Source organism: Rattus norvegicus, chromosome 10 (assembly GCF_021556685.1).
Source record: "Rattus norvegicus strain SHRSP/BbbUtx chromosome 10, alternate assembly SHRSP_T2T, whole genome shotgun sequence".
In the NCBI taxonomy this organism is placed as follows: domain Eukaryota; kingdom Metazoa; phylum Chordata; class Mammalia; order Rodentia; family Muridae; genus Rattus; species Rattus norvegicus.
The window spans coordinates 92838912-92908383 of NC_141543.1; the positions used below are offsets into that span (position 1 = coordinate 92838912).

The 69472-nt window shown below is 47.0% G+C and overlaps 3 protein-coding genes and 4 non-coding genes across 18 annotated transcripts; 6 read left to right on the forward strand and 1 right to left on the reverse strand.

The window, feature by feature from the left end:
- The first annotated feature begins 4642 nt into the window (after positions 1-4642).
- On the forward strand, positions 4643-37828 carry Rdm1 (RAD52 motif containing 1). Of its 4 annotated transcripts, none has more exons than XM_087570797.1 (8): positions 4643-5013; positions 5199-5269; positions 28009-28188; positions 29283-29405; positions 29835-29994; positions 32471-32569; positions 33474-33559; positions 37485-37820. In XM_087570797.1, exons 1-8 carry the CDS (start codon positions 4989-4991, stop codon positions 37584-37586), a joined length of 846 nt encoding a protein of 281 aa, XP_087426923.1. In that variant the 5' UTR covers positions 4643-4988; the 3' UTR covers positions 37587-37820.
- On the forward strand, positions 7564-11861 carry LOC108352174 (leucine-rich repeat-containing protein 37A3-like). The gene is made up of 4 exons (XM_087574824.1): positions 7564-7615; positions 8585-9382; positions 9509-10036; positions 10582-11861. The coding sequence occupies exons 1-4, from the start codon at positions 7564-7566 to the stop codon at positions 10611-10613; spliced, it is 1410 nt and encodes a 469-aa protein (XP_087430950.1). The 3' UTR covers positions 10614-11861.
- LOC120095477 (U2 spliceosomal RNA) lies at positions 26868-27058 on the forward strand. Its single transcript, XR_015632432.1, has one exon. It is a non-coding gene; the product is annotated as a U2 spliceosomal RNA (small nuclear RNA).
- A 7795-nt stretch (positions 37829-45623) lies between the features above and the next one.
- Positions 45624-45814, forward strand: LOC120095478 (U2 spliceosomal RNA). Its single transcript, XR_015632433.1, has one exon. It is a non-coding gene; the product is annotated as a U2 spliceosomal RNA (small nuclear RNA).
- Positions 45815-49124: 3310 nt separating this feature from the next.
- Positions 49125-49315, reverse strand: LOC120095479 (U2 spliceosomal RNA). Its single transcript, XR_015632434.1, has one exon. It is a non-coding gene; the product is annotated as a U2 spliceosomal RNA (small nuclear RNA).
- Positions 49316-57173: 7858 nt separating this feature from the next.
- Arl4d (ARF like GTPase 4D) lies at positions 57174-67447 on the forward strand. 9 transcript variants are annotated; one of them, XM_087572296.1, is made up of 6 exons: positions 57174-57360; positions 60490-60555; positions 62217-62344; positions 63983-64093; positions 64518-64608; positions 66138-67429. In XM_087572296.1, exon 6 carries the CDS (start codon positions 66241-66243, stop codon positions 66844-66846), a length of 606 nt encoding a protein of 201 aa, XP_087428422.1. In that variant the 5' UTR covers positions 57174-57360; positions 60490-60555; positions 62217-62344; positions 63983-64093; positions 64518-64608; positions 66138-66240; the 3' UTR covers positions 66847-67429.
- On the forward strand, positions 57390-57580 carry LOC120095480 (U2 spliceosomal RNA). The gene has a single exon (XR_015632435.1). It is a non-coding gene; the product is annotated as a U2 spliceosomal RNA (small nuclear RNA).
- Positions 67448-69472: the final 2025 nt, after the last annotated feature.

Genomic DNA, 69472 nt, shown 5'->3' on the forward strand with positions numbered 1-69472 from the left:
TAGTCTGTGATATTAATGTTATGTGTAGTGGAAAATTAAATCTCAAGCCTTAGATTCTTTATCATAGTGTACACATTGTATCCTAAGGGAAAAATGCTTTTTTTGTTTGTTTAAAGATTTATTTATTTATTATATATAAGTACACTGTAGCTATCTTCAGACACACCAGAAGAGGGCATCAGATCCCATTACAGATGGTTGTGAGCTACCATGTGGTTGCTGGGATTTGAATTCAGGACCTCTGGAAGAGCAGTCAGCACTCTTAACCACTGAGCCATCTCTCCAGCCCCAGAAAAATGCTTCTTGACCCCAACCAAACCCCAACGGGTTTCCATTCTTCCAGGAATGGTGCATCCCCTTAGGGAATTTTAACACTGGTTTTAAGAAAAAACTACTTTTCAACTTTTGGCAAAAGCAAGAAGGGATACTTACACCTGGGCGAGAGGGCATAAGCCTTTAATCTCAGTACTCGAGAGGCAGAGGCAGATAGATGTTTGAGTTTGAGGCCCGCTCTACTATACACAAAGAACCCTGTCTGAGGGGAGGAGTGGATCCATCTAATGAACCACAGAAATGAAGGGTATTGGAGTGGGGCACCCTAGAAAGGAGCTGAACCCACTCAGACTGTTGGCTATTCACGGACACTTTACCCCAAACGTGGGCTGCGTCCCCATCTAAATACAGGCATCTGGCATGTACAAAGTTCTGTTGATCCACAGTGTTCCTCAGAATACAATTGGGGCATAGACAACTGCAGCCCAAGGGCAGGTCATTGTGAGCACAAGGAGTGTCTTTCAGAGTTACCCCCAAGAGGTCAAGTTTCCAGAAAGGGAGTTAGCAAACAGAAGAACCCCATCCTGCCCAGATCTTACAAGGACACCTTGCCTTCTGGAACCATGTGATATTTCTAAAGTTTGGACAGATTGCACAGTTCAAATAAGCATACTTCCAGGAGATGGGTGATGGCACAAAACCAGGGTTCCAGAAGACTGGAATGACCGAGAACACCAGCCTTCTCAAGAGGGAGGAGGACCATTAGTCAGAGAGTGATTTGGGGCCAGAGAGTGTATGGTAACTTGTCCTGTAGATCATCATGGAAGACCTTGGGCTGGCTAGGAACTAAGGCCAAAAAGGTAGGCTTGGGCGCTGAAGAGGGCCACATACTGGAACCATTGTTAACCTAAGAGCACCCTTAGTGACTTAAAGGGTCAAGCCAGACCTTCCAGGGTCTCTCTGTCTGTCCCTGTAAATGCTGAGGGGCAGGTGAAAGAACCCTGGCCTTTGTTCTCAGTACCACATAAGGGGAAACATAACCATGTGATAAGACCAGCCCCCAACTGCTCTCACAAATTAAGCATTTTGATAGGACACAATCCAGCTATTTTACAGATGATCTTTTCAGCTCCTTTTTAGACTCAGGATGCCTATCCCAGGCCAAAATAATTCATAAGACTTAAGTGGTGCTAGGCAGTGGTGACCCAAGTCTTCAGTTTCAGCACTCAGGAGGCAGAGGCAGGAAGATCTCTGAGTTTGAGGCCAACCTGGTCTACAGAGAGTTCCAGGACTTCTAGAGCTACACAGAGAAACTCAGTCTCAGAAAGCCAAAAATAGGGCTGGGGAGATGGCTCAGCGGTTGAGAACACTGATTGTTCTTCCAGAAGTCCTGAGTTTAATTCCCAGCAACCACAATTGTGGCTCACAACCATCTGTAACAGGATCAGATGCCCTCTTCTGGTGTGTCTGAAGACAACTACAGTTTACTCACATACATAAAATAAATAAATCTTAAAAAAAAAAAAAAGCCCCAAATAAACAAATTAGATTATGGTAAGAATTGCAGAATTCTGTGACCATACTAAAAACTATTGGATTTTATACTTTACTCTCAAATTTATTTGTATTACTTGAGACAGGGACTCACTGTTTAGCCCAAGCTACCCTTGAACTTGTGATTCTCCTGCTTCAGCTTTTCAAGTGCTGGGATTACTGGTGTGTGCCACTATGCCCAGCCTGGACTTCAAATTTTAAGCGAATTAGTTATATGGAGTATAAATTATATATTATGCATCATATCTCAATAAAGCCATTATGAAAAACACTGTTGGGCTGGAGAGATGGTTCGGCGGTTAAGAGCACTGACTGCAGGGGCTGGGGATTTAGCTCAGTGGTAGAGCGCTTACCTAGGAAGCACAAGGCCCTGGGTTCGGTCCCCAGCTCCGAAAAAAAGAACAAAAAAAAAAAAAAAAAAAAGAGCACTGACTGCTCTCCCAGAGTTCCTGAGTTCAAATCCCAGCAACCACATGGTGGCTCACAACCAACTGTAATGGGATTCGATGCCCTCTTCTGGTGTGTCTGAAGACAGCTACAGTGTACTAGTATACTAAATAAATAAATAAATCTTAAAAAAAAGAAAAAGAAAGAAAGAAAAACACTGTTACAGATTTGACTCTTTGGTGCCTCTTTGAGCTGGTTCTTGTGTCCCTTTGACATTCCCAATCCATACCTTGAGCACTTTTTTGTTGAGGCTCAGGAATCACCACACAAGCCATACAAATGTCGATTTCAGTCAAAGAGAGTAGTTTATTGAATGTACAACCCCAAGACTGATTGATCAGGACCACAGAAGCCATGACTGGCTGCTCTGACTTAATCGTCTGTACAGGTGAGTCCTCAGGGTCCAACTGTCGCCACCCTGAATGGTGGTGTTACAGATTCACGATGTCATGGCCAACTTTTAGTGGGTGCTGGGGATCCAAATTCAGGTACTCATTTTTTTTTTTTTTCAAAGAAAGGCACCAGGCCATCTCTCCAGTCCTGTTAATTCTTCCATTCATTTGGAAGAATTGATTTACTTGATTTACTCAGTCAAGAAATAATCAGGACTCTGATATCTATAATCAGCAGACAGACAAACAACAAAAACTGGGCTTGAGTTGGGAAATAGTGGCCGAGTCTTTAATTCCAGTAATTTAGGAGGCAGAAGCAGGCAGGTTTCTGGGAGTTTGAGGCCAGGGCTACACAAAGAGAAACCATGTCTCAAGAAAAGGAGGAGGAAAAAAAAGAGGAGGAGGGAGGTGGAGGAAGAAGAGAAAAAAGCCCATAGTACCTGGGCAGTGGTGGCGCACACCTTTCTCCTCTTGGCACTCGGAAGGCAGGAAGGCAGAGGGAGGCGGATCTCTATGAATTCCAGGCCAGCCAGGGGCTACACAGAGAAACCCAGTCTCAAACAAACAAACAGACAAACAAAATGAAGAAAAAAGAGAAGAAGAAGAAAAAGAAGAAGAAAGAGAGAAGAAGAAGAAGAAGAAGAAGAAGAAGAAGAGGAGGAGGAGGAAGAAGAATTGCTCACAATAATGTGTGTAAAGTACAAGAAAGTTGTATCATGGGCTGGAGGGATGGCTCAGTGGTTAAGAGCACTGACTGCTCTTCCAGAGGTCCTGAGTTCAATTCCCAGCAACCACATGGTGGCTCACAACCAACTGTAATGGGATCCGATGCCCTCTTCTGGTGTGTCTGAAGACAGCTACAGTGTACTAGTATACTAAATAAATAAATCTTAAAAAAAAAAACAAAAAAAAAAAACAAAAAAGAAAGTTGTATCATTAAAAGAAAGAACGAAACCATATGAATGGAACCAAGCATTCAGTAGTTTTAGTTCTATGTAAATTCATAGAGAATGTATTATAATTTGGGAAGTCTGGTTCTTCTCATATGTTCCTTGGGTCCTGAGCAGGATCCACGAGATGGGAAGGCTGAAAGCCCCCCTGTGCTTTCTCTTCAGTTTCCTTCAGTTTGCTTTTGCCATCAGTGTTCACCAGCAGGGGGCAAACAGTGGACAATGAGCGCTCAGGTGCTTGGATAGTAGAATTCATAATTTCCCTCCAGTGTTTTGTGTGGTTTGTAATTAAAAAAAAGAAGAAGAAGAAGTTTCAGAAGGGCTGAGTGTGGCTCGGTTGCTAGAGTGTTTTCCTAGCATGCACAAAGCCCTGGATTTAGTCCCAGCATCCCATGAAACAGTGTAGTGTCACAGACTTGCAATATGGGCCTAGGTGGGAGAGTGTTGGCAAGAAGATCAGGAATTCAAGGTCTTCCTTGGCTACATAGAAAGTTTAGACAGCCTTGGGCTACACAAGATCCTGTTCCCTCCTTCACCCTTCAAAATTAAAATTAAAAAAAGGTTGTGGGGGTGGGTGGGCTGGAGAAATGGCTCAGTGATTAAGAGCACTGACTGCTCTTCTAGAGATCCTGAGTTCAAATCGCAGCAACCACATGATGGCTCACAACCATCTGTAATGAGATCTGATGTCCTCTTCTGGTGTGTCTGAAGACAGCTACAGTTTGCTTATATATAATAAATAAATAATTAAAAAAAGATTGTGGAATATAATAAATAAATCTTAAAAAAAAATAAGAAAGTAAAATCCGGGAGCCAGATTCCCAGGAGCCAGATGTAGTGGTGCACATCTTCAGAGGTAGGCCGATCTCTGTGGTCTACGTAATTCCATGTCTAAATTCCAGGACTCACTACTTCCTGAGACTGTACAGAAAAGAAAGGAGAAGGGTAAGAAGGGGAACTAATGGGATGGGGAAAGGGGAGAGGAAGCGGTAAAGTGGGGGGATGGAATGAGAGAGGAGAGACCCCGCCCACCGAGTGTGCAGGCCTGAGCCAAAGCATCCCACATCCCGCGTGCTTCCTTGCCTCCTGCCTCCTCGGGACTTGCTAACCGCTAGCCTAGCCGTTATAAACCGCCACCGCACAGCCACCACACGGCCACCGCCGCCACCACCACCACCGCCACTGAGGAGCGAGGAGGAACAGCGCTGGGTAGACACAGTCTGCAGAGCCGCCCTTCACTGGCCTCCAGCAAACCCCAGGTCGAAAGTCCTGGACACTCCAACGTTTCAATGCCAAGATTCGCAAGTGCAAACGAGACCAAATTAGATGTGCTTATCCACCAGGCTGCATTGAAAAGTATCAACCAGAAAAAATGCGCGGCGCGGCGCAGGAGGTGGGTGAGTTGTCCATAATTTGCGGAGGTTGGAGGAGAAGCAGCTGTTGGAAGTGTCCCAAGTCGAGCTCCAATAGAAGGGAGCAGTTTGTTACCCGTTGAGAGATACCTCCTCGAATTGTAGAATCTTACGTTTTTATGGGGCTGGGGAGATGGCTCAGGGCTTAAGGGTCTTTGTTGCTCTTGCAGGCGGTAACTCCAGTTCCAGGGGATCTACCACCCGCTTCACAGCTCCAAGCACGAACATGAATATTTATGAGGTAGGTGCCATTGGTATGTTTATGACAGTGCAGCCTGCATATGTCAAGGTTATGGTAAGGTCAGAGGCAAGCAAGGAAGCTCAGCCTACTCCAAGTCAGCAGCAGGCTCCCGCCCAGCCTCCAGAGAATCCACCATCTCAACAAGGGGCCCAGGCTGCAGCTACATGGCTATCTGTGGAAACACAGCTTTCTACTACTCACTGCTTGATGAGAGCTGGGAGCCCCATCTGACCTGCAAAGCGCCCAGGAAATACAGCAAGATTCTATAGTTCAACAGTAAACTGAAAATCCAGCAAGACTTCAGCCTCTGGGTCAAGAATTACACCCTGGGGGTTGGGGATTTAGCTCAGTGGTAGAGTGCTTGCCTAGCAAGCCCAAGGCCCTGGGTTCGGTCCCCAGCTCCGAAAAAGAAAAGGAAAAAAAAAAAAAAAGAATTACACTCTGTATAGGCTGGAGAGATGGCTCAGTGGTTAAGGGCACTGACTGCTCTTCCACAGGTCCTGAGTTCAAATCCCAGCAACCACAGCCATCTGTAATGAGATCTGATGCCTCTTCTGGTGTGTCTGAAGACAGCTACAGTGTACTTATATATAATAAATAAAATCTTTAAAAAAAAATGTTCACCATCATAACTTGCCCCACATTACAGTGAAGCCTGTGGATGTGGTGTTTATCTTAGAGCCTACCAAGAATGTTGAATCTAATCTGGTCCAGCAGGAGTCCCCAGTGTAACCTCCAGTGTATGTTGAGGGGGCTGAACCTTCTTTCTAAGGGAGGGGGGGAATAGCCAGCCCAGCCCCTTGAGTTTCCCAGGCAAAGGCTGCTAGCTGGTAGTTCCAGCTGAAACCTCAGAATTTGCTGAGGAGCTTAAACCTTCCCTAATCCACCCGGAAAAATGAGTGGAGTCTCCAGAGAGCATCTTGAAGTGACTTTTTTTCCCCTCAAGGTCACAGCCAAGGTCAACATTTAAGGTTGTCCAGAGTGACTATTAAACCTTCAGATGTGGAACAGGGTATGGCGGTGCGAGCCTTTAATCCCAGCACTCAGGAGGCAGAGGCAGGGGAGTCTAAGTTTGAAGCCAGTCTGGTCTACAGAGTGAAAGTTTCAGGGAGAAACACAGAGAAACCCCGTGTCAAAAAACAAACAAACAAAACAAAAAGAAGAATAAAAGAAGACCGACTCCTGTTCCTCCACGTCATGTCCAAAGTCTGACTGGGATCTTCCAAAGTTAGTGCTGAAAGTTTCCTAAAACCACAGCTAAGCACCTGGACCTGGAGCTCACAACATCCCCAGGGCCTGGGAAAGAGTTCAGACTTGTTTCAGCTCATCAAGGAAGACGATCTATCATCAGCACAGCGAAGTTTCTCCACTCAGTCAGACATTCTCCTCAGCCTCTAAGGTTCACTAAAATTTGTTCACCATGGGGGCAGAGCCATTCTGGCTCAGAAAATGTCCCCATCTCAGCCTTCACTGAGGAAGGTGGAGCCATTTCTAAATGCTACAGCTAACCCCAGCTTAGCCTCCAGAGCTCTCTAAGGAGGATAGAGGGCCTGACCCATGCAGCCTCCAGAACCACCTAAGACTGTAGGTCAACCTCCGTCAGGTTACGAAGCAACCTTTCCAATATCAGTCCAAGGCCAATCTCACTTTTCTACATCATCCTTCACATTTGAAACTGGGACCAGGACTCACCATGGCTTCAGAGCCTGCTTATAGAGGCCTAAAATTCTTGCAGCCCTAAGTAGGACTAGAGCTACTCTTGAAGAGATTCCCAGGTGTCATTTCCACACCCAAACCACATTCAGGCTCCACAACCAAATCTCAACGAAGTCACAGTTCACTGGAACTTGACGGCAGGACCCACGTGAAGGCTGAAGTTTGTCCAGCCCAGAGACTCCAGCGTTGTTCTGAGACCCTAAGAGGAGACACTAACTTGTATTCTCAGCCCAATGCAGAGGCTTGGTTGAGCCACAGCCACAGCCCCGTACCTGCAAGGGATGCTTCACCATTCACCATTTTGTAAGTATCTGGTTTTGTGGTCTGCACCAGCCCCTGTCTCTCCAGAGCACCCCCCACACCCTACCTTCTGTATTTTTAGGATTTCAGGTGAGCACCAGCTAAATGACGCTAAATGAAGTGTGTCTTCACCTACATCACAGATCCCTGACAATATTTAAGGGAAGACCAATGAGGCTATGGTATGGTTTTTGTTGTTGTTGTTGTTTTCTGTGAAGAGCTCTCTGTTAGGGAGCCTAGGATTAATCAGATCAGAGTTTCCCAGGTGCTAGGACTACATGGGAAGACACTGGGTGGAGGTAAAGGACTTTGTCCTGCTGAGGGTAAGAGGTACCCCCCCCCCCGCGCCTGTGACCTTGCCCTGCACACCTGGAGTGGAGGGAGCTCCATCCACTGTGTGTGACAGGGGACAGTGTGGGTGTGAGGAGGGTCTCTTCTCAGAGAGATCTGCAGATGTGGGTGAACATTTCTCCTCCAGCTCCAGAAGGACGGGGCAATTCACTGTGCTCAGGGGACTTCCTGTGTACACACTGTAACATTCTGAGTAGGCAGCTATCTAGCCAGTGACACTTTCTCTCTTGCCACCACTTCACAGGATTAAGTTTAGGTTTACTTTCTTGTACAAAGGGCACACCAGTATTGCTGGCCCCTAATTTATTTGACTAGGATGTATGGCTATGGTCTGCAGTAGGGTGGCTGGTGTTCTCTTACCAAAATCATTCTCCTTTTCCTTGACAGTTAAAGAGGCGTCTGTAGGGAACCCAGGAGGATCCCTGCTGTTGCAGGCCTGGAAGGAGAGCACCAGCACCGAGCTCACTACTAGATTGGAAAGGAGATATTAGGGAAAAAATAATGATCTTAGCTGTTCAGGATTCATCAGAGAGCAGCTCGACTTTATGATGAAAGTGTTGTTACTGGTACTTTAAGTTACTTATCGCTGTATTTCTCAGAGGGAAGCTGGAAGATGTAATTTTTTTTGTTTGTTTTTTTAAGATTTATTTTATTTATTATATATATATAAGTACACTGTAGCTGTCTTCAGATACAGAGGGCATCGGATCTCTTTACAGATGGTTGTGAGCCACCATGTGGTTGCTGGGAATTGAACTCAGGACCTCTGGAAGAGCAGTCGGGTGCTCTTAACCGCTGAGCCATCTCTCCAGCCCGGAAGATGTAATGTTAATGCCACTGATTATTCTAATGTACAAGATGTAGATAATAGCCTGGGCTCTTTGCAAAATGATGAGTCCTCCACCCTCCTGATAACTTGAGCTACAAAAGTGAACTCTACTTTTGCAGAAAATCTGCTAGATGCAGAAATTGATGAGGTTCGAGAGAAAGAGAAAACCGCCATGCTTGTGCAGCCGTCACGCCGTTTAGGTCCCAAATTCAAACGAGGAATATTTGAAAAGAGATGGGAACCTGCCCGGGCAGAGGAAGACAGTCTTGCAGAGATCGAGAAGGCAGAGAGACGGCTCCTCAGCATGAGCAGGGCCCCCGAGGGGACAGGAAGCTTAAGGAAGAGGCACTTCAAGGAGGCGAGAGTCAAGAGTCTGTGGAGCAAGCAAAGCGCCCAGACGCCTGTGGAGAACAGCACCACGGACAGGCAGCTCGGGAGCCCAGCCTCAATGGAGCTGGAGCACAAGCTGGAGCAGAAGCCCAGGGCGTTAGTGGAAAATTCCTTCCCTTCAGAGCCCTTACTCCCAAAGGATCATGGGAAGGAACTCTCTTCCTCCCTAGGACCGGCCCTGGTGGACACGGCTCCGGTTCCAAAATCGCTACCCGAGTTTCTAGACAGACGGAAAGACTTGTCTGACACCATTTTTGTTTTAGAAAGTGCAAATGCTAATGTGAAGAGAGCAAAGGGTTCTAACCCAAATTTACAACCTGAAGAGAGACGTGGAAACCTTAGGAAGAAAAAATCTCATTTCCAGTTGATTGCAAAGAGGCCGGTGGCAGCATCGTCTGCAGTGAGGAGCCTGGTAAATTCCCCTGCACAAGGGGTCTTGTCATCTTTAGGCAACCTGAGTTACCCAGAAAGGCCCTTTTCAGAATCATATACGGCTTCACAGCCTTCTACAGAAATACCTCTGGGGGGTTGGGGATTTAGCTCAGTGGTAGAGCGCTTGCCTAGGAAGCGCAAGGCCCTGGGTTCGGTCCCCAGCTCCGAAAAAACAAAAAAAACAAAACAAAAAAAAAAACAAACAGAAATACCTCTGGAAGAAAATCAGGCGGCAACAGATAATGTTAAAGAAAATATTCTCAAACTAACCGTCACTGTGCCTGCAAAAATTATATCAGAAAATAAACCTCGTGAGAAACCTACTACAGGTTCTATTGTGTCTACATCCAACTTAGTTCCAACCGTTCAGCAAACCAGCAAGCCACAGTCAGACTTCACTGTGGGGTCTGATACGCATGCTCCTTCCACAGAAGCTGCTCACCCATCGCTCATGTCACCAGGAGAACAGTTTGAATCCCATCTAAACCAGCAGCTGCGGCCCCTCATCCCTAACAACGATGTGAGAAGGCTCATCTCTCACGTTATCAGGACTTTGAAGATGGACTGCTCTGACACTCATGTGCAACTGGCCTGTGGCAAGCTCATCTCCAGAACAGGCCTCCTGATGAAGCTTCTCAGTGAACAGCAAGATTTCAAGTTGTCCAGGACCGACTGGGATACAGACCAGTGGAAAACCGAGACCTACATCAATGAGAGCACAGAAGCGCAAGGGTCTGGAACCAAGTCAGGTGCACTCAGTGCCGGGGACACCAGGCCCCAGTCTCCCCATGAGCTAACATGTCTGGCTTAAGAAGGAGTAATTGCTTTCTTTCTTCTTTTTCTTTTTTTTTAAGATTTATTTATTATATAAGTACACTGTAGCTGTCTTCAGACACACCAGAAGAGGACATCAGATCCCATTACAGATGGTTGTGAGCCACCATGTGGTTGCTGGGAATTGAACTCAGGACCTCTGGAAGAGTAGTCAGGTGCTCTTAACTGCTGAGCCATCTCTCCAGCCCTCTTCTTTTTCTTTTAAAGATGTATTATATATAAGTACAGTGTAGCTGTCTTCAGACACACCAGATGGTTGTGAGCCACCATGTGGTCGCTGGAATTTGAACTCAGGACCTCTTGAAGAGCAGTTAGTGCTCTTAACCACTGAGCCATCTCTTCAGCCCTCCACCTCTCCTTACAACTCAAGCCCTAGAGGACAGACCTCTCCAGCCCGAGTAATTACTTTCTATCCTTCACATCTTTGTTGCTGAATAAAATGTGTCCTTTTACTTTGTAGCTCACAAAAGAAGTTCCAGGATACAGTGTTAAAAACAAGCTCATCTATGACTGTAGCAGTGACCATTTTAACTAACACTTCCTGTCTCACTGGAGTAAGGACAATTCCAGGAAGAAATTTCCAGAAAGAAAAATTCACACTTTCAAATGATGTTTCCAAAAAGGTCAGCATCCTCTGCATCGAGAAGTCTCAGAAGTCCCCGTCAGGAGGGGCCTTTTCATCTTCAGGAGACTTGAATTCTCTGGAGAATTCTTTGTCAGGATTACATCATCTTTCAGAACCTTCTAGAACAGTGTTTTTCACCTTCTAGAGTGACCCTTTAATACAGTTCTCATGCTGTGGTGACTCCCCAACCATATCCTTATTATATTGCTACCTCATAACTAACTTGGCTACTGTTATGAATCACAACGGTCACACCTGGTGTGCAGGATGTCAGATATGTGACCCACAGGCTGCGAATCTTTGTCCTAGTGGTAGCATTTCTACAGAAGCTCAGACTGCAACAAATAGGTATGAAACCCAGCAGAGGCTGAGAAAGCAGGGTGAAGCAGAATTCAGGACTCCCCTTCTGTTTTCTAGATAGAGCTTTCCTGACTTGAGTGGCCACTGTGGCTTGGGGATTTGCACACGAGGAGCCACACATGAGAAAAACATGGCTCAGGACTTACAGGACAAGGAGTCCTCTGGAGAGGAGATTTCCAATGAGGATACAGGGGAAATCGCTGGTGGAATTAAACCTTCCCAGCTAAAATGAGGCGCACAGGACAAGTTTGTTCAGTCTGTTAGAAGACTAACATTGCTCGTGAAAAGCCAGCTGAGGCTCTAAGAGAGGCAGCCCCTCAATGGGAAGAGAGAGCTGTCGTGGTGGAGTGATCCCATCCTGCTTTAACCAACAGAGTAAGGTTTTTGTTGTTTTGTTTTTAAAGATTTTTTTACATGAGCACACTGTAGCTGTCTTCACATACAGGCCAGAAGAGGGCATCAGATCCCTTTACAGATGGTTGTGAGCCACCAGGTTGCTGGGAATTGAACTCAGGATCTCTGGAAGAGCTATCTCTCTAGCCCTGTTTTGTTTTTCAAGAAAGAGTTTCTCTGTGTCACTGCCCAGGCTGTCCTGGAATTCACATTGTACACCAAGCTGGCCTCGAACTCCCAGAGATCTGCCTGCTTCTGCCTCCTAAGTGCTGGAGCTAAAAGGCATGCGCCACCACACCCAGCCAGAGTAAGTTTTTCTTCCTCTGTCACATGAAAATTAGGAATAAATTACTTTTAATAGATTTGTGATCATTTACAAGCCTTTTGTAAATAAAAGAAAACATGCAAGAGCAGACGATGTGCCTGCTAATCACAAAAATGCTGCCATCTGGTGATGTAAGGACTGATGCCAGTCACCGATAGCCAGTGGCCTTGGGCCCCAGAGGAGTCGTGTGCCTGGGGAAGCACAGGCCAGCATGGCTGCTATGGTTCCAAGCGGAGTGACGGGCCCGCTAGTCCTCACCTGGCTGGTCAGTTGGCTGTGCAGGGGACACCTCCCAAAGCTCCTTTCTGAGCACTGTGGCCAGGTGTTTCTCCCCGCAGTGACATCAGAGGGGCAACGTAAAGCACAGGCATAAGGCACGAATAGACATGGAAAACAGTGGGAGCCACCCTGGGAAGCAGCAGGAGCCACGCCCCTGCCCCTTAGGGACAGTGGGCTCGTTACCAAGCCCTGTGTTGGGCCTCTAACCTCTTGTGCCACTTAGCCAAACAGTGGATGCAGAGCTGACTACAGTTGTCATCCTCACGACTGTAAGGCTGGCATTTGGAACTCTGAAGATAAATCACTACAAGTTTAATATCTTCAGTGTGGAGTGCACAGTGAGTTCCAGGGCTTCCTAGACAAGAGAGCAAGACCTTGTCTCAAAATTAACTGTTGACAGCTTGGCCGGGGGAATGTGGTGGGTGGCGTGTAGGCAGAGAAGAGCCTACACAAGTGCCCTAGATCGTGCATCCAAACAAGGACTTAGCTTTTTTTTAATTTTATGTATATGAGTACACTGTTGCTGTTCTCAGACATACCAGAGAGGGCATCGGATCCCATTACAGATGGTTGTGAATGACTATGTCGATGCTGGGAATTGAACTTGGGACCTCTGGAAGAGCAGTCAGTGCTCTTAACCATCTCTCCAGGCCAGGATTTAGCTTTTTAAGCCACCCTCCATTTTACCACCCTGCTACAGGTTCGGGAAGATAATAAACACAGTCTGTGCTGGTATCTGTCAATCCTATACCAGGCTCAGAACTAGACGCTTCGGTTACAATGTTGTGACAAGGACACAAGCCACTCTGCTCAAATAGCACTGGCCACAAAGACAGTAGCTGACAAGAACAGAGCTTGTACTCCTGAGCTTCCCAAAGTCTAGACCAGCATTTCAGGAAGCTAGGGACCCCTGGATTGGGAGAAGAGACAGACGGCTAAATCCAGAGCAAGACTGTGTCAGATGTGACAGTGGCTGTGTACCAAGAAGAGGTTTGGTTCTGTGCTTAGTCAGTGTAAGAGAATGCCTGGAGACAGAGAATTAAGTTGGTGTTTTATAGGATGAAAGGAAGGCGGGAACCATGTGAAAGCCGAGAAGCTCGGCCTTTCCAGATGTGTCTGCATTAAAGCTTGACAGTCTTGGGTTGAAAGCATACGAACAGTGGTATAAACTGCTGTTTAAGCGGTGAGAAGACATGACCCAGCTGGGTGGGGGACAGACCTTTGATGCTGGGCCCAGAGTAGAGGTCATGCAGGAAGAAACTGCAGGTACCAACAGACTTAGCAGGAAGCAGGAGAATGCGGCCAGGAGGGCTACAGAGCAGAACCTTTGCTGACTCAGCAACTGGGGAGATCATGGGAAAGATGGGCTTCACAGCCTCATGAGACGTCACCAGCCACTTTCTTAGTGCTGCAGGTAGGTGTCGCCTGCTTCCCCATCCCTATAAACACGAAGAACCACTCGGATCCCCCCATCTTTGGGAATTGTATGGCGCCTTCAGCCTGCAGGCATGATTGACTGCTGAGATGTATACAGTTTTGTCACATAGCCCAGGCAGAGGCTTGAGAATGCAGAGAAAAAAAAAAAGATGAATAGAGACCTGAGGTGGCCATGAAACATCCAGAAATGGTACACCAGAGAAGAGACTGAACTATCTGAAGAAAACCCAGTACCCAGCCACCACTGGAGGGCACTGATAAAGGCAACTCTGGAGCCCACGCCCTATGGAGCTAAGGCAGCAGGACATCAAGGCTCTGGAAGTTAGTGGGGAAATCTAGCCCAGAAGCCTCCTTTGCAGAGGAATACAGGGCAGCGGACTCCTCTCAGTGGAAACAGTCCGTTTCTTTTTTCTTTTTTTTCCGGAGCTGGGGACCGAACCCAGGGCGTTGCGCTCGATAGGCAAGCGCTCTACCGCTGAGCTAAATCCCCAACCCCCGACGAGACGTTTCCATCTGTAAAATTTTCTCTCTGAGGTCAGAAACCAAAAAGACCTCACCTAGACCGGTTTGTTTGTTTTAGGAGACACAGCTGCTGGAGTTAGAAGCACAAAGACTGTTTAAGCCAGTGCAGTGCTGTGCTCTTCGCAAAAGCTCGCCTCGGCAAAAACTTACCTCTGTCCCGTGGGAAATCAAAGCTGAGGAAACCCACTCTTTAGAAACGTTCATGATTCTGACCGATGCTTAAAAGAGGCTGCCATGTTCTGCCACGAGGAGCCTTGTAAATTCTGGAATGATTTTATTCATTGTGGTTATGGACTAAAAAGCTCTGGGTGTCATTTCGATGAAGCCCGAGATGCACCTTGGGAGAGTTACACGATCAGTAATTGTCTTGTGCCTGTGTTTGCCCCCCACCACTCGGGGAGCTTCCTTTCCGTATCTACAGAGGAGGTGCTTACAGAACTTACAGAAATAAGCTTGAGGCTTCGTGCTAGGACTGAGAAGGCAGAGTAGACGAGAACTCATATTTCCTCTTCTGTCTTCTGGGTAAAGTGGCCACTGTTGAGACAAGTTGCCTTGTTATATAGGATGCAGAGAAAACGCTAAGGGAGGTGCTGGGGCCTCTTAATGCTAACAAAAGAAAAATGTGACCCAGAAGCTGCAAAACCAGGACCCTTCCATCCGGGATGAGATTTCCCAACAATGCAGAAGTGACTGGGGTGATGTAAAATTCCTAGCAAAATCTAGGAAAGACAAGTTTAACTGGGCATTTCAAGAACCGGCCTAGGCTTGGCATGTCTTCCAAGGAGCTTAGTGAAGCTCTCACAGAGGTCCCAGGTAGAGCCAGCCTCTTCAAGTCCTAAAGCGATACTGACTCCATCCTGTCTTGGCAACAAGCAATTTTTTTTTCTTTTCAAATACAGGATTCTCAGCCCTGGTGATCAAATATCTTTTCATCTGCTCAACACAAGTATCGTCTGGAAAGCGGAGGACATGTCACCTTCAAACATTGAAGACTTTTTTACCTAAAATGCCACTGTCTCAGCGCCTGACTTCTCTGGTTCATCAAGAGCCTGGCATTTCCGGCCAACTAGGTTTTTTGCCCTCAGAGCGCCGCCTTCCTTCAGCTGAGTCGGTCACTGTGGTACTGAATCACTCAGCCCACTGCTCTGTGGAGCCGAGACACCCCCCACCCCCACCCCCAATTCCCAAAACTCAGGTTCTGCCTTGGTAGGGTGTTCACCCTAACAGACCAATAGGAAACTCACATTGGCTTGTTCTGCTTTATAAAATATAGACCCACGGATGACCAGAGGCAAGGGAAGTGCTAGAGGGACAATGTAAGAGACTTTCCCGAGAGCTCTTCCCTCTGCTTTGGGTCACATGGGTTCTCCTCAGCCTCCTCCAGCTTTGCCCAACCCCAGCTCTGTCTTCTTCCTGTTCTGTCCAAAGCAGCTGCAAGACTTCCAAGGGATGGTTTCTGCACTGTATAGTCCAGAGCGGATTGCTGAGTGGACAGTTGCTCCTCATCTGACAGAGAAATGTCTCTCCATTGGCCTCATCCTTTGACCCTACAACCTAGAACGTGCCCTTCTTGGGGATGCTACTAGATTAGAGAGAAGACAGCCTGCAAATAGCCAGTCGGTGGATGCCAAAGCCTTGGGGAGCGGCAGCAGGGAGGGTTGCCTGCCGTGTACACATTGAGTCATATGGCATTCATTCAATTCATTCATTCATGCATTCATTCATTCAGCAAATGCTGATCAGAGGCCAGGCACATACCGAGTACTGTCCTAGGTACGAAACCTCACCCTTCGAGGTGGAAAACCATGCATAATTGTGTGCTTATGTAATGCCTGTGTCTGTGTTTCTATCTCTAGCTGCACGCATTCTAGACCCTGACCAGTGTATGGAAAAAGGCAGGTGAGGAGGTGTGAATTGCTCTTTGTACGCAGGTGAGGTCAGGTGAAATATAAGGCTAGAATCTGATTGGGCAATGGAAAACGGGCTGAAAGTTTTATTTTTTATTTTTTTTATTTTTTATTTTTGGTTTTTTTTTTTTTTTTTTTTTTTTTTTTGGAGCTGGGGACCGAACCCAGGGCCTTGCGCTTCCTAGGCAAGCGCTCTACCACTGAGCTAAATCCCCAACCCGGGCTGAAAGTTTTAGAGAGGGGTCAGAGAGATGGGAAGACAAATGGAGAAGAGACAGAAGATGAAGAAGACAAACCAGACCCACGTGGCCTAAAGAACCACAGGTAGCTATGGATATCATAGAACAATAGAGTAACATAGGGTATGTTTGTCCCATCCAGAGTAGCTTGTATTTATATCAAGCGAGTTTTGAATTCTTTGTGTGGGCATTTTGGGGGTTGAAGATTTACTATTATAAATCTGGCTGATAGGCTGGAGAGATGGCTCAGCGGTTAAGAGCACTGACTGCTCTTCCAGAGGTCCTGAGTTCAAATCCCAGCAACCACATGGTGGCTCACAACCATCTGTAATGGGATCTGATGCCCTCTTCTGGTGTGTCTGAAGAGACAGTGTATTCATATACATAAAATAAAATCTTTAAAAAAAATCTGACTGATAAATTATAAGCCTCTGGAGTTTTCGTTTTATGGGGCTAGGGGTTTAGAGCCAGCAGTGGCCAGTCTCAGCAGGCTAGCCACGGGATGGATGTCTTGGGAGTGTGGAGCAGTTCAGTGTCAAGTCAACCGGGGGAACCTGGGAAGACACCAGCTTGTAGCTCCCAATGGGGGAGGGGCAATGAGACCCTGTTGCCAGCTCGAAGCTGGCATGAACGTGGATTGTTTTTTAATTATACACTACAAGGAGGGACATGAGGTAGAAAAGTCATAGGTGGGCAGAGGATATACTTTATAAAGTGTGTAGTACTTCTATTTTTTTTCTTTTTTTCTTTTTTTTTTTGGAGCTGGAGACCGAACCCAGGGCCTTGTGCTTGCTAGGCAAGCGCTCTACCACTGAGCTAAATCCCCAACCCCGTAGTACTTCTATTTTAGAAATGAGAATTGCTGTCTCTAATGTGCCTATAAGAGATGCCTATGTGGGGCAGTGAGATGGATCAGTCAGTAAAGGTGCTTGCCACCAAGCCTGGAGACTTGAGTTCAATGAGAGACTCACATAGTGGAGGGAGAAACTTGTAAAAATTGCCATCTGCTTTCCACACACACGACACGTGGCATGCCCTTCAACTACTGCTGGCACTCGGGAGCCTGCACAGTGTGCCAGAGTGCTGCCGGAGGCTCAAGGTGGTGGCCACACCTTCCTGGGGAAGGACGGGGCCTGAGCATCCCACAAGATACTTCAGCCCTAGAACCGGCAGGCAAAAGGCTCATAAGAAGCCAGTGGAAGACAGATTGCAGGAGGATGGATGAGTCCATCTGTCTGAGTCCATCTTTCTGATGGGCTCACTGGGTACCTTCAGAAGCCTCAGTTCTAGCTCTGCTGGGGTTCTGATTCCCTCTATTTTCACAAACTGTCCAACTCTACTGCAGCTTTGGGGGCCCTATTCTCCCCTCCTCAGAGGTCTGTCTCTTAACACCCCATTTCCCTCTCCTGGTGAGCCCTAACACCCCCCTTCTCCCTTGCAGCTGCATGCCTATCTTTGTCCTTGTCTCACACACACACACACACACACACACACACACACCACTTCCTTGAACATTAGTTACATTAGTTCTGAATTCAGTGTCATTTCAACATAACCTCCTGGCCTTTCCACAGCCACTGGGAAAATCCATCTGAAGTTCGTCTCTCTGATCTTTTTTTTTTTTTTTTTTTTTTTTTTAAGATTTATCCATTTATTATATGTAAGTACACTGTAGCTGTCTTCAGATGCACCAGAAGAGGGCGTTGGATCTCTTTACAGATGGTTGTGACCACCATGTGGTTGCTGGGAATTGAACTCAGGACCTCTGGAAGAGCAGTCGGTGCTCTTAACCCCTGAGCCATCTCTCCAGCCCCTCGTCTCTCTGATCTTAACCCTACCCCAGCTAGCCCTTTGCTCAGACCTAGACCTGAGCTCCACACCTACTGGCATTGCCATCTAGTTCCTGCTCTGCCCTCGGTTCCCTGCCTCCTCTCCTACCTCTGCTGCTGCTTTCCATTGTCCTGAATCTGGTTCCTCCCATCTGCCTCCCACCCACAGACTTCCATCCTCACCCCCCTGCCTTGGTGAATCTCCATCTTGAAGCCTTTATCCAGTTTCCTTCTCTCAAAACTCAGGCTGAGCTGCACCTGCTCCATTGAGCGCAGCATGACTTAGCTGGCAGAATGTCAGGACAACTGAGATATCCACATTTGCCATCACGGGTCCCACCAGGCCCCGTTTATTTCTCAGATAGGAATGGTGTAGTTTTAAATAAAAAAGTGAACATAAAAGATCTATCTTCAGATCTGATAATGGGAGACATCTTCCTTGATTTTATTTTTTTCTGCCACTGATGGGGTTGATTAAAACATCCGAAACACGTTCTTTTTTTTAAATGTTAAAATGTTTTTTTCTTTTTAGATATATTTATTTTATGTATATGAGTACAGTGTTGCTCTCTTCAGACACACCAGAAGAGGGCATCAGACCCCATTACAGATGGTCGTGAGCCAACATGTGGTTGCTGAGAATTGAACTCAGGACCTCTGGAAGAGCAGTCAGTGAGTGCTCTTAATCTGCTAAACCATCTCTCAATCCCCATGACTATGGTACCCTGAAAGACACCCTGGTTCCCACTGAGGAAAGGCTTGAAATCCCGGTGACCCTGAAAGGGACGGTAGGCAGGCGTTTTGCCTGACTCCCAGGAGAACAGGCCCTGTCACTAGCCGCGGCCCTTCATAGATTTGTGGCCATCAGTCAAGTAAGGGCAACGTCCCAAGCCCCTTCACATGTAGAGGACATGACCACAGATCACATAGACTCAAGACAGACCTCCATTATAATGAGGCACATAGAGGTCTGAAGGCTTAGCCAACAAGCTTTCCTTCTCAGACACTCGTCCTGGCAAAAGGTATTGAATCTCAGGGCCACCCTGAGAAGCGGGGCACGATTTTATTCATCCACTTTCTGCCCTGACAATAAACGCCTTAAAACCAAACTTTTAAAAGATATATTTATGTTATGTATGTGAGCACACTGTAGCTGTCTTCAGGCACACCAGAAGAGGGCATCAGATCCCATTACAGATGGTTGTGAGCCACCATGTGGTTGCTGGGGATTGAACTCAGGACCTCTGGAAGAGCTGGTTTACAGGTTCAGTTCAGCCCATTATCATCATAGCAGGAAGGATGGCAGTGTGCAGACAGACGTGGTATTGGAGGAGCCAAGAGTTCTACATCCTGAGACTATCCTCTACAGGCTCCTCTGAAGGAGGCTGCTCTCTTCTGTCCTGGGCAGAGCCTGAGCAGCAGGGGTGCTCAAAGCCTGTCAGGGAAGCCATTTGCCTGTTTCTCTGAGCAGAAAGATAAAAAACAAACAAACAAATCTCTACCTGCCAGGCAGACTCAAGGAGGGGCTGGTATAGGTGTCACCCAAACAATGGAGCTCTGCGAGTCTTGGGGTCAAGTGGTGGTCACCGTGGGGAAAGTGAGTGTTCAGAAAAGGTAAAAGTGCAGCGAGAATTCCTTGGGAGTAACAGACATAGGGAAACACAGATAAGAGAGCTCAGGAAAAGAGAAAGTCAAAAAGAAAAAGGAAAAAAGAAAAAGGAAAGGAAATGTTTCATAGTCGCATGCTCTTGTTATTTCAAAGGTCAGAATTTTAACATTGATCATTGGAGTTCTGGTAAGCTAATGGAACACTGGCAGTTTCCAATTCAATCACAAGCTTGAGAATTCAACTTCCCTTGGGTTGTTGTCTTAGTCAGGGTCTTACTGCTGTGAACAGACACCATGACCAATGCAAGTCTCATAAAGGACAGCATTTAATTGGGGCTGGCTTACAGGTTCAGAGGTTCAGTCCATTATCATCAAGCCGGGAGCACGGCAGCATCCAGGCAGGCATGGTGCTGGAGGAGCAAGGTCTACATCTTCACCCGAAGGAAGCCAGGAACAGACTGAGCATCCCCAGGAAGCTAGGAGGAGGGTCTCCAAGCCCACCCCCACAGTGACACGCTTCCTCTAACAAGGCCACACCTTCTAACAGTGCCACTCCCTGGGCCAAGAATATGCAAACCATCACGGTTGTCTTCTGAATATTAACTTAAAGATGCTTCTGATCATATTAAAGACATCTCTGTTCAATCTGTGCATCTAACCCTCTGGATTGGAAAGAAAATGTGTTCTGTGTCTTCTAACCCAAACCTATAGATTTAACCAGGTCTCAAAGCCATGAGTCTACTCCTGTTGTCTCATAGACACCTGTTAACTATATTCCTAAAATATGGATTTCAATACAGTGGTAACTACTAATATTCATCCTTATATAAACTAAAGTTCACATAAGCTTCAGGGAATCACGAGTCCTAAGACCCACCAGTCACAGATCAAATGGACTCCAGATAAGTGCACCTGCCTGTTCTTTTTTTTTTTTTTTTTTTTTTTCTGGAGCTGGGGACCGAACCCAGGGCCTTGCACATGCTAGGCAAGCGCTCTATCACTGAGCTAAATCCCCAACCCCCACCTGCCTGTTCTTGAAAATGAGGTTTTTCCTCTTGGTCTTGGGGTTTCTTACTGTCCCCAATTGCTAGACAATTTTAATGTCTGTTCCTAGTCTGTATTTTTCTCAGCAGATTTTCACCTGGCTGACAGACTCTATCCACAGATCAACTGTGGAGCTGCTGAACTCTGGACTTGCTGACAGTTGATGTTAACCAGTCCAGCCTATGTGATTGCTTCCTGTCTTTCATCTGGATCAGCTAATCAGATGCTTTGGATAAATGCCCCATTGCCCAGCCTTTGACTAGCTTTTCAGTCTTGCTGGGTCCCTTTGCAATGTCCTAACGTCAGCAAGAAGCAGGTACAGAAGAGAGATAGGACATCCATTGTCCTACTCTACAGGCTGAAGTGCTAGGTCAAAAAAGGAACCACCTCCGGGCAAACTCTGAAAACAACCCCACGTCCTTCGTCAGGTTTTGTAATGGCTTTTCTATCCTTGGCTCATGAATTGATGATTGGGCAAGTGAATGTTTCTATGTCTAGAGATCTGTTTAATGTAACCTGTGACAATTGCACTGTTAGTAATTTTATAGGTCCAGATTCAATGTAACTTGCTATGACTATAATTCGACTAATTGTGTATCTGACATTGTACAAGGAATTCTGTTATGGTAACTCATCCACCTTTGTTTGCTACACTTCCTGTTAATGTTGCAGAACTTTGGTATTCAGATAGAGGCCTGTGCGTTTTGGATAAGATTCAAAAAGTTTTGAGTAGAACTAAGAGACCGATTGGATTGATCATTGCTGAGATTCTGCTATAGTATCTATTGCAGTCACTGCTGCTACTGTCACAGTTGTGTTGTCTCAATCTGTTCACATTGCTCAATATGTTAATGATTTGTCTAAGAGATGCTAAACCCCTGCAAATCAATGTTGCAAAAGCTACCTCCGAATGGTTAGAGCGGTTAAGAGGGAGCTTGCCTTCCTTGTCTTCAGTTACTCATTTGACTTTTTCAATACTTGCCTTGGGCACACTCTTATGGTTATAGGGCTATGCCTGTTACCACTTATGGTTGTGTGCCCCCATTCCTTTTTAAACATCCATACAGATCTCCATCATCTATGCCTCAAAACTGTAACCTAATGGGTTACATTCCCCTAGTGCAGAAGCTGATAATCAAAGATGGGTAAGTGTCTCTCAGAGGGGGATCAACTGGAGACAGGGCATGAATGTTAGAATTCATGTACCCATGACTGGTAATGTCCATGCTTCTTGAGGGGACACCTAAGACAGGCACAGTCTTTCTGCACGAATAGCTGAGACAGCTTTGTCTTGTATAAAATAAAAAAAGGGGAAGATGTCGTGAAATGTTTGCCTCTTTCTCTGAAGCAGAGAGAGAGAGAGAGAGAGACCAGCCAGGCAGAGTCAAGGTAGGCCAGGGTCTCTTGGCAGATTTTCTGACCTGCTGAAGCATGGAATGATAAGAGGAGGTGCACTTGAGGCTCAAGAATAGGAGCTGAAGATTCTTTTATTTTTAATTAATTAATTTATTTTATGTATGTGAGTACACCATTGATGTCTTCAGACACACCAGAATGGGGCATCAGATCCCATTATAGATGGTTGTGAGCCACCATGTGGTTGCTGGAAATTGAACTCAGGACCTCTGGAAGAGCAGTCAGTGCTCTTTTTTTTTTTTTTTCTTTCTTTTCTTTTTTTCGGAGCTGGGGACCGAACCCAGGGCCTTGCGCTTGCTAGGCAAGCGCTCTACCACTGAGCTAAATCCCTAACCCCACAGTCAGTGCTCTTAACCGCTGAGCCATCTCTCTAGCCCTCGGAACTGAAGATTCTATTGACCTTGGTGGAAGGAACAGGGAGGCTTTTGGAGGACAGATGCCTTATGTGTATATTTCAGCAATTGTTTCTCTTAGCTTGTGGCATTGCTTTCCACGGTGCTGTGAAGTATTAAGAAGGTTAAGAAAAACAAACTCGAGGCTGACATGGTACTGACCTGCAGCTCTCCCAAATCTAATTCTTCACTTTGCATCTTTTTTCTACCTTTCCTATAATCACCCTCGCTCTCCCCTCAGAGAGTGTTCGACTCCTGCAGGTGGGCTCTGGCAAAAGCCCATACCTACAGTGACACATTTCCTCCAATAAGGTCACACCTATTGTTACAAGGACACATCTCCTAATAGTGTAACTCCTTGTGGGCCAGGCATTCAAACCCACAAGTCTATGGGGGTCAATCCTATTCAAACCACAATATCTAGTCATCCTGCTAGCGATACCAATGAGTGCAGCCATTTTTTTTTTTATTTTAGATTTATTTATTATATATAAGTACACTGTAGCTGTCTTCAGATACACCAGAAGAGGGCATCAGATCTCTTTACAGATGGTTGTGAGCCACCATGTGGTTGCTGGGAATTGAACTCATGACCTCTGGAAGAGCAGTCGGGTGCTCTTAACCGCTGAGCCATCTCTCCAGCCCAAGTGCAGCCATTTTGATGACCTTGGCCTTGCTCTCCTCTCCCCTCCTCCACATGAGGACTCCAATGTTACCTAATCAGACACTTACAGGGACATAGAAACCCTACCTCTCAAGACTACCCTGTTCAAAGGAAAGCCTTGTGTAAATGAATTACTCATAATACAAATGTAGACAGTGAATTAAACCATCCAAGCTGGGGGTTGGGGATTTAGCTCAGTGGTAGAGCGCTTGCATAGGAAGCGCAAGGCCCTGGGTTCGGTCCCCAGCTCCGAAAAAAAGAAAAAAAAAAAAAAAACAAAAATAAAACCAAAACTGCACCTCAACAGCTGAACAGTTAAATGATCTTTTACTTTCCGTGCCCCATTCCATGATACTTGTATATTGTTATTGATCTGGCTCTTCTGACTCCTACTTCACAGCTCCAATTCTCCTTTCCTTTTGGCTGATCTGAATCTCCCTCTCTCCCTCCTTCCTCTGGTTGCAGATGTCCTGCTCTTTATTCTGCACAACCATTGGGTGATCAGGATTTATTGACAAGGCAGAGAATAAATGGTAAAAATTGTTTATACAAACTTGAGACAGGAGGTTCTAAACCTAAGTTTTACAGTGCTGCATCTGGGTTGAAATAAGATACGAGGGCAGAGAAATCAGCATTTGGATAGCACAAGGATAAACTTTACATAGTGCACAAAAACCTTATCCCTACAGCCTTTCTTTCCTCTGTCCTGCTCATAGCACCAGCCACAAGCCCACATCCAAACCCATTCCTGACACGATCTCACCAAGGCTTCCCAAGGCAAAGCCAGATTTGCTGGTGGGTTCCTGGTAGTCTCTGGCTACATGTTGTTAATGAATTGTAAGAAGTTCTCAGCAGGGCACAGTGGCCCATGGATGTAATTCCAGGTCATTTGGAAACTTGGGCAGGAGGATCACAGTTTCAAGGCCTAGGTAACTTAGCAAGGCCCCGTCTTAAATATTAAGAAATGCCTGAAAAAAAAAAATCCATGGTAGAGTATCTGCCTAGAATGCACTTGGCTTCAATTCCTACCGACCACTAACAGGAAAAAAGGTGTCCCCACTTCTGTGGACAGTTCTTTTTTTTTTTTTTTCCCGGAGCTGGGGACCGAACCCAGGGCCTTTCGCTTCCTAGGTAAGCGCTCTGCCACTGAGCTAAATCCCCAGCCCCATGTGGACAGTTCTTAGTCCAGCACACTGCCCAAAACTGCTTAGCTGTCATTTGACTGTGGCTGTCTGACACCTATTTCTAGCTTGTGACCCCCAAGCTGATCTAAGAACAGGGCACACACCTCTCTGCAAACTTGTCACTCTCCAGCTCAGTGTGTGGCAACCGTGTCCTTCAGTACATTTGGCCAGGACCTTTAGAGGTAAGTACCCTCTATTCTTCTCTCTCTAGAACCCACAGCCCCCATTTTTGCAAGTTTGAACAGCTCTGCTATCCCAGTACACCTTGACTCTGGTTAACTCTTACCCACTACACTGCTACCCCCTCAGATCCAAGCCTTCCCAGGAGAATGGTATCGATCACCTCCATATACACCTACCACCCCATGGGGGCTGCCTGAGTATTTCAGTGAGGTCTTACTTGGCCAACTAATCTCCCATCCTTCCTTTCGTTTTTCCCATCTCCCTTTCTCCAGGGAGGCTGGTCCATTCAGGCCCTGGATCTAGTTCCTGGCTCACAGTCCCTCTTGGGTGTCGATTCCTTTCTCAGTTGTAAAGATGTCTCTGCACTTAAGAGAGTAGAGTAAGGTTCGTGATTCACCAAAGAATGACACCCTGACTCAAAGAGTACGTAAACGCAAAGAGTGTTTTATTCTGCAGAAGTTCAACGTGCTGGGATCTCCCCATTACCACGATAGAGAGACAACCAAGTGAGCTTGCAAGTCAGATTTAAAGCAGGTTAGGGAATTCCAGGGTAGGTGACCTTTATCTTAGTCCATCTGCAGGGACATTCCATTATGGAGGAGGGGGACTGGGAGCTGGAAACTGTTACTGGGGAGGTCTGGAAACTTGCTGACCCATTGTCCTTACTTCAGGCCAGGTGGCTGGGCAACTTCTGATGGCAGGGCAGTTTCTGACTAGCTGCCTGAAGCCTGGATTTTTTTCTAGTAACTGACTTGCCTGGACTTACCCAGTTCATAGGCCTAGTCTCCTAGACTGCCAATTTGAAGCCTGTCATGGAGTCAGCCTGTCTCATCAGTAGTGTGTGACATTCTCTGGGGAGATGTGAACGAAGCTCACTTTCATCCCAGAAAAAGCATTGACGACATACTGAAGAAATGATTCCACTCAGGCCTAGTGTATGTTTATTGGGGTTACTTACAGGGGCAAGGAAGTTACTTATAAGAACATGATACATGGCCAAAAAGCCCAGCTTCATGGTACCTGCGTTCTTGGAGCTCTCTGAAATAACTCACAGGCAGCTGTGCTAACTGGGAGAGTCTCCTCGGCTGAATAGTGGTTACTGCTCACATAAGGTTGGGGGAAGGGCCTTATGACTCCTATAGGTTTCCGAAGTTTTTAGTTCCTAAGCTTTGTAAATTTTATTTACTTCTTGTGCCTCCCCCCCCCCCGGAGCTGAGGACCGAACCCAGGGCCTTGCGCTTGCTAGGCAAGCGCTCTACCACTGAGCTAAATCCCCAACCCCCTTTTTTTCTTACATTTACTTATGTGTATGAATATTTTTCCCACGTGCATGTAAGTATGTATGGCTCGGGTGTGCCTGTTGGTTCCCGTGGAACTGAGGTTACAGATAGCTGTGAGCCACCATTAGGTGCTGAGAATCAAACCTGGGCCCTCTCCCAATCTACAGAATGAGACGACCCTGCCTCAAAACAGAAACAGTGAGATGCTTTTAGATAATGCATATTATGAAATATATAATATGGTGAGAGAGTTCCTGGCTGGCCCGTGCATGCCAAAGTGTCCCCTTGAGAAATTACATCATGAAACAGATCTGGTATAGGGGAATTTATTTGGGGGAAGGGAGGGGAGTGAGGGCTGAAGAAGGGGTAGAAGCAGATGAATAGGTGCAGAGCCATGAGGGCGGAGAAAGCAGGGGACAGAGAAGGATAGAACGGGGGGGGGGGGGGAGAGGGGAGACGGCTGGGAACACATGGGAACAGAAAGAGAGCTGGAGTGGTGGGGCAGTCTTTTTTTTTTTTTTTTTTTTTTTTTTTTAACCACACCTTAAGAACCTGGATGCAGGATAAGCCATTGCTAGGTCCCTGGGAGGAGCCTAGTGGAATCCACCGTAAGCCAGTAAGTTAAGCAGAAAGTCGAAAGGCCCCTTTCCTCAAGGATCTTTCCAAGAACCTTCTTGTGGTGGATGTGGTCAATTCCTTGTCTGGAAGACCGCGAAGAAGAACCACAGAGAGACACCAATATTCCGCTCAGAGGCCAGGCAGCGCTTTACAGCCTTGAAGAGAAAAAAAAGCAGTCCAAATTCCGTACTCCGGAGCGCTAGGGCGGGGCATGCAAATGACGCTCTACGGAACTCTGGGAGCTGAAAAATAAAAGCGCACCCAAAAGTTCTCGGCCTCATTGGAGCCCTCAGGCTTGCCCTGGTGTACAAATGGTCAGTGGAGAGGGGAGAAGAGGAGGATCAGTGTCGAGCGCGAGTTTGTGGGTGCGCGAACGTTGGTGACCCTGAGTTTAAGGTGTGCGCGCTGGTGAGTGTCGCGGGCGCGTGTGGCCGGCTAGGCATCGCTTCTCGGCCTTTTGGCTAAGATCAAGTGTAGTATCTGTTCTTATCAGTTTAATATCTGATACGTCCTCTATCCGAGGACAATATATTAAATGGATTTTTGGAACTAGGAGTTGGAATAGGAGCTTGCTCCGTCCACTCCACGCATCGACCTGGTATTGCAGTACCTCCAGGAACGGTGCACCCCCTCGGGGGAATAATAAACTGTTGAAAGTTAGAAGCTTGTCTTAATTTACGGTTTTATGCTAACTCTCCAAACAGGTCAGGTTACTTACAACAAACTGTGTTCCTTTTACTTTGGAGATTCATGGGATAACTTACAAGTAAGAGGAGTTGAGGGCCCAGTCTTCGTAAGTGATATAGGTAGCTTCTAAGTTTATTCCAAATGTGTGAGCGACAGTTTTGAAGCCATGCCACAGTCACAAGAACGCTCTGAGTGTGTGCAGATTTACGTACTTATTTTCGTGAAGCTTTGTCGCTGTCACGGGATCGCTCTGAGCTTGTGCAGATTTAATTTGTCCGGTAGAAAAATGTAAAAACCGGGGTTGGGGATTTAGTTCAGTGGTAGAGCGCTTGCCTAGGAAGCGCAAGGCCCTGGGTTCGGTCCCCAGCTCCGAAAAAAAAGAACAAAAAAAAAAAAAAAAAGAAAGAAAGAAAGAAAAAAGAAAAAGAAGAAAAATGTAAAAACCTGCTTTATGGGAAGTCGTGGTGGTTTGGCTCCGCCCTTTACTTGCTTGGTCCTGCCCCCTGTTCCCAGGATTTAAATTTCGCGGTAGTTGCTTGCGCAGGCGCAGTGATTTTACCATGGCGGAGTTAATCTCTTTCGTAGTTCCCACCCAGAGCGACAAAGTTTTGTTGGTGTGGGAGTTGAGCGCTGGTCCCCCAGCCGAGGCCTTAAGTGTGAGGGTCCTCGCGGAGGGAGAGGGGGCAGGGATAACCGGGGCACAGGAGCCGCGGGCCCCTGTGGAGGGAGGGGCACAGAGGACCGGGAGCCTGCGGGGCACCCTTAGCCACCGGCGCTTGTCTGGTCCTAAGAGTAAGCCCTGCGTTGAAGGGAGGAGTGCTCCCAGTGGAGAAGGGCGGTATTTGGGTTTGACGTGGGGCAGGGGGATCAGCGCTCACTCGTGGGCCTCCCACAGCATTCTCTGTTCACAGTGTTCTCCCAGTTTGGCCTTCTGTATTCAGTCCGAGTCTTCCCGAATGCTGCAGTGGCCGGTCCTGGTTTCTACGCCATCGTCAAGTTTTACTCCTCGAGGGACGCACAGAGAGCCCAAAAGGCATGCGACGGAAAGCCCCTTTTTCAGACATCACCAGTGAAGGTGTGTGCAAATGCAGGGTTCAGAATAAAGTTCCAGGTTCTGCAGTGAGTTAAGCTAGAGTTTATGTGACTCCCTGGTTCTGGCCCTAGGCACTTCTAGGTGAAGAAACTCCAACTGGGGTGGTTAGGTGATAAAAGATTCATCATGAGAATAACTGTGGCCAAACCCAAGTGTTCCAATGAAATCCCAAGTCATATTTGACTTTACATTTTGAGAAATATTCATAGGCGTTTTCTATTTTATTTGGATTTAAAATGTGTGCGTTTGACAAACTGCCAGTTTTAACATAAAATGGATGCCTTATTGTCATCATTATAAAACTGAACTTCCTTCAGGCCCCAGAGGTGGAGAAAGCACCTTTTAATACATTGTAGCCTTCATTCCATATTAACATCAAACCCCGGGGCCTCAGGACATCATCTCACTGTTTCTCAATTCCACCACCTGCCCTTTCCATTTCTGATTGACTGCTTTTGGTTCTTTTTTTTTTTTTTTTTTTTTTTCCGGAGCTGGGGACCGAACCCAGGGCCTTGCGCTTCCTAGGCAAGCGCTCTACCACTGAGCTAAATCCCCAACCCGATTGACTGCTTTTGATATGATATGCCTACTTGCTGCCGACCTCTGCTTATTCTTGGCCTTACTGCCTTTCTCCTCCATCGAACTTTGATTGAATCTGAGAACTCCCTCAGTAGTGACCCCAAGTGTACATCTCTACTTCCATACAGGATTCAAGACCTTTTTCCTCTTTTCTTTTTAAAGATTTGTTTATTATATAAAATTTGTACACTGTAGCTGTCTTCTGACACACCGGAAGAAGGCATCAGATCTCATTACAGATGGTTGTGAGCCACCATGTGGTTGCTGGGATTTGAACTCAAGACCTCTGGAAGAGCAGCCAGTTCTCTTAACCACTGAGCCATCTATCTCCCCAGCCTGACCTTGAACTTCTGATCTTCCTGCTTCCACCTGACTGCTGGGACAACAGTTCCCACACCCTGCTTACCCTGTCTTGGGATTGAATTTAAATTTTCATGCATGCTACTCAAGTCCTTTACCAATTGTTCTGCTTCTTTTTTTCTCTGTCTGGACTGCAGGTTCGTCTTGGCACCAGACATAAGGCACTGCAACATCAGGCTTTTGCCTTGAATAGCTCACGGTGCCAGGAACTGGCAAATTACTACTTTGGCTTCAATGGATGGTCAAAAAGGATCGTCAAGGTAAACCTTTCACATTTTTGACTAACCACACTCTCCCTTGCACAATATAATCCTAGACTTCAGGGAGGATTGAACAGGGCTGTCAGGAAGACACGTCAGGGGCCAGCTGTGGTGTGGATAAGATGTGTTAGACCTGCTCCAGCCTTGAGAGTTAGGAATACTCATCCCAGTTCACTGGTGGATGGAGTCCGTTGTTTCTCCAGTGTTTGTGTGTTTACTAAGGCATGAGTGCCTGAAGTAGCATTCCTTTACAAATCTGACTTGCTTTCGAAGCTATTGGATGCTCCGGCTCTTAGCAGGTGTTTGGGGTTAGTTTTTTCTTTCTCCATTGAAATTCTCAGGCAGGCTGGGGCTGGCCAGGGCTGGGTAGTGGAGAGCTTGGTTCTCACAGATAAGGTAATCCTAGGACTTGACTCCAACCCCTCCCAGCTGCAGGAGCTCTCTGGATTGGAGGATGCAGCTCTCGCTGTGCCCATGCAGAAGCAGAACCCCCAGTTCTTCTGTGCTGTAGAGGTGGTGCTGCCGGCCTACGGGTGCACGAGTCCTGGAGTTGGCATCTCTGAGGAGCCTCTGCCTCAGCTGGAGGAAGGTCTGTCCTTGGCTCAGGGAGGGCATCAGGAGTGGATATGTCACCTGTCTATCGGTCCTTCTGTCTTTTCTTCCTTCTCTTCACTCGTCAGCTAATAGCCTGGCCTTTCCGTGACTAAGCTACTGAAGTCTTAGGCAGAATTGCTATGTCTTGTAATAGAGCCTTTCACCTTAAGCGTACGCCTGACAAACTCTTTACATTCATAACAGAACTGCTCTCCTGCCCAGAGGCTTAGGGAAGGCCGGAAATCCTGTGTCTCTAGTGTTTGGTCAAGGACTTGATTATCTCAGCAAAACCCTACGCTAGGACGGGAGAAATGGCTCAGTATGTAAGCCCGTACGTACTTTGGTTATGAAGCACCTGAATTCCATCCAGCACTCAGTTCAGGCGGCTGAAACACCTGTCTGCAAATGCAGTTGGCACTGACGCCTCCCATGTGTGCACTGAGGAGCAGACACACAGACTCCTCATTTATCGTTATCTAAACAGTGCCATAAACTTTTGTATAGGCAGACGCTCAATCCTTTGTCTGCTAATGGAATGCCTTGAGCAGATGGGAGGGCCATTGGGAAAAGGTATTCCAGTTCATGTTGAGGTTATTTTTTCCCTAGACTCCATGGTCCTTAGCAGGGGGAGTCCAAGTCTGAGGCAAGGGTGTCAGTGGCAGGGTGGAGTAGGCTCCGGAGGCTGCTGAATTGATAATGCCATTGTGGGTTCAACACCAGACCCTGTTCCCCGTCCAGCCGTGTTCCATCACTAACCTTGCTCGGTATGATTCTAGCCTCGAGCCACGGCAGGTCGTCCGCAGGGGGCAATAGCTTCTGCCTGTCAATTTGAAATTGGCAGTCAGATGAGACTTGTACCCGTTGTTCCTCCCTCGAATCCCATGGTTACTATAGCAGGAACTTAGACCCTATAAAAATAATGGGTCCGGTTATGCTGGACCTTCAGCAGGGCCTTGCAGCCAGCTCCTGGTGCCCTGCATTCTGTTAGCTTCTCAACTGTCTACGGATGACCCACAAGCGTGCTTCCTTCTAAAACAGAGGTCAGTTATTATCCCTGTAAATATTTACTTACCTTTTAAAAGATTTATTTATTTCACGTTTGTGAGTACTCTGCAGTTCTCTTCAGACACACCAGAAGAGGGCACCAGATCCCATTACAGATGGTTGTGAGCCACCATGTGGTTGCTGGAATTTGAACTCAGGACCTCAGGAAGAGCAGCCAGTGCTCTTAACCACTGAGCCATCTCTCCAGCCCCTTTACTTATTTTTTTTTTTAACTTTTATTGGTTCTCTATAAATTTCACATCATAAACCCTAATTCCACCCTCCTCATACCTGTCCTCCACCCTTGCAATCTCTCCTCCAACAGAGGGAAAAAACACCTCATAGTGGAAGCTGTAGGGTGTCACAGTGTGTCCCACCGTACACCCTTTAGTCTACTCTTCTTTGCTTGCAAATGCTCATTGCAACGAGTCATTGGTCTGGTTTGAGGCCCCTGGCTTCTGCTATACCATCAGTGCTGAACCTCACTGGGACTCCTCTCGGACACCCTGTTATGCAGTGTCATGGAGATTGTGCAGCTTTGGATCTGTAAAACAGGCCCCTTCAAGTGCTCCAGCAGTTGATAGATGAGGTAGCTATTGAAATGAGCCAATTCAAAGCCTCGGATTTGGGCCTGAGAGGTATCTGAGTTGGTCAGCCCGACAGCTCTTCTGCACCCACATCACTGGTGTGGCCAGCAAGGGGCAGAGTCAGCCAGCTCTGCTCTCCTGCCCTTGGTGCTGGTTCATCCTCACCCGTGCCAGCCACTGGGGTCAGCTCTACTGTGCTGCCAAGCCAAGGTACGGGGGCCCCGCTCTTCTGAGCAAGAGGAGCGGGTGAGGGGCTGGGTCAGCTCTTCCACCATCATGACCCCAGGCCAGCTCTCCCACATGACATGGGTAGCAAGGGGTGAGGGTGGGAGAAAGCATCTCTCCTTTGCCCACACAGACAGGTTGAGGGGCCAGCTCTCCTATGCTCACACCTTCAGAGCCAGCTCCCTCACAAGCCCATCAGAAGGGTCAGCTCTAACATGCTGCCCGGGTGAGGTGTGGGACCTTATAGTTACTAGTTTTTATTTTGTGTGTATGGTATATTTGTGTTTAGGATATGTAAGAGTGTGTGTGTGTGTGTGTGTGTGTGTGTGTGTGTGTGCGCGCGTGCCAGGCAAGAAGCCAGAAGAGGGTATTGGGTATCTCCCTCTATTACTGTTTATTCACTTCAGGGTCTCTCCCTGAAGCTGAACCTTGCCTCCTTCTGGCCAACTAGAAGATAACAGCCCCACAGTCTCAACCTGACTCTCGGCTGGGGCTGCTGACAGGGATGCTCACGCTGTTGTGCAGGCACTGTATTCCAACGCTTCCACAGCAGACCCTGAGCCCCTCCTCAGCCCCCAGTCAGGTATCTGCAATCTCTCTGTTTGATTGGACCAGGGCAGCCATCGTTTCTTACGAAGAGGAAGACAGCGCAGAAGCTCGCCTTCCAGGCGGCTTTATCAGACGCCTTCCAGAAGCTGACCATCGTGGTTCTAGGTGAGTGTTCCTGAGTGTCCTTTGCGCTTGGGTCTCAGTGAGCAGAAAGTTATTTTAAAATATTAATTGTGGGGCTGGAGAGATGGCTCAGCAGTTAAGAGCACTGACTGCTCTTCCAGAGGTCCTGAGTTCAATTCCCAGCAACCACATGGTGGCTCCCAACCATCTGTAATGAGATCTGATGCCCTCTTCTGGTGTGCACGAAGATAGACATTCATATATATTAAATAAACAAGTAAATATTTTAAAAATATTAATTGTGCCAGCCGGTGGTAGTGCATGACTTTAAGCTTAGCACTGGGGAAGCAGAGGCAGGAGGATCACTGAGATCAGTTCCAGCCAGGTATTCAGAGTGAGTTCCAGGATAGCCAGGGCTACACAAAGACACCCTATCTTAAAGAAAAAGAAAGAGAAGGGGGCGGGGAGGAAAAGAAAGAAAGGAAGGAAGGAAGGAAGGAAGACTGTTTTCCTCTTGCTTCTAATCTGGTGCTCATTCCTGGTTTGAATTCACTTTTCCTACCGCTGACACCTTGGTCTTCAGCCATTTGAACATTTTTTGAAATATCCAATTTCTTGTTATCACCTTAATCCTGCCTCTAAGATACCAAAATTGTCTGAACTAAACATATTTGCTGTTTCATACTTTTCTTTGAGGCCGGGCCCTGTAGCTTACTATGTAGACCAGGCCAGCCTCAAACTCACAGAGACGCTCCTGCCTGTGTCTCCTGGGTGCACCACCATGTCTGACCCTGCTCATGTACTCTCTAATAACTGCATTGTGGGCTGTGACGTTTCTCGAACTGTCTCTTCTTTAGGTTTTAGAAATAGCGGTCTTTGGGTGTGACCGTCAGATATAGGAAATCTGAGAATGTGAACAACTCTGAGTTTCTCCTCTTTCTCTCAGAAAGTGGCCGGATCGCGGTGGAGTACAGACCCACAGAAGAGGATCTCGATGCCAGAAGTGAAGAAGAACTGCAGAATTTAATCCAGGTACGTGGTGACCAATGCCTAGGTTTCCGTAACTGAGATAGCCTAGACCAAAGCAGCCAGCAGGATCTGGAAGACTGCACTGTGTAGCATTCTTAAGGAACTTCAGATTTGGGTTGGTGAGATGCCTCAGTGGTTTAAGAGCACTGGCTACTCTTCCCGAGGTCCTGAGTTCAATTCCCAGCAACCACATGGTGACTCACAACCATCTATCAGGACCTCATGCCCTCCTCTGGCATGTGTGTGTACTTGCAGCAGACCATTCATACATTAAATAACATTAAAAAGAAAAAGAAAAAAAGGAAATACAGACTTGGAAGTGTTTTGAAGTACAGACCATTTGGGGAGCTTTTCCTGAACTCCTGGCCCTGGCCTCTGTCCCCTTGTTTGGAGTTTGGAGAGAGCTGAAGTTCTGAGAGTGTGGATATGACTATGGCCTCGAGATGGGTGGGAGGTTCCTGAAGCCTTACTGAAGGCTGCCTGCACAGAGATCTTTCTAGAACTTCCTCAAAGGATCCTGAGAGTACAAGGAACTGGGCAGTAGTTCTCTGATGTCCTAGGATCAGAGAAGCTATCTCTTTCTGATACAACAGTGTATTATCTAAACCCTGCATTCTCCCTTCTCTCCAGAAGGCAATTTTGCCAAAGACCTTCCTATAAATCAGTTATATGAAAGGTTTTCTTTTTAAAAAAAACAAACATTGGGGTTGGGGATTTAGCTCAGTGGTAGAGCGCTTGCCTAGGAAGCGCAAGGCCCTGGGTTCGGTCCCCAGCTCCGGAAAAAAAAACAAAAAACAAAAAACAAACATTTATTTATTTTATGTATGTGAGTACACTGTTCCTGTAATCAGACATACTAGAAGTTGGGGATTTAGCTCAGTGGTAGAGCGCTTGCCTAGCAAGCGCAAGGCCCTGGGTTTGGTCCCCAGCTCCGAAAAAAAGAAAAAAAAAAGAAAAAGAAAAGAAACAGACATACTAGAAGAGGGCATCGGATCCCCACTACAGATGGTTGTGAGCCACCATGTGGTTGTTGGGAATTGAACTCAGGACCTCTGGAAGAGCAGCCAGTGCTCTTAACCCCTGAGCCATCTCTCCAGCCCATGAAAGGCTTTAATCAGAGAATAAGTTGCCAAAGCCATTTCAAGAAAACAGTCACTATTGAAAAGGTGGGGCCAAGATACGTACTGTGTCATAGGAATGTCACTTGGGGATTTTTTGATTACTTAACACACCCCAGAGGTTTGAATTGGTTTAGTTTGGAAAGATAAGAGTGGTCACCATCTCAAAAAGTAAAGTTCATCCCCAGAAAAGCAGTGTTTTAGTTCAGCCTAAACAGAGGTCCTGGGTAAATGTTTCTGGGCTTCTTGCCTGAAGGAATTCAGCTGAGATACATTGTAAACAGAAGCTTGTTCAGCAGGGTAGCACCACTCCAGAGAGGTTAGAGCAGGCTGCATTACAGTGAGGCTAGTAGGCCTTGGGCTGTGTTGTCCACTTTTCTTTTGTCTAGCACCCCTCTGTGTACGTGCATGCGTGTGTGCATGTGTGTGCATATGTATGTATATGTTGAACATGTGGAGTCATTTTTCCCTGTAGCTTTTTTACTTGTATTCCTCTGGCTGCACCTGCCGGTCTTGTGTGGGAAGCTCCTTTACCCACTGACACTGATGGCCGGCCATATTCTATGGATTTTTGACAGGTTTTGTGAATCTTTGTGAGGTGGGCAGTAGAGCCATGCTAGTAAGGTTTTCTACTAATTATGGCCGATAGCATCTCAATTTCAGGATATTTTTGTTTGTTTGCTTGTTTTTGTTTGTTATGTATTTTTTCTGAGACAGAGTCTCACTATGTAGCTATGACTGTCCTGGAATTCACTATGCAGACCACGTTAGCCTCAAACTCACAGAGATCCCTCTGCCTCTGCTCCTGGTGCTGGGGTAAAAAGCGTGTGCTACTGTGCCCAACCGTGTTGTGTTTTTCGAGGCAGGGTCTTAAGTAGCCTAGGCTGGCCTTGAACTTTGGTTCCCATGCTCTCCCCTTCAGAAGCGGCTTACAGCTATGTACTGCCAAACAGGGTTTAGTGCCTCATGCACACTGGGTGGTAGTTGGGATGAGAACGGCCCCCACAGGCTATATTTACCAGCTTAGTCCCCTAACCCGTATGGAGAAAGAGTGTTACTTGGGCTGGACTTGGAGCTACAAAAGCCTACAGCAGGCCCAGTGTCTCATTCTGCCTGCCTGTGAGTGCATCAGGGGTAGCCCTTGGTTACTTCTCTAGTGCCAAGCCTGCCTTGTGTGCCACCGAGATCCCTGTCATGATGATGAATTAGCTCTCTAAAACTGTAAGCAGGCCATGGTTAAAGGCCTATTTTTCTAAGAGCTATCATGGTGTCTCTTCACAGCAGTAGAACAGTGACTAAGAAACTAGGCACACACACTACCTAGTATTTTCCATACTTTCAAGAAGTCCCGTGTCTGGAGAGATGGCTCAGCGGTTAAGAGCACTAACTGCTCTTCCAGAGGTCCTGAGTTCAATTCCCAGCAACCACATGTTGGCTCACAACCATCTGTAAAGAGATCCAATGCCCTCTTCTGGTGTGTCTGAAGACAGCTACAGTGTACTTATATATAATAATAAATGAATAAATCTAAAAAAAAAAAAAAAAAAAGAAGTCCTGCTTTTGCCCTGTGTGGTGGAACTGAATACCTTCAGTTTCAATACTCGGGAGGCAGAGGCAGGAGGATCTCTGTGAGTTTGAGGCCAGTCTAGTCTACAGAACGAGTCCCAAACCAGCCAGGACTACATAGTGAGACTCTGTCTCTGAAACAAGTCCAGCTTGGGGCTGGAGAGATGGCTCAGTGGTTAAGAGCATTGGCTGCTTTTCCAGAGGACTCGGGTTCAATTCCCAGCACCCAACTGGCTGCTCACTCCCATTTGTAACTCCAGTTCCAGGGCTGCCTACGCCCTCACACAGACATACATACAGGCAAACACCAGTGGACATAAGGTAAGTTATATGTAATTAAAAACAGATACAAGTCCAGCTCTCTGAATATGAGAGGAAGCAAGTCAGCTGTAGATTCACGAGGGGACTATTCGATTAAGTCCCATTTTCTTTTTTCTTTAAAGATTTATTTATTTATTATATATAAGTACACTGTATCTGTCTTCAGATACACCAGAAGAAGGCATCGGATCTCTTTACAGATGGTTGCAAGCCACCATGTGGTTGCTGGGAATTGAACTCATGACCTCTGGAAGAGCAGTCGGGTGCTCTTAACCACTGAGCCATCTCTCCAGCCCCATTTTCTTTTTTCTTTTTGGTTCTTTTTTTTTTTTTTTTTTTTTTTTTTGGGGGGGGGTTTTTTTTTTTTTTTCTCGGAGCTGGGGACCGAACCCAGGGCCTTGCGCTTCCTAGGCAAGCGCTCTACCACTGAGCTAAATCCCCAACCCCCATTTTCAAATCACCACCATGTGTCCAGTCATGTCAGGACACTAGGATGTGTGCACAGGAGTGGAGATGTTCTAGGAAGCCAGAGGCATCTGATCCATTGAAGCTAGAGTTACAGGTGGGTCCTGGGAACTGAACTCAGATCCTCTGGAAGGACAGACAGTACCTGCTCCTGACTGCTGAGCCATCCGTACAGCCCCAAGATGAAGGAAGGCTTTTTTTTTTCCTGCAAATCACAATACAGATTATAAAATCGGTTCTGAAGGAGGTCAGCTAGTTAGCTTCTCCGTGCCAGTGTGTGAGCAGAATCTCTTGTGAGGCGGTCGCTGTGCTTGTGAGTGAAGGTGGGGTGCAGGTGTTTCCCCAGTTCACAGCTGCGACTGAGGAAACTCCATACCTGATGGCGAGGGGCTAGCGGGACAGCGACACTGGAGCAACCACAGCCTGTGTTGCCATCCTGAATGGCCTTAACCTTGCAGGTGGGCTGCTTTCCCTCCAGTCAGTCCAGCCAAAGGGAAGAAGAATGTCTCTCGGACTTCAGCCTGGAGGAGGAAGACCTGAAGCTGTGTGGACTGCACTAGCCGCTCTGACTGTGCCGGGACCTGCCATTTGACTCTGACAGATGTTATCCATTTCCAGTCAGTGGGTTGCTGGCATCCCTGAAGACCCAAGTGTGAGGCCTGGATCTTGCTAGGCTGTGTAGGAGGACGCCTTGGGAGAGGTCTAATGGAGGCTTGAGCCCTGTCACTTCGGGGGGAAAAAGTTCCCCATACAGAAAGGAGCTCTGTCCCACATAATAAAGGCTGCCTAACAAAGGTGTCTTATAGTGTGTGGTCTGGGTCCCTGACTTCAGGGAGCTTCAGGAAGGTTTACAGTCTACTAGTGGGACTGTGTCTTGAAGGTCCAGCCTAATCCACTTTGTCCTGTGAGCCCCAAGGAGAAGGTGGATTTCCCTAAGGAGAAATAGCACCTGGCTGTGTTTTATGTTATTCAGTATGTGTGTGCGCACGCACACATATACATACATACACACACATGTACACGTGTCAATCAGAGTTGGTTTTTGACTTTGACTGCCCCACTCTTTTGAGTATCTAGGGTCCACTCCTCTCTCCTAGGTGTTCGCCCCGTCTAAAGAGTTCATGACAGTTTGCTTTTAATCCTGGATACCAGTTCCTCTGGGGAGCTGCACCCTGAATCGGGTCAGTTGGCTGTTCCACCTCAGAATGTGTCCCATAACTGACTCAGCTCCTGAGGGTCCCAAAGGTGGTTCCAGTGCTGGAGGGCCATCAAAATATGGCGCTGCCCTCCTCTTCTCCACTCCAAGGATCCAACTGTTGGTCTAGATCGACTAAGATAACCAGCCATGTAAAACACTTGCCCCCCCTCTAGGTAGCTAACCAGAGTTCAGGAGAAGCTAAGGTTGTTGTGTCGTCTGGTATCCGAAGGATCTAGCTTAGCACTGATAACTGCTGAGGTCGAACTCTAAACCAGTGGACTCAAGGTGAGTATCAACAGTGCTGCTTGTGGCCTGGAGAGCTGGCTTAGTGGTTAAGAGCACTCGTTCTTTCAGAGGACCCGTGTTCGATTCTCAGCACCCACATGGAGGCTCCCCACTTCCATGCATGGTGGCAAACAGACATACATGCAGGCAAAGCACTTACATCCATAAAATAAAATAAATCTTAAAAAAAACCCAAACAACAAAAATCAGCACTGCTGTTCAAAAATGTGTTTTATGTGTGAGGATGTCCATGGAGCCGGAAGTCGGCATCAGGGGCCTGAGCCAGATTTACAAACAGTTGTGAGCCAGCTGACCTAAGGGGACCCCAACTCTGGTTGTCTAACATGGCAGCAAGTGCTTCTAACTGCTGAGCTTGCTTTCCAGACCCAACCCCCCCCCCCCGTCCCCCCAGCTCTCTTCCCCGCAAACACACGTTTTTTCCTTTTTTTTTTTTCTTTTTTCTTTTTTTTTTTTTTTTTTTTTCCGGAGCTGGGGATCGAACCCCAGGGCCTTGCACTTGCTAGGCAAGTGCTCTACCGCTGAGCTAAATCCCCAACCCAAACACACATGTTTTAGGAAACCATTCTCTTGTAGCCTTCTTCCCGACAAGCTCTGTTGTTTATGCAAGGTCATAGGTCCTAAGGACAACTGCTGTTTCTGATTCCTTAAACAAAAGCTTGTTTTTCCTCAGGATGACCTCCTCAGGATGACCTCCTCCAGGCACCGCAGTCAGAATGTAACTTTGTGTTCTTTGTCTTTATAAACCCCTGCCGGCTGTGGGTGGAGTCACATTTCGGAGACCTGGCACCAATTTACGAATAAAAACCTCTCTGTTGGGCTGGAGAGATGGCTCAGTGGTTAAGAGCACTGACTGCTCTTCCAGAGGTCCTGAGTTCGATTCCCAGTAACCCACATGGTGGCTCACAACCATCTGTAATGGGATCTGATGCCCTCTTGTGGTGTGTCTGAAGACGGCTACAGTGTACTCACAGACATAAAATAAAATCTTAAAAAAAAAAAAAAAAAAAAAAACCTCTCTGTTAAATTTTACTCATGGTCAGACTGGTGAATCTCTGAACTAGACCCATAACAGCCAAAGCTGGTCTCAAATTCATTCTTTCTTTCCGTTTTAGAAATAGAAACAAAGGTGGTTATTATAAGGGTAAAAGCTCTGGAGACTAGGGAAAGAGCCTGGCTTCAAGCTCACCAGATCTAGGCTGCCTCCTCTGGAAGGTTTGCAGGACCACTCTGATTGGGTCTCACCCACTAGACGTCCCTGGTCCCCACGAGACCCCTCTATCGCCTGCTGACACACTCTCCACTAGAAATGGTTGATTTTACTGGCTTGCTCCCGATGGCTTGTTCAGACTGCTTTCTTTTTTTTTTTTTTCCCCCTCCGGAGCTGGGGACCGAACCCAGGACCTTGCGCAAAGTGCTCTACCACTGAGTTAAATCCCCAACCCCTGAGATAGCTTTTTCTTTAAAGACTTTTATTTCATGTTGCTACACTGTAGCTGTTTTGAGACCCACCAGAAGAGAACTTCAGATCCCGTTACAGATGGTTGTGAGCCACCATGTGGTTGCTGGGAATTGAACTCAGGTTCTTTGGAAGAGCAGTCAGTGCTCTTAACCACTGAGCCATCTCTCCAGCCCGAGAGAGGGCTTTTCCTTTGGGTAGCCCTGGCTGTCTTGGAATAAGCTCTGTAGACCAGTCTGGCCTTAAACTCAAGAGACATCCTCTTGCTTCTTCTTCCTGAATGTTGAAATGAAAGGCATGTGCCATCAGGGCCCTACCTAAATCATGGTAATTTTAAAATGCATTGATGAGTATAGCAGAGAGGCAGATAGATTGAGATAGGAGGTTCTGTTTAATGGGCCAAGATACATCTGCTGACAATTTTAGCTCTTGGGTTGATGGAAGCTTGTGTTCTTCTAAGACGTTTTTATTTATTCTCGCGCTCAAAGTGTTAGTTCAGATACCGCGTGAGGCACAAGATGGCTGCCTCCAGAAGGCTAAAACTCGCCCAAGATAAAGTCATTACCCTCTGAACCTACAAAATTCCCACCTCTCCACAGTACTGAAATATTCAGTGTTTATAAGACTGTAGACAGACTCCATCCGGCGGTTATGTTCACAGCCAGACACAGCTTCTTTTTGGGAATTTTCATTCACAAGATCCCATCTTGGACTTTTCACAAAACAGGTAAATGCTTTATAACTTCTCTAAAAGTTTAAATTAAGGCTGGGGAGATGGCTCACTGGTTAAGAGCACTGTCTGCCTTTCCAGAGAACACTGGTTCAATTCCCAACATCCACATGGCAGCTCACAACTGTCTGTAACTCCAGTTCTAGGGGACCTGACACCCTCATACACAAACACACACACACACACACACACACACACACACACACACACACACACACACACACACACACCAGTGCACCTAAGAATTTTCTTTTAATTAAAAAAAAAAGTTTAGGGGCTGGGGATTTAGCTCAGTGGTAGAGCGCTTACCTAGGAAGCGCAAGGCCCTGGGTTCGGTCCCCAGCTCCGAAAAAAACCAAAAAAAAAAAAAAAAAAAAAAAAAGTTTAGGGGCTGGAGAGATGGCTCAGCGGATAAGAGCACCCGACTACTCTTCCAGAGGTCCTGAGTTCAATTCCCAGCAACCACATGGTGGCTTGCAACCATCTGTAAAGAGATCCAATGCCCTCTTCTGGTGTGTCTGAAGACAGCTACAGTGTACTTATATATAATAAATGAATAAATCTTTTTAAAAAACCTTTTAAAAAAGTTTATAGTTACCGTGCTTAAAGAGAATCATAAAGCAAAATTGGACTTCCAAAGGTTAAAGACTGTTAAGGGTTGGTTTTGTGCTGGGTAGGGATGAGACACACCTTTAGTCCCAGCACTCAAGAGACAGAGGCAGGTGGACCTCTGAGTTTGAGGCTAGCCTGGTCTACAGAGCAACTTTCAGGACAGCCAGGGCTGCACAAAGAAGCCCCGTCTTAAACAAAACTAAAAAAGACCACCAGGATACCTGTGAAACATGCTTGCAAAACAGACTGCATGTAACTTTGTTCTTTGCCTTTATAAACCCATGTGGCTCTGTGCTATATTTGGGAATCTGGAGTCCCTGGTGTAGTCCTGCTGCCAGTTTCTGAGTAAAAGTCTCTTCTTTATTAAAATATACTCATGGTCAGACTGGTGAATCTCTGAACTACAAAAGACCCAAAAAAGACTGAACTGAATATCCCAGTTTCATATTCAGTCCCACCCCCATCCCCCAGTCCTGTAAACCTGAACTCCAGCTCAATATGTCCTGAAAACTTACTGTGCTGCCCAGACTGGCCCTAAAATTCACAATTTTTCTGCCTCCATCTCCCAAGTGCTGGGATTGCACAAGTACTCTGCTGTTCAGAACAGTTCCTTTCCAGATTAAAACTTGAATCTTGCAGGAAACTCCTTAAGCAGGAAGGTAAACAACTCAAAATAGCTTCAGGAAGTTCCTGAAACTAATCAGCTTCACTAGGCTCCTCCCTGATAGAGTAAACAAAAGCTGAGCTACAAAGAAAACTCTTAGAAAACTAGGAAGACTCTCAAACCAGAAGAGCTGCTTAGAGGAGATTTATTCCAACTGAGGCATCTGAAAAGGACTCTCTCTAACCTGTTGAGCTGCCTGCAGGCTGTGCAGTGTGCTCCAGGTTCTCAGCTTTGTGAGCTGTCACCTATGCTGGGGTGGTCCTTGAAAATGAGGCTATCTTTGAGTCATTTCTTCTCCTGTAAGTAACCCCAGTAAAACTCATGGTTTACTAGGCTGATCTTTGGCAGTGTCTGTAGTTTGGTCTGTTGTGAGTTCCCTACCTGGCATGAGAGGACCTGTGTGTTGCTTTTCCTCAGGATAAGCTTTGTCCCGGAGCAACCACCACATCTAGCTCTCCCTAATACCCTGGTTCTCAACCTATGGGTTGTGACCTCTTACAGTAGAGTTACCTTTTCCCAGGGGTTACCTAGACCATCCTGCTTATTATCAGGGTCCTAGCAGAGTTGTTTACGTTATGATTCATAACAGTAGCAAAATTTCAATTGTAAAGTAGCAACAAAAATAACTTCATGGTTGGGGATGAGTACAACACGAAGAGCTGTATTAAAGAGTCGCAGCATTAGGGAAGTTGGGGACCACCACTACCCTAATATGTAATTAAGCCTTTCTGCACGTTTGGGCTCATTTCCTGTTTAACATAAATTCTGTCTCTAATTTCCCCACGGTCCCTTTTGTCATCTCTGTCCCAGCTCATGTTCTACTGTTATGTCTTACATAGGTGTTTATTTGTGTATCTATGTGAAGTATTTGTGGGAATGGCTACATTCTCCTAGTGTAACTTCTGTTGCAAACAGCTAAGTTATTATGGCTGAAAGCAGTTGCACTGTAGATACAAAGAATTTTCTTCATCCGTTCCTGGTTTGGAACACTGAGGATAGATCCATAACCTAGCTGTTGTGCATGGGCCGCGAGAAACACTAATGTTGGGCAGGAGAAATGGCTCAGCAGGAAAGGGTACTGACTCCTCTTCCAGAGGTCCTGAGTTCAATTCCCAGCAACCACATGGTGGCTCACAACCATCTGTAATGGGATCTGATGCCCTCTTCTGGTGTGTCTGAAGACAGCTACAGTGCACTTATGTATAATGAGTAAATCTTTTTTTTCCTAAAATTTATTTATTTTATGTACAGTATGTATGTCAGTGTCTCTGAAGTGTTGACCTGGAGTCCTTTGGGTAAATACCAGTATAGCTGGTCTATGTGGAAGAGCTATTATTAGCTTGAATAAACCTCAGTACTGATTCCATGGTGGCTAGAACTGGTTTGTATTCCAGCTTCACTGTATAAGAACCACCTTCTGGGGGCTGGGGATTTAGCTCAGTGGTAGAGCGCTTACCTAGGAAGCGCAAGGCCCTGGGTTCGATCCCCAGCTCCGAAAAAAAAAAAAAGAACCAAAAAAAAAAAAAAAAAAAAAAAAAAGAACCACCTTCTGTCTGTCTTCTCGCCAGCATGTGCTGGTTTGTAAGTTTTTTATTTCATCTTTTTATTTTGACTCTGTGTGAATACCTGGATAGGCCAGAACTCGCTATGGAGACCTGCTGGCCTACATCTCCGAGATCTACCTGTCTCTGCCTCCTGTGTGGTTTGAGCCAGTTTGCCCAGCTAGGTCCTATTTTAAAAAAGAAGCTTTGTTTATTATGACTGTGTATGTATGTGCATGGTAGCTGAAGGTGAGCGCTCTTATGTGGAGAATGAAGGCCAAGGGAAAGTCGGTGGGATACGTTAATTCCCTTTACACGGGAAAGTGAACATCTGTTCCTGCTGGAAACCCAAAGCCTGTCTTATAGGGTGTGCCTTTTCCTTTATGGTAGCAATAGCGTTTTACTGCAGAACACAGGCAGGCCTAGACCCCCAGACGGTTGAGTGTAGTTAACAGGTGTGTGCTATTATGCTCAGCCTTAAGTGTTTGTTTGTTTGGGTTTTTAAACTTTATTTTATTTATATAAGTACACTATAGCTGTCTTCAGACAGACCAGAAGATGGATGGCATCAGATCCCATTACAGATGGTTGTGTGCCACCATGTGGTTGCTGGGAGTTGGACTCAGGACCTCTGGAGAAGCAGTCAGTGCTGTTAACCACTGAGGCATCTCTCCAGCCCAGGTCTGTGGTTTTTGTTTGTTTTTTGAGGTAGTCTCATGAGGTAGCCCTAGGCTGGCCTAGAGCTAAGAATACAAGTATGTGGATTACTCTGGCTTTGAGCTACTTATAAGTTTCACCTGCCTCTGCCTCCTTTTTTTTTTTTTTTTTTTTTCTTTTCTTTTTTTCGGAGCTGGGGACTGAACCCAGGGCCTTGAGCTTGCTAGGCAAGCACTCTACCGCTGAGCTAAATCTCCAACCCCAGCCCCATTTTTTCTTTTCTTTTCTTTTCTATTTTTCTTTCTTTCTTTTTTTTTTTTTTTTTTTTTTTTTTTCTATTTTTCGGAGCTGGGGACCGAACACAGGGCCTTGCCCTTGCTAGGCAAGCGCTCTACCACTGAGCTAAATCCCCAACCCCAGCCCCATTTTTTTAAATCTTTACTTTATTTCGATTTATTGTTTTGTTTTGTTTTCGTAACAGAGTTTTCCCATGTATCCTTGGCTGTTCAGAAACTCGCTCTGGGGGTTGGGGATTTAGCTCAGTGGTAGAGCGCTTGCCTAGCAAGCGCAAGGCCCCGGGTTTGGTCCCCAGCTCCGAAAAATAGAAAAAAAAAATAGAAAAAAGAAAAAAAAAAAAAAAAAAAAGAAACTCGCTCTGTTGACTAGATTGGACTGGAACTCAAGAGTTCCTCCTCCAACGGTGTGCCTGCTTTTGCCTCCCCCGTGGTGCGATTGAAGAGATGCCCCACTAGGGCCCGATTTACTGGCTTTTGGGTCAGGCTGAGGCAGGAGGATCACCGGCAATCGCACGTCAGTCAGTCTGGGCTTCCTGGGCGAGCGACTCCCAGGTGAAAACCGGAGGGACGAGGAAAAGAAAGAACGAAGGAGAAGGTCCGGGGGAGGACAAAAATCCCAGAGCATTTAACAGTTCTAGCAAAGGAGCTGCAATTCCAGAGGGCCCATCTCCCAAGGCTCGGTCCGCCTCTTCCCCGGGGCCTCGCCTCCTTCCTGGATCTCATCTCAGGAGAGACGCGAGGCCACTAGATGAAAGAGGGTGGCGGTGGTGTGTGGCGGGTGTTGTCAGTTCTGTGTCTGAAAGACTGCGAAGAAGAACGGAGCGGAACCGCGGGCCTCGGTCGGTCCAGCGTGGCTCTGGCGGGGCGGAGCAGCAGAGAGTCGGAGGGCGCGCTGGGCGGGGCATGCAGATGAGGACACGGCCAGGGCTCCGCGGAACTCTGGGAACGAAAAGCGCAACAAAACCTTCTCGGGCCCCTGGATGCCTCAGGCTTTCCCCGGTGTACAAATGGTCAGTGGAGAGGGGAGGAGAGGAGGCTCGGTGTCGGGCGCGTGTCTGCGGGCGCGCGAACGTCGGTGACCGTGAGTTAAAGGTGTGCGCGCTGGTGAGTGTCGCGGGCGCGTGTGGCCGATCAGGTATCGCTTCTCGGCCTTTTGGCTAAGATCAAGTGTAGTATCTGTTCTTATCAGTTTAATATCTGATACGTCCTCTATCCGAGGACAATATATTAAATGGATTTTTGGAACTAGGAGTTGGAATAGGAGCTTGCTCCGTCCACTCCACGCATCGACCTGGTATTGCAGTACCTCCAGGAACGGTGCACCCCCTCGGGGGACTTACACTGCTTGTCTGAAAAATAGACTTTCTTGAGTGATTTACTTCTCTTGTCGTCTTTGCTCTCTTTAACTTCTCTACTTCAAGCAGCTCTGCTACACCTGTGATTCCGGGTTCTGCTATACAGCTCTTTGGGGGCTTTTCTTCTTCTAAGCTTCAGATACTTTTAAGTTGTTAGGCCTTATGTAAGTTAGGACTTTGACCTTCATATGGTACACGGTCCACTCTGGTCAAGTTTAAGAACTTTAAAGTTTTTTTTTTTTTCCTTTTTTCTTTTTTTCGGAGCTGGGGACCGAACCCAGGGCCTTGCGCTTGGTAGGCAAGTGCTGTACAGCTGAGCTAAATCCCCAACCCCTAAAGTTTTTTTGTAAAACAGTTTTTTGCTGGGCAATCAAAGCTCTTGTATGCAGATTCTCTTGTATAAGTTCTTGTTGGCAAGTTTTGTATTTTCTCTTAGGTGATGTCTGTTTTCCAGAAGTGTCTCCACCAGTAGGTTTTCGCGAGCCTGGACTTTGTTTGAAAGGCCTGCTCCAGCACTGTCTGCCTCATTTCTTGAGTTCTTTGTCTTTAACCCTCTGTAATAAACATTTTTCTCTCATTCTGCTTAACTGAGCCTTTTCTTTTTTTTTTTAAAGATTTATTTATTTATTATATATATAAGTACACTGTAGCTGTCTTCAGATACACCAGAAGAGGGCATCGGATCATCTGTAAAGATGGTTGTGAGCCACCATGTGGTTGCTGGGAATTGAACTCATGACCTCTGAAAGAGCAGTCGGGTGCTCTTAACTGCTGAGCCATCTCTCCAGCCCCCGAGCCTTTTCTTTTATGATACAGCTATCTTTTTTTTTTAAGATTTATTAATTTATTATATGAGTACACTGTAGCTGTCTTCAGATACACCAGAAGAGGGCATCGGATCTCTTTACAGATGGTTGTGAGCCACCATGTGGTTGCTGGGAATTGAACTCAGGACCTCTGGAAGAGCAGTCGGGTGCTCTTAACCACTGAGCCATCTCTCCAACCCGATACAGCTATCTTTTTAATCCTAGTTTTCCATTACTGGTTTTATTTCATGAACGATTAGACTCCTGTTCATAAAGTCTTTATGCCTCTATTTTGAGATGTTTACTTTTTTTCCTAGACAACCTCAGTTTTACGTCTTAACTTGAGGTAATTTGCAGGTCACTTTTGTGTAGGGTAAGAGGTAAGAAGCTACTTTCATTTTACATGGGGATAATCCCATTTTTCCATTTCTCCAATATACCTTTTTGGTACCTTTATCAGGTGGCTACAATTGGTGTGGCCTTTGTATCGTGCTCAATTATTGGACTCATTGGTGTACTTTTTTTCTGTTTTGTGGCTATGCCATAAAACTGCCTGTATGGGGCTGGAGGGATGGCTCAGTGGTTAAGAGCACCGACTGCTCTTCCAGAGGTCCTGAGTTCAATTCCCAGCAACCACATGGTGGCTCACAACCATCTGTAATGGGATCTGATTCCTCTTCTGGTGTGTCAGAAGACAGCTACAGTGTACTCATATACAAAATAAATAAAAAAAAAAAAACTGCCTGTATGGATAGTGGTAGAGCGCTTGCCTAGCAATCGCAAGGCCCTGGGTTCGGTCCCCAGCTCCGAAAAAAACAAAACAAACAAACAAACAAAAAAAAAACTGAAAAAACTGCCTGTAAGTTGAAATCATGTATGACTGTAACTTTAGCAATATTCTTTCTGATCAGGATTGCTTTTCTTTCCTGGATCTTTTAAGACAGACTTAAATTTCACCCTCCTATCGTATCTGTGAGGAGAGTCACTAGAATTTCCATTGGGATTGCATTGAATCTGTAAATTGCTCTGGGTAAGATGGTCGTTTTCTCAACGTTATTCTTTTGAGCTAGGTGACAGGCAGTCAGAAAATTTCTATCTTCTAGTGTCTTCCTCAATTTCTTTAATGAGTTTTTGTTTTGTTTTATGAGTCAGGGGCTATGTGTCTCTGGCTGTTCTAGAATGAACTACGTAAACCAGCCTGGCTTGGAACTCAGAGATCTGTCTGCTTTCCTAGAGCAGGTAAAGGTTAAAGGCTTAAATTTTCTTCTTTCAAAGGCATTTTAATTCTAAGAGCATTTTTGTTCTGTTTTGGCTTATGTAGATGGGATCGCGCCTGTTTTGTTTTTGTGTGTCCTGTTTGGCTTTTTTTGTTTCGAGACAGGGTTTTTCTGTTTAGTTCTGGATGTCTTGTAACTCCTCACTCCATAGACCAGGCCTGCCCACAAATCAGAGAGTCCTGCCTGTCTCTGCCTCCGTTGCTGGACTTAAAAGTGTCACCACCGCCCAGCTATTGTTAAGTTTTTATTCTGCCGGGCTGTTGAAACTGTTTTGAGTTCTTAAGTTTTGACAGACTGTAGAATTGTCATGGAGCCCTTATTATGTTGAAAGACCTATTTCTTCTATTTCCTGAATTTTAAAATCAATCTCTCTCTCTCTCTCTCTCTCTCTCTCTCTCTCTCTCTCTCTCTCTCTCTCTCTGTGTGTGTGTGTGTGTGTGTGTGTGTGTGTAGTTTGTATGTATTACACACCTGAGAATAAATTTGCAATATGAGTGCTGGCAGACTCCAGTCTCTAGAATACTAGAATAAAGTCAATTTCTTGATGGTAAGGTTTTGGTTTTAGTTGGTTAAGAGTCTGTCTTACGGGGTTGGGGATTTAGCTCAGTGGTAGAGCCCTTGCCTAGGAAGCGCAAGGCCCTGGGTTCGGTCCCCAGCTCCAAAAAAAAGAACAAAAAAAAAAAAAAAAAAAAAAGAGTCTGTCTTACTACTGCTGGAAACCAGCTCCAGCAGGAGCAGGTCAGGGGATCAGAGGAGGACTTGTGGCACGATAAGAAGACAAACAATGTTTGAAGAATGATCTGGTTTTTCTCTTCTTTCATCTTATTTTTTTCATTCATTCAGAACAAAAAGTCTATCAGATGCCTAAACAAATCTCAGAAGCTTCAGCCAGTTTGGAAATTTAGACGGTCTCATTATATAGCTCTGGCTGGCCCTAGAAGCCTCTACCTCTGAAGGCCTGGTTTTAGGGCGTGTTCGAATCTGCCGTGTGAAGGTTAAAGTCCTAACTTACATAACAACTTAAAAGTACATATCTGAAGCTTAGAAGAAGAAAAGCCCCAAAAGAGCTGTATAGAAGAACCCGGAATCACAGGTGTAGCAGAGCTGCTTGAAGTAGAGAAGTTAATGAGAGCAAAGACGACAAGAGAAGTAAATCACTCAAGAAGGTCTATTCTTCAGACAAGCAGTGTAAGTCCCCCGAGGGGGTGCACCGTTCCTGGAGGTACTGCAATACCAGGTCGATGCGTGGAGTGGACGGAGCAAGCTCCTATTCCAACTCCTAGTTCCAAAAATCCATTTAATATATTGTCCTCGGATAGAGGACGTATCAGATATTAAACTGATAAGAACAGATACTACACTTGATCTTAGCCAAAAGGCCGAGAAGCGATACCTGATCGGCCACACGCGCCCGCGACACTCACCAGCGCGCACACCTTTAACTCACGGTCACCGACGTTCGCGCGCCCGCAGACACGCGCCCGACACCGAGCCTCCTCTCCTCCCCTCCCCACTGACTATTTGTACACCGGGGAAAGCCTGAGGCACCAGGGGCCCGAGAAGGTTTTGTTGCGCTTTTCGTTCCCAGAGTTCCGCGGAGCCCTGGCCGTGTCCTCATCTGCATGCCCCGCCCAGCGCGCCCTCCGACTCTCTGCTGCTCCGCCCCGCCAGAGCCACGCTGGACCGACCGAGGCCCGCGGTTCCGCTCCGTTCTTCTTCACAGTCTTTCAGACACAGAACTGACAACACCCGCCACACACCACCGCCACCCTCTTTCATCTAGTGGCCTCGCGTCTCTCCTGAGATGAGATCCAGGAAGGAGGCGAGGCCCCGGGGAAGAGGCGGACCGAGCCTTGGGAGATGGGCCCTCTGGAATTGCAGCTCCTTTGCTAGAACTGTTAAATGCTCTGGGATTTTTGTCCTCCCCCGGACCTTCTCCTTCGTTCTTTCTTTTCCTCGTCCCTCCGGTTTTCACCTGGGAGTCGCTCGCCCAGGAAGCCCAGACTGACTGACGTGCGATTGCCGGTGATCCTCCTGCCTCAGCCTGACCCAAAAGCCAGTAAACCGGGCCTTAGTGGGGCATCTCTTCAATCGCACCACGGGGGAGGCAAAAGCAGGCACACCGTTGGAGGAGGAACTCTTGAGTTCCAGTCCAATCTAGTCAACAGAGCGAGTTTCTGAACAGCCAAGGATACATGGGAAAACCCTGTTTCGAAAACAAAACAAAATAATAAATCGAAATAAAGTAAAGATTAAAAAAAAATGGGGCCCTTCTCTCCCCACCCCTTCCTTCCACGTGCTCAGGGCCGGCCTTTGTTCTTCCCCTCTTCTACTCTTCTTCACTCATTAAACCTCTCCACGTGGGAAAAAAAAAAAAAAATGGGGCTGGAGAGATGGCTCAGAGGTTAAGAGCACTGGCTACTCTTCCAGAGGTCCTCAGTTCAGTTCTCAGCAAATATATGGTGGCTCACAACCATCTATAACGAATGAGATCTTCTGGCCTGTAGGCATACATGCAGGCAGAATGCTATATACATAATAAATAAATAAGTCTTTACATTAAAAAAACTTAAAGGCTGGAGGGATGGCTCAGCGGAAAAGCATTGACTGCTGTTCCAGAGGTCCTGAGTTCAATTCCCAGCAACCACATGGTGTCTCACAACCATCTGTAATGGGATCCGAGGCCCTCTTCTAAAGTGTGTCTGAAGACAGCTACAGCGTAGTCATATAAATAAAATAAATAAATAAATATTTTTAAAAAATGTAAAACCAAACAGAATAATCTCTCTGGGCTGAGGGGTTGGCTCAAGCCTGTAAAAGCCAGTATTAAGGAGGCAGAGGCAGGTGAAACTTATAAGTTTAAAGCCAGAGTAACCCATATTCTTTTTTTTTTTTTTTTTTTTTGGTTCTTTTTTTCGGAGCTGGGGACCGAACCCAGGGCCTTGCGCTTCCTAGGCAAGCGCTCTACCACTGAGCTAAATCCCCAACCCCCCCATATTCTTGTATACTTAGTTGTAGGCCAGCCTAGGGCCACCTAATGAGACTATCTCAAAAAAACAAACAAAAAGCAGACATAGGCTGGAGAGACTGCTGCTGACCCATTGTCCTTACCTCAGGTCAATGAGGGGCAGCTTCTGATAGCAACGCAGTTTCTGACAGGCTGCCTGAAGCCTGGGGTTTCTTCTAATCAGTGACTTCCCTGAGTTTGACTGGACTTGCCCAGTTCTTAGGCATAGTCTCCTCAACTACCAATTAGAAGGCTGTCATGGAATCAGCCTAGCCTTCTCAGTTCTCGAAGCTTCTGTTGGCATATGGGCAAGGGGTTTGAACTTCCTTAAGTCCAGATTTTTTAGAACCACGCTCTCGTCCCTCCCTCTGTACCCAACATTCTACAGCTCAGGCCCCATTAGCGGGGATGGTTATGTGGGCAGACCTACTTACTTCCAAAAACTCAAACACTAGTCCCAGTCCTTGCTTTAACCCCGCCTGCTCCTCTCTTCTTTGTGACTTACTCACCTATTCCAGCCACAATGGCTGCTCCAAACCCAGCTGTTAATCTGACCCTCCCAGGGTATGTGTGAATCACTTGTCTGCAGATCTTATTCCAAATCCTGGAATTCAATTTTTAGCTCCTGGTGTCCTCCACAGTTCTGATTCTTGCGCCCCCACCCACTTCTTTTCAATTTGCCTGAACTCTGGCAAGGTTCCAGCAGCCCCCACCTCCTTTTCCTAGTAATGCCTCCCCCACCCTCGTGAGGGACAACAGCACTTATGATGGTTTGCATATGCTTGGCCAGGGAGTGGCACCATTAGAAGGTGTGGCCTTATTGGAGGGAGTGTGTCACTGTGGTGGTGGGCTTGGAGACCCTTCTCCTAGCTGTCTGAGAATGCTCAGTCCGTTCCTGGCTTCCTTCGGGTGAAGATGTAGAACTCAGCCCCTCCTGCACCATGCCTGCCTGGATGCTGCCGTGCTCCCGCCTTGATGATAATGGACTGAACCTCTGAACCTGTAAGCCAGCCCCAACTAAATGTTGTCCTTTATGAGACTTGCATTGGTCATGGTGTCTGTTCACAGCAGTAAGACCCTGACTAAGACAATGACCTTCTGGTAACGGCTCCCTCATCCAAGGTCCTTGCCATTTTCCCACCTCAACACTTCCTGTCCTGACTCTGCCTTCAGCTTAAACCTGTCATGCAAACACTTATAGACGGTTGAACATAAGTAAAACATACATGTTAATCATCAATTACCTCATAATTAATCGTATTCTTTAACATGTTCCTAACTCTACTTACAGTCATGATCAATGACGAAAATAAGGTTTTCTGAGCCTCATACGTTTTCACAATTAAAGAAATAGCTAAAAGCAAACATTTGTCCATTTAGACAGACTTTAAACAGCTGCTCCTCAGACACCGCAGAGATCTACAGAGTGTGGCATTTAGAATACTTAACAAAAAGCTTTTCCTAAATGGACACATCAGCTTTAAACAGCTGCTCCTCAGACACCGCAGAGATCTACAGAGTATGGCATTTAGAATACCTAATAAAAAGCTTTTCCTAATGGACACATTGGCTCCAGGTGGCACCTTTCCTCCAAAGAAACGATGGGCCCAGAAGGACCTCTACCTGGAGTTTGCTTCAGATGTGACAAAGCTGGCCGCTGGGCACACTGCCCAAACTGGACAGACAGGACACTGGGAACTTGACTGACATGCTTTGCCTAGACAAAGTACGCCAGTCCTTCAAAGTTCCCACTTCACAGAACAGTCTCGTTGGTCTTCTGGGCCTGGCGGCTGAGGATGGAAGTCCCTCCAAGCCCAGGGGAACCCCTTGGATGGCTGACATCCAGAAAGAGGGTAAGTCTGTATCATTTTTAATAGATTTGAACGCTGCTTGCTCTGCACTTCTTTTTCCTTTTTGAAAGATTTATTTATTTATTTCATGTATGTGGGTACACTGTCGCTGTCTTCAGACACACCAGAAGAGGGCATCGGATCCCATTACAGATGGTTGTGAGCCACCATGTGGTTGCTGGGAATTGAACTCAGGACCTCTGGAAAAAAGTCAGTGCTCTTAACCGCTGAGCCATCTCTCCAGCCCCTAACCAGCAGTTTCTTAATGTCTTGCCTTGCATAGCCTCTTGTGACTTCCAGGAGGCTTTATGACGTCTCTACTAAGGTTTCCGGATCTGGTCTTCTTGCTCTAGAACCCTTTGGTGTAGGGGTTTCTTCTCAACAGAAACACTACCACCTGGAGACAGGATGGAAACCTGTTAATTGTGAGGAAGTAAGTAAAACTTGCAAGGCCCAGGAAATTTCTGAAACATACACATCCCCCCCCCCCACACTCTTAAATAAACAGTAACAATTCTGGCCAGAAAAGGCTCTTCTGTTAGCACAGAAGATATATGATATGTTACATTGAGAGCTAACTTTATAGGTTTTGTGGGAGCATTTGGTTTGTTGGTTTGGTTTTCAGGGACAGGATTTCTCTGTATAGCCTGACTGTCCTGGAATCCTCTTTGTAGGTCTGGCTTTGGACTCACAAAAATTCACCTGCTTCTATCTCTCCAGTCCTGGGATTAAAGAGGTGTGCCACCAATAGCATTTAAAGCTTAACGTTTACTGTGCTTGGAACTGGAGAAGTGGCTCAGCAGTTCAGAGGACACTGGCTGTGCTTCCAGAGGACCTGAGTTCAATTCCTACAACCACAAGGTGGCTCACAACCATCTGCTATGGGATCTGATGCCCTCTTCTGGCCTGCAGGCGTGTATGCAGACAGAGCATTCATATACATAACATAAATAGATATATCTTTAAGAAATTACTGGGGTTGGGGATTTAGCTCAGTGGTAGAGCGCTTGCCTAGCAAGCACAAGGCCCTGGGTTCGGTCCCCAGCTCCAAAAAAAAAAAAAAAAAAAAAAGAAAAAAAGAAAAAAGAAATTACTGTGCTCAAGAGATCTACAGACCAAAGTTGGAAGTCCAAATGTTTTTTTTAAAGATTTATTTATTATATATAAGTACACTGTAGCTGTCTTCAGACACACCAGAAGAGGGCATCAGACCCCATTACAGATGGTTGTGAACCACCATGTGGTTGCTGGGAATTGAACTCAGGACCTCTGGAAGAGTAGTCGGGTGCTCTTAACCGCTGAGCCATCTCTCCAGCCCCTCGTCTCTCTGATCTTAACCCTACCCCAGCTAGCCCTTTGCTCAGACCTAGACCTGAACTCCACACCTACTGGCATTGCCATCTAGTTCCTGCTCTGCCCTCAGCTCCCTGCCTCCTCTCCTACCTCTGCTGCTGCTTTCCATTGTCCTGAATCCGGCTCCTCCCACACGCCTCCCACCCACAGACTTCCATCCTCACCCCCCTGCCTTGGTGAATCTCCATCTCACAGCCTTCATCCAGTTTCCTTCTCTCAAAACTCAGGCTGAGCTGCACCTGCTCCATTGAGCGCAGCATGACTTGGCTGTCGGAATGTCAGGACAACTGAGATATCCACATTTGCCATCACGGGTCCCACCAAGCCCCGTTTATTTCTCAGATAGGAATGGTGTAGTTTTAAATAAAAAAGTGAACATAAAAGATCTATCTTCAGATCTGATAATGGGAGACATCTTCCTTGATTTTATTTTTTTCTGCCACTGATGGGGTTGATTAAAACATCCGAAACACGTTCTTTTTTTAAAATTTTTTTCTTTTTAGATATATTTATTTTATGTATATGAGTACAGTGTTGCTCTCTTCAGACACACCAGAAGAGGGCATCAGACCCCATTACAGATGGTTGTGAGCCACCATGTGGTTGCTGAGAATTGAACTCAGAACCTCTGGAAGAGCAGTCAGTGAGTGCTCTTAATCTGCTAAACCATCTCTCAATCCCCATGACTATGGTACCCTGAAAGACACCCTGGTTCCCGCTGAGGAAAGGCTTGAAATCCCGGTGACCCTGAAAGGGACGGTAGGCAGGCGTTTTGCCTGACTCCCAGGAGAACAGGCCCTGTCACTAGCCGCAGCCCTTCATAGATTTGTGGCCATCAGTCAAGTAAGGGCAACGTCCCAAGCCCCTTCACGTATAGAGGACATGACCACAGATCACATAGACTCAAGACAGAGCTCCATTATAATGAGGCACATAGAGGTCTGAAGGCTTAGCCAACAAGCTTTCCTTCTCAGGCACTCGTCCTGGCAAAAGGTATTGAATCTCAGGGCCACCCTGAGAAGCGGGGGTACGATTTTATTCATCCACTTTCTGCCGTGACAATAAATGCCTTAAAACCAAACTTTTTTTTAAAAGATATATTTATGTTATATATGTGAGCACACTGTAGCTGTCTTCAGGTACAGCAGAAGAGGGCATCAGATCCCATTACAGATGGTTGTGAGCCACCATGTGGGTGCTGGGAATTGAACTCAGGACCTCTGGAAGAGCAGTCAGTGCTCTTAACCACTGAGCCACCTCTCCAGCCTCTGAAAGTCCAAATATTAAGGGCTTTTGGTTGGTTTAGTTACTGCTTGGTCTTGTTTTAATAAAACTTGTTTATGAAAGATAAAAGGTCACTCGGGACAAAAGCCTGTTTTCCTGAAGAGAGCCAAGACTTTGCAGAAAAGATGGTAACCTTCCGGGGTTGGGGATTTAGCTCAGCGGTAGAGCACTTGCCTAGCAAGCGCAAGGCCCTGGGTTCGGTCCCCAGCTCCGGAAAAAAAAAAAAAAAAGATAAGATGGTAAGATGGTAACTTTCCATTTGGCAGCAGACAGAATGTAACTTTGTTCTTTGACTACGTAAACCTGACTCCAGGCTGCTCTCCAGTTCAAGGTGTATTTGTATCCGCTCCGGACCCCCAAGTCCAAGTTCTCCATACAGAGGAGACTTATTTAATCCCAGGGCCAAACCGCCGGGAATAAAAAACAAAGACGAGATTGAAGGTGAGGGAGAAGGGGACAAGGGAACAGGAAGGGTTTTTTTGTCCCTGCCTCTGGATAGAGAGGAGACACACGTGGCTCATAGGAAAATAGTGGTTTATATAAAGGTGCAGGGGAAACGCCATGTTAGCATGAAGTATTTAATTTTAATTGGGCGTGTTAATTAGGTGAGCCAGAGGGGGCTTTTGATTGCTGGGGCTCAATACTTTGATATCTGGACCTTGGGGGTCAGCCTCAGGAGGAGGAAGTGGCCAAATAAGGGAACAGACTTTGGTGGGTAGCTATAGGGACATAATTTAATGGTTTAGCATGGCGGAGGGAATCAGGGAGAAAGGCAAGGCCTGCCACAGCCATGCCCGCCACACTGGAGCTGCCCAGAGTCCATTCACAGGGTGTAGCCATGGTCCCCCATACCTAAATAAAAGCCACGTTCTAAAATTTATTCATGGTCTGACTGGCAAGTCTCTGAATAACTCCAGACCCATACTGCTTTCACGAGTCTTCACACATGTTCTGCTAAGACAACTGCCTATGGATTTTCCAAGGTCCCAGGAGTAACCCACTTCTTTTTAGCTATAAGTAACCTGGTAAGCTCACTGGTCCTCTAATGGAGTGATTGTGGTATCCTCCCTTTTGTTGGTTATCGGTGCCTTTTCGGGGGTGATACGACTAGACCTTTGTCATATCTCCTTGGAAAATGTCACAACTGTACACTCAGGATTTATCTCCAGCTTTTAACCCCTTCTCCCTGCAGCCTCCTATGAATATCGTTGATGCTCTTCCTGGATGTGGGAATCCGGCCTGGCCTTCCTGCTCGATCTTACAGGTTCCTAGGATTTAACAGCGGACCACAGAGAGATCGAAACTGTGCCGTGGCTGTCACAAGTCACCCTAGTACTAAGGAGACAGACGGGGTTGTAGTAAGTTCAAGTCTAGCCTGGGCTACAGTAAGAGACCCAATCTCAAGCCAACAATTAACAGCCAAAGAAAGGAATACGTAACAAATACAGTAAGGTAGAGTTTCAAGGGTCTGTGCACCCCTTGACCTGATCAGCGCTTGCACAACCGGGGAACTGTGTTGTGGCCACTGGAACCCTCCAAACTGACTGTTTCTCTCACCTCTTTATAAAGGCTCCTAGGCCCGGCTAAAAAGGTTGAGAAAGAGAAAAAAAGGGAGGGAAAATGGAAGAGGGTGAGGACCCCTTGTGGGTCTCAATTTTTCATCTGAAGTATTGTGAAGAATCCAAGCGCTCGCTGCTCTGGCTCGAAGCCGTTCCTGTCGCTGGCGTGCGCTGGGCGGAGCATGCAAATGAAGACGCGGCCGGGTCTCCGCGGAACTCTGGGAGCGAAAAGCTCAACAAAACTTTGTCGGCCTACTTGGATCGCTCAGGCTTTTCCCGGCGTAAACTGGTGGAGAGGGTAGAAGAGGAGTGTAGGTGTCGAGCGCATGTCTGCGGGCGCGCGAACGTCGGTGACCGTGAGTTGAAGGTGTGCGCTCTGGGGAGTGTCGCGGGCGCGTGTGGCTTGTCAGGTATCGCTTCTCGGCCTTTTGGCTAAGATCAAGTGTAGTATCTGTTCTTATCAGTTTAATATCTGATACGTCCTCTATCCGAGGACAATATATTAAATGGATTTTTGGAACTAGGAGTTGGAATAGGAGCTTGCTCCGTCCACTCCACGCATCGACCTGGTATTGCAGTACCTCCAGGAACGGTGCACCCCCTCGGGGGACTCAAAACTAAAGTTTTAAAATTAGACTGGAGCTAGCTCCTTTCTTCACTGACTGTTTTCTCATTCTCTTGGTTTTTGTTAAGTACGTGTGTATCGTGACTTATCAGCATTAGCTTTGTGTGTTAGCTATCTTCTTTTTGATTTTGGTACATTAGAAGAGGTCACGTTAGTTACAGATCGTCGTGAGATAGACATCATGTGATTGTTGGGATTTGAATTCAGGACCTCTGAAAGAGCTGTGCTGTTCTCTCCAGCCTGGTTTGTGACTTTTGACAGGTTTTTCTACTTCCCCAGACACCACGCTTAAAAGGCCACCTAGTTTCCAGTACTCAAGAGCCAAAGGGGAAATGAATCGAGTCTAGCCTGGTCCTCACAGCAAATTCCAAGATAGGCATTTTAATATCTTTTTGGCTTTTCGAGACGAGGTTTTCTGAGTACCCCTGGCTGTTTCTGGAATTTGCTAGGTTGTAACTTACTCCCCCTTCAACTTAGATCCGCCTGCTCCTTCCTCCGGAGTACTGGGGCTTAAAGGCGTGCAGTACCACGCTCTAATTTAAATCTCGTTTTCCTCAAAAAAGAAAAAGGAAGAATGGAAGAAAAATAAAGTGAAGACATTGTACAGCCCCAACCTGAAGCCCTACAAATATTGTCAGAAAAATGCAGGAATCAAAGGGACCCAAATCATCTTCGCTTCTTAGGAAAATCAAGCAGTGACAAATATGTCCACCAGGAGGCAGCACCTGCTCATTTCCAACTCTAGGCTCTGGTCTTCGTTGGGGTTTAGAGATAGATGATGTATCCTAGTAGGAGAAAGGAGCCCTTTCAATGCTTTGCTCCAGCACCCATTCTGAGACACAGACTTTGGGGTGTTGAGGTAGTATAAGGTATTAACTCATTACTGGCCTCTGTCTTGTCCCCCAAAAGTCCACACTCAGGGATGGAAGGACAGTTTAACAGTTTCAGAGCACTCTGGCTGTTCTTCCAGAGGATCCAGATTCAATTCCCAGCGCCCACATGGTGGCCCACAACCATCTGTAGCTCCAATTCTAGGGATCTTCTGTCCTCCAGGCTCCCACATGATACACAGTCATACATGCAGACAACACTCAGAAAGTAAAAGCAAAACTTTTCTTAAAAGTGCATATATGAGGGTTGGAGATTTAGCTCAGTGGTAGAGCGCTTGCCTAGGAAGCGCAAGGCCCTGGGTTCGGTCCCCAGCTCTGAAAAAAAGAACCAAAAAAAAAAAAGTGTATATATGAAATTGTCTGAGAATAACTAAAAGATTTTTTTTTTCGGAGCTGGGGATCGAACCCAGGGCCTTGCACTTGCTAGGCAAATTCTCTACCACTGAGCCAAATCCCCAATCCCAAGATTTAAAAAAAAAAAAAAAAAAAAAACCCTCTCGATATTTTATTTACTCATGTTTATAAAGATCTGTTTATTTTACTTTATGCATATGATCTCATCTGTCCTGAATGTATGTCTCTGCCCCTTGTGTGCCAAGGAGGTCAGAAGAGAGCATCATGGCCCCTGGAACTGGCGTTATAAATTGTTATAAATTGAGCCACCGTGTAGGTGCTGGAAACTGAATCTCAATTTTGCAATAGCATCAGGTACTCTTAACCACTGAGCCAGCTGTCTGACCCTACTTATTTTATATGCATTTTTATGTGTGTGCACAACGATGTGTGAATGTGTGTGTGAGTGTTCCAACAGTGTGGAGGTCAGAAGACAACTTTGTGGAGTCTGGAGTCTGTTCTCTCCTTTCACCTTTATGTGGGTTATGGGGATGGAACTCAGGTTGTCAGACCTGTGGAGCCAGAGCCTTTACCGAATAAACCATATTGATACCCACCCCTCCCTTCAATATTTTAGCCAGGATATCATGTAGCCCAGACTGGCTTCAAGCCTATGAAATGCAGAATTTCAAGTCCAGTCTTGGACAGTCCATTACGAACGGAAGCACCGAGGTCTAAGGACCTTCTGACTGGTGAACTTATAAGAAAGGTGTGCCTCCGTGGTCAGGGGCTCCCCTCGGCGTGTTTAACCACTCCACCTCACAGGATTTCTGTCAGAGAGGAAGCCAGACACAGTGCTGTGCTCAGTGTAGCTGCAGATGAGAAGAGCAGGCTCCCACCCTCCGGACTTCAGGGTGCTGCCCACACAGCTGGACTCTGATGCGAGTCAAGTGGGAAGTCAGAAAAGGGAGAGCAGCGGCTCCTAGTTTCATCTGTCCTACTGTGGGGACACTTACCTAACACTGGTCACTTAAATATTGTTTCAAAGCCCCTTCTTTCAAAAAACCTTAGTGAGCACTATCATCACCCTCAAACTAAAAACAAACACCCCTCAAAAAGAAAAAAAAAAATTCTACCGGGCTGTTAGGATTTCGAATCTCAGTCTGTTCCTGGACAGAAGATACTAAGTCACCATGATTCCACGTGGAGAGGTTTAATGAGAGAAGAGTAGAACGTGCCATGGGCACGTGGAGGGGGAAATGAGGGCAAGAACAGAGAAGAACAAAGAACAAGAGGGGTAAGAGAGAGTAAGAGGAGGAGGAGAGGGCAAGCAGCCCCTTTTATAGTGTCAGGCACAGCTGGCTGTTGCCAGGCGACTGTGGGGCGGAGCATTCCTGGCTGCTGCTAGGTAGCTGTGGGGGTGGAGCTTAAACAGAATACCAACACCGGCCCTCCTTTGCCGCCTTTGTCTCCTTTCCGTTTGTCCATTTGCACCTTCCCTGCAAACATGTAAGATGAGGTGTGGAGTGAGAAAGTCCGTTTCATTTCCTTTATCAGAGAGGTGACAGTTTCCATCTTGGGTGTGAATCCCATGGGGGAGGGAGTGTTAAAAACATGACCTGACACCTAACAACTTGTGGGCCTTTTCTTTGTTTGTTTTTCAGTTTCACAGTCCTTAGAACCTTTGTTCAAAGCCAGGGATGTTTGCCCAGTTCCTAGTTGGAGGCGGGGTGAGTGACCTTGGATAAGTCGTGTAGCCTTCCTGTGCTTCAAATTCTTTTTAGACAAAATTCACCCAGATCTTGGTTGGTTGTGTTTTGTTTGTTTCTTGTTTAAGTCTGCTGGTGACTTCTGCCTAACTCCCCTTTCTCTCCAGCCCTCCCTCTCATCCTTACTTATTAGTTTGTTTGTTTGCTTGCTTTTTGACACAGGGTCTTCAAAGAGATGACTCAGTGGTTAAGAGCACTGACTGCTCTTACAGTCATGGGCTTTGTGATTTGGTGTCGGTTTTAGACTTGCTCAGGTTCATCTCAAGCTTACTATGTAGCAGAGGATGGCCCTGATTAAATGAATGATTCTCTTGCCTCCCTTTCTCAAGTGCTGAGATTAGAGGTGTGGACCACCACAAACTCTTTACTTTTGCATTTTGAAAGAACGTTGACTGTGTAACACTGACTGCCCTGAAATTCACCAAGTAGACTGGGCTGACCTAGAACTTGTTACCTCCCAGTGCTGGGACCACAGGGTGGCACCACTGTGCCTGATTCAGTTATGAAGTTTAAAGAAAAAATTGTGCAGAAGCAGGCAGATCTCTGAGTCTGGTCTACAGAGTGAGTTCTATGACAACCAGGGTCTTTTTTTTTTTTTTTTCTTCTTTAAAGATTTATTTACTTATTTAGTGAATATGAATACATTGTTGCTATCTTAGACACACCAGAAGAGGGCATCAGATCTCATTACAGATGGTTGTGAGCCACCCACATGGTTACTGGGATTTGAACTCATGACCTCTAGGAAGAGCAGTCAGTGCTATTAATCCCTGAGTCATCTCTTCAGCCCAGAGAAACCCTGTCTTGAAAACAAAAACAAACAAAAACAAAAAGAAAGGAAAGAAAACCGTGTTAAGCTCTTAGACTAGAGCCCAACATGCAGGGTACTCCTCAGGGTGATATTCCTTATGTCTTTGGCCTACCCCCTCTCCCAGCTTCACTATGCTCTTCTCCAACTCTGGGCCTTAGCCACCATTCCAGTCTGTCCCATCATCCCCATTTCGGGGATGTAAAAAAGTTACTGTCTAAGGTCTCAGTCCTAGACTAATCTCAGAAGCTCTCTAGGGATTTGGAGGCTCCCTGGACTGCTAGGCAAGCCAGGTGACTGATTTTGTGGTAGGGAGGGGACAAAGAAGTGGCATGCTGAAACATGGGGAAGCTTCTTTATCAGCATTTGCTGGTTGGAGGTGCCCTGCAGGAAAGGGCTGGGCTCTTGCAGTCCCGCAATGGCTTCCCCTCCTCCTTTTCCAATCTTCTTCCGTTAGGGTAACATGACCACCTTCCTTCTGCCTTGGACAGGGGTCTTGGCCCTTTCTTTTTTCTTTTCTTTTTTTTTTTTTTCCGGAGCTGGGGACCGAACCCAGGGCCTTGCGCTCGCTAGGCAAGCGCTCTACCGCTGAGCTAAATCCCCAACCCCTCCAATCTTCTTTACACGTAGCTTTTCCTAAGGGTGATCCTGTTGCTCTTTTGGTCGTCTTGCCTTTTGTAACATCTCCTCCCATACGGACAACCGGAACTGCAAGGGCTAAACCCGATGCGCCCCCCCTCCCCCCACGCCTAAGTGCTACATTTCTCGAAGCCTTTCCAGAAGCTTCTAACTGACACATTCTTTCCCTCTGAAGTCCCCATTTGATGATTTGTAAAAAGCTCACTGCATTTTCCTGAGCTGCCACTGCCTGCCATTCCTTACGGACTGCGACCTTTGAGGCTGGAGGCCGCTGTAGCACTGAACTCTGGCTCGTGCAGACAGGTGAGCTCTAGTTGATCAGTTTACTAACTCACTGGGCAGACGCTCTGCTGCTGCATCATCCTGCCTGGTTCACCTGTATTTTTGAAATAGGGTCATGTTAGGGTGCCCACGCTGGACTTGAACCAGCCTAGGGATATAGCCTAGGGAGGTTATGAACTTAGTGTCTCCTGCCTCCTCGTCCAGAGTACCTGGGATTGATTACATTCTGTGGTTATGCCCGGTTGAACTTTTTTTTTTTTTAAAGATTTATTGATTTTATGTATATGAGTCCACTGTCACTCTCTTCAGACACACCAGAAGAGGGCATCAGACCCCATCACAGATGGCCGTGAGCCACCATGTGGTTTCTGGGAATCGAACTCAGGACCTCTGGAAAAGCAATCAGTGCTCTTAACCGCTGAGCCATCTCTCCAACCCAACTTTTGTTTTTTTAAAGTCCATTTTATTGTGTCTTCTTACACAGTGTAACACTGGCTGTCACTGTGTAAAGCTGGCTGTCATGGAACTCACTAGGTACAGTAGGCTGGCCTTGAATTCAGACATCCCCCTGCGGGGCTGGGGATTTAGCTCAGTGGTAGAGCGCTTGCTTGCCTAGGAAGCGCAAGGCCCTGGGTTCGGTCCCCAGCTCCGGAAAAAAAAAAAAAAAAAAAAGAACAGACATCCCCCTGCTTCTGTAAGGAGTGCTAGGATTAGATATGTGCCATTGTGCCTAGCCTTTTTTTTTTTTTGGTTCTTTTTTTTTCAGAGCTGGGGACCGAACCCAGGGCCTTGCGCTTCCTAGGTAAGCGCTCTACCACTGAGCTAAATCCCCAGCCCCCTTTTTTTTTTTTTTTTTTTAAGATTTATTTATTTATTAAGTACACTGTAGCTGTCTTCAGACACACCAGAAAAGGGAAACAGATCTCATTACAGGTTGTGAGCCACCATGTGGTTGCTGGGATTTGAACTCAGAACTTCTGGAAGAGCATTCAGTGCTCTTAACCACTGAGCCATCTCTCCAGCCCCGTGCCTAGCCTTTTAGAAGCTATCTAAACAAGACAGGCCCTGGGAGCTCTGCTGTTGGTCTGAGCAGGCTTGATGGAGGAGGAACTTCCACCAAAGCTGTCTAGCCCCACAGTTTCCCCCGTGAGAAGAGGTACAGCCAAGTGGTGAGCATCCTGGCACTGAACTCAGACAGATCTCGCTCAGTCACATACAACCTAAATGTGATCATAAGTCTTTTAACCCTCTGCAGCTTTCTCTACTTGTAAGAGAGAGACAACAGTCCGTAGCATGCTATTGTGAGGTAATGGGGTTCTCAGCACTCATCATGCAGGAAGCCGAGGCCCAGAGATCGCTAGGGTGTCCAGGCTAGCCTGGGCTACATAATGAGATTCCCATCTCAAAAGACAAACAAGCAAGCAAGCAGAGCTGGGTATGGTGGCTCATGCCTTTCATCTTAAAAACAGAGGCAGGTGGATTTTTGCGTGCCAGGCCAGCCTAGTCTACATAGTGAGTTCCAGGATATCTAGGGCCATATAGAATGACCCTGTCTCAAAAAAACAAAAACAAAAACCAACCAAACAGAAAGACATCCCCCACCCCCAAAATGCTTGAAGCAATGGCTCAGTGGTTAAGAGCCATTTACTACTCTTCCAGGATCAGTTTCCAGCACCCATGTGAGGCAGTCACCAGTCTCAAATTCTGGCTCCAGGGAATCTGACACCTTCTACTGATAACATGGGCATATACTGACACACACGTATACACGTAAGTAAAGATAAATTTAAAAGGGGTTGGGGATTTAGCACAGTGGGCCCTGGGTTCGGTCCCCAGCTCCGAAAAATAGAAAAGAAAAAAAAAAAGATAAATTTAAAAGCACTAATAAAAATAGCAGCTACAGGGCTGGAGAGATGGCTCAGTGGTTAAGAGCACTCTGACTGTTCTTCCAGAGGTCCTGAGTTCAATTCCCAGCAACCACATGGTGGCTCACAACCATCTGAAATGGGATCTGATGCCCTCTTCTGGTGTGTCAGCGGCAGCGTACTCATAATTATTAAATAAATCAATTTTAAAAAGTCAAGTGGCTCCAAAGGGGGAAAAAAAAGCGACTACAGAGACGGTTTAGTGGTTAGGAGGACTTGCTGCTCCTGCAGTGGTTCCAAATTCGGTTCCCAGCACCCGTGTTCTGCAGCTCCCAAATACCTGTAACTCCAGTTCCAGGGGATCTGACGCCCTCTTCTGGCCGTTGTGGACACCAAGCAAGAAGCAAGCAAGCAAAGCAGGTAAAACATTCATATAAAATAAAAATCTGTAAATTTCTTCCCCACAAAAGGTAAGTGCCTGCAACCCCCACACCTGGGAGCGCTGTAGGTAAGAGGATCAGGAGTTCAAGGTCATCCTTGATTACGAAATTAGTTTAAAGCCAATTGGGATTACATGAGACCATGTCTTGGTAATGGGCTTAGTACTGTGTATCTTAGTACAGCTATATCTGTATGGAGGCTCCAGGTAAATACTGCTTTGCAAACGAGACGAAGAAAGCGACTTGAATGAGTACCATCGAATGAGGGAAGATAGGGAAAACTTGTCAGCATCTCTTCGAGAAGATCCTTAGGTGGAAGGAAACTATTGGTGGGGCCCCGCAGCCTGATTGAGGGAAAGTGGATGGGGTGGTGTCATTATTACACATTCCATTCCCTGATCTCACCAGGCGCAGCCACGCCTGTTCCTTTGGTTCTTCCCACCTCCCAGCCCTAACGAAGTCCAGGCTCTATTCCAAATACTGAATAAGGTAGAAAAGATTAAATAAAGCGGTTCCGGATAGAACAAGCACTCTCTCCCGAGGCTGGGGCTGCAGGGGCCGGCTTGGTCTCAACCTAGCTCCGCCCCGGGGGTGCTGATTGGTTTGCGTCATGTGACGTCACGAGAGGGTTTTTAACCAGGAACCTGAGCAGCGGCACAGCAAAATCCGCTGGGGTAGGAAGCTGCGAGTTGGTGTCTGGTTGGCGTAGCTGCCTGCGAGTGCGGCTGACTGAAGGTAAAGGAGGGTGCCTGGACGATGCAAAGACGACGATGCCTTGCGGGGTTTCGGGGAGCGGGTGTCGACGGCCCGCTGGAGAGTCGCAGGGTTGTGAGGATGGCGGTCACAGCGCCCGCAGGGGCGTGCCAGCGTTGTGGGTATGCAGAGCTTGTGGGAGCCCGACCCGTATGGGGCTCTTTGGGCATACTGCCCGACCGCCTCCTTCCTGCGAGGATTCTCCTCTGGGGAATGGAAATGGAGATTATAGATTCTGTTTTCCTCTAGCTCGGAGAGGGGCGCAGGAAAACGACCTTACTTTGGATCTAGCCTGCAAGATCCGCAGGATCCTAGCCACCTGAGGGTTTTTCTGACCTCAAGGCTTGTCCTAGGGCGCCTAGGGCAGGAGAAAGCCTGTGTTACACCTGTAGCCACTTTCATTTTCTTTCTTTCTTTCTTTTTTTTAAAGAAAGGGCGAAGGAGAAAGGCATTGGAGATGGCTCAGCGGTTAAAAGCGCCTACCCTAAAACATGAGGACCCTAATTGATCCCTGAGACCCACACACTCTTGCAAGTTGTCCTGACTTCCCCCTCAAGTTGCGTATGGCTTACATATGTGCACGTTAATTTTTTTTTAACTTGTGGGGAAAAAAGAGGTACCTAAAGATCTTGTTTTAATAAGAGGAATATTTAGAAGGGCGGGGTGCTGATTTAGGAAAAGGGTCCAAAAGTTGCAATTTCTTGTTTATTCTGAATATTTTTTTTCTTTTTTCTTTTTTGGCCTTCCCTTGTTTAGACAACCCAGCCTGTAACTACCTGCCGGTTCAAGGCCGCCTCTCGCTGGCCTCCTCTGGAGCTCCAGACTTGCTCCTGAGGTCTACCCTGCATCCTAGCTCGCCATGGGGAACCACTTGACTGAAATGGCACCTACGGCCTCATCCTTTCTGCCACACTTCCAGGCACTGCATGTTGTGGTCATTGGGTTGGATTCCGCCGGGAAGACTTCCCTTCTTTACCGCCTCAAGTTCAAGGAATTTGTCCAGAGCGTCCCCACCAAGGGCTTTAACACCGAGAAGATCCGAGTGCCCCTGGGGGGGTCCCGTGGGATCACTTTCCAAGTGTGGGATGTTGGGGGTCAGGAGAAGCTTCGGCCACTGTGGCGCTCCTACACCCGCCGGACAGATGGACTGGTGTTTGTGGTGGACTCCGCAGAGACTGAGCGGTTAGAGGAAGCTAGAATGGAGCTACACCGGATCAGCAAGGCTTCCGACAACCAGGGGGTGCCGGTGCTGGTGCTGGCCAACAAGCAGGACCAGCCGGGGGCACTAAGCGCAGCGGAGGTGGAGAAGAGGCTGGCAGTCCGAGAGCTGGCAGCCGCCACGCTCACCCACGTGCAGGGCTGCAGTGCTGTGGATGGGCTGGGCCTGCAGCCGGGACTAGAGCATTTGTATGAGATGATCCTGAAGAGGAAGAAGGCACCCCGGTCGAGCAAGAAGAGACGGTGACCCGCGGCTGCCCCTACCCTACGTGCTAGGGGTCAGTACACATTATAGTCAGGCAGGGCCCGTGACCTCTCAGCCAGCCTGGGCGCTGGACCTGTCCACCTCAAAGGACTGAGGGAGCATAGGTGGCCCTGTGTGCCACATGGGGGAGGGAAGATGAAGGTGTCTTCACTGCCCTTCACCTGCAGAGGGTAGGGGCTGCAAGACTGGAGACATATGTAAATGCTAACTGGCCCCGGCGCTCCTTTCCCTGCCCTAGCGTTTTATTTGGATATATATTTTTATCTTTGCAGGGGGAGGGTGTGTAGAAGGTTGTCCAGAGACTGCATTTAGGGGGGAACCGAGAACATCTTTCCGCTCTCCACAATTGAGGAGAGGGGTCTTCTCAGCTGCTCTTCTCATCACAGTCTTTCTGTGTCTGTGAAAGTGCCAAGAATTCTCCCCACGTTCGAAGATCCCTGTCCCTTTTTTTATAAACCTCGAGTGTCCTCTGTATTACTGTTTTGTCGTTTTTGGGTTTTTTTTTTTTTTTTTTTTTTTTTTTTTTTAGTATTTGCCTGTAAGTTATTAAAGTTGGATGATTCTAGCTCTTGTTTGGATCTGGTAACTTCCTCTCACCTTACTTAGCCCTATGGAGAGTTTGGGATTTGCATGGAGAATTGGGGAAGGGAGAGAGGGGTTTGCTTATCCTGAATGAACAAGACACAAGACGGCACCCACAGATTAGATTACACACTTATGGGGTGGCTGGTACAAATTCTGGGGGAAATCGAAAACCCCTGAAGCTATTGTTGCCTGACCTAGTTTAGGGGTCATAGCTCCTCTCACCTTCCTGCATCCTCTGGCCCTTGCTCCTGAGACCACCTGCTCCTAGGTCTCTCTGTACCCATGACCACAGTGAAGAGTCTTTCTGGGCCCCATCAGCGCTTCCCTGGTGTTCAGCCCAATCCAACTTTCTCCTTTTGGAGGATGGGATAAGGATGAAAAGTAATTCCTATCTGGCCGTAAGCCACCTCCAAGAGCTCAATCCTGCTGACGATGGCTCTCTCTGGCAGCTGCTGGTGCTTGGGAGACCTGGGTTGGCCTGGTGACTAAGCCTGAATCTTCAGCTTTGGGAACAGCAGCTCTTCTCCCAGAGGGGGCACAGTCATACTCTACCCAACTCCCAAGCGGGGAGACAAGATGGGAAGGGCACGATCTGCCTATGTTGATAGGACAAGCGGAGAGAGCTGTGGTGTGCACCTGCAGTCCTAGCATTTGCGGGGGGTGGGGGGCAGAGGCAGGAGGGTCAATCCAAGGTGAGGTGAGACCCCACCAAACACTCAATCAGGTCCTGAGTTCCTGCTTAGGTCTCCAGGGGCCCCGCCTCCTGCAGGAAGGCCAGCTGTGTCTGACAGAACAATAAGATTCTCCTAATCTTTCGGGTGGGAGTCCTGAGAAAGCAAAGGACAGCCTAGGCCCCAGTCCCACCCACAGCCTCTGCAAACATGAGATCCTTAGAGCAGCCTGACGATCCTGCCCTTGGAGCTGATAAAGGGGTGGGGGTAGGGGAGCTCTCAGCAGCTCAGCCTGGAGGAGGCTTCTTTTCCGAAAGCTGAAGCTGCCTGCCGAGTCCAGGGCCACCTAGATTTGTCCTCCCAACTCCCTTGAAGCTCTGGGAGGGGTGTGTGTATGTGTGAGTGTGCATGTGTGCATTGATCCGGAAGGGTGCCCAAGTGTGCGTCAGTGAGAGGGACAGCTTGACAGAGCTGCTGGGCTGGTTCTGCCTGGAATGTGTGCTACCTGACCTCTCTGACACGCCGGATTGATGGCTTTCGGTCATTTGGAACAAAGTTCTATAGGTCAGGGACAGTACCGGGCTGGGAAGAACATGGCCAGAAGAAGGCTTGTTCTGGGAGATCTTTGCTACCCATTTCAATTCTGCTTATGTTTTAAAATCTTTAATAATCTTTAATGATCTTTTGTTTCTTGGCCTTTTTAAAAACATTTAATCATCTCTGGGATTAAGGTCTCCAGATCCAAGGAAAGAGGCAGAGGGATGTATTTCCTGCTCTCTCTTGGAAAGAGGCTTCTGAGGTGCCAGCTCTTGATTTGGGCATTCAGCTAAATGGCGCTCCTTCTTGCCTATGTAGAAATAGATCCTCCTCACTTATGTCCTAGCTATAGGGCAGGTCAGAGATTCTGATCCTCGGGACCATGCAACTGTTCCAGCTCCCCAAACCCTTGGGCTTGACTGTTGAAGGAGGGGAAGGTTAGCAGATGAGAGATGGAAAAGCCAATTGCTTTGACAGTCTGGTGGAGGAGAGAGGGGAGCCCCGGGGAACTCCTGTGTAGCTGGGGGCCAGAGAGTCATTGGGAGCTTTGGAAATAATCCTGACTTGGCCCGTCAATGGGACTGGAGAGCTGCAAAGGTGTGACTGTTTCCCTGTGTCCTCGAAGGGAGCTCGAGAGAGGGAGTCCCACTCTCCAGCTCGGCCTAGGGGATTCTGAGTTCTGAACATTGGGCCAAGGGCAAGGCATGGTGTCATTGGCGAGGGCGGGAGGCAGGTTGTATTCAATTTGTTCTAGTTTTCCTTAGGAAGTATACTTCCCTCAGAGGAGAAGGTCTCTAGGGCAGGAGTGGTGGCTG

Coding starts and splice junctions, on each gene's coding strand:
- LOC108352174 (XM_087574824.1), top strand. CDS start 7,564: ATGGGAAGACACTGGGTGGAGGTAAAGGACTTTGTCCTGCTGAGGGTA. Junction 7,616..8,584: donor TGTCCTGCTGAGGGTAAGAG/GTACCCCCCCCC, acceptor CTACTTTTGCAG/AAAATCTGCTAGATGCAGAA. Junction 9,383..9,508: donor TACAGAAATACCTCTGGGGG/GTTGGGGATTTA, acceptor TACCTCTGGAAG/AAAATCAGGCGGCAACAGAT.
- Rdm1 (XM_087570796.1), top strand. CDS start 27,674: ATGGCGGAGTTAATCTCTTTCGTAGTTCCCACCCAGAGCGACAAAGTT. Junction 29,406..29,834: donor GGTCAAAAAGGATCGTCAAG/GTAAACCTTTCA, acceptor AACCCCTCCCAG/CTGCAGGAGCTCTCTGGATT. Junction 29,995..32,470: donor TCTGCCTCAGCTGGAGGAAG/GTCTGTCCTTGG, acceptor TGATTGGACCAG/GGCAGCCATCGTTTCTTACG.
- Arl4d (XM_087572296.1), top strand. CDS start 66,241: ATGGGGAACCACTTGACTGAAATGGCACCTACGGCCTCATCCTTTCTG.